General features: G+C 41.5%; 3 protein-coding genes across 4 annotated transcripts; all 3 read left to right on the top strand.

The window, feature by feature from the left end:
- Positions 1-15,542: 15,542 nt before the first annotated feature.
- On the top strand, positions 15,543-17,049 carry foxq1a (forkhead box Q1a). The gene has a single exon (XM_086044102.1). The coding sequence runs from the start codon at positions 15,674-15,676 to the stop codon at positions 16,397-16,399; it is 726 nt and encodes a 241-aa protein (XP_085900228.1). The 5' UTR covers positions 15,543-15,673; the 3' UTR covers positions 16,400-17,049.
- Positions 17,050-18,870: 1,821 nt separating this feature from the next.
- On the top strand, positions 18,871-21,839 carry foxf2a (forkhead box F2a). The gene is made up of 2 exons (XM_086043252.1): positions 18,871-20,012; positions 21,045-21,839. Exons 1-2 carry the CDS (start codon positions 19,127-19,129, stop codon positions 21,245-21,247), a joined length of 1,089 nt encoding a protein of 362 aa, XP_085899378.1. The 5' UTR covers positions 18,871-19,126; the 3' UTR covers positions 21,248-21,839.
- A 4,071-nt stretch (positions 21,840-25,910) lies between these two features.
- On the top strand, positions 25,911-34,836 carry foxc1a (forkhead box C1a). Of its 2 annotated transcripts, XR_015088515.1 has the most exons (2): positions 25,925-27,762; positions 33,222-34,836. XR_015088515.1 is itself a non-coding variant. In XM_086044162.1 (1 exon), exon 1 carries the CDS (start codon positions 26,074-26,076, stop codon positions 27,604-27,606), a length of 1,533 nt encoding a protein of 510 aa, XP_085900288.1. In that variant the 5' UTR covers positions 25,911-26,073; the 3' UTR covers positions 27,607-28,111. The 2 variants fall into 2 exon arrangements, 1 of the variants encoding a protein (XP_085900288.1); XM_086044162.1 differs by lacking the exon at positions 33,222-34,836 and having other exon boundaries at positions 25,911-28,111.
- The last annotated feature ends 37,253 nt before the right edge of the window (positions 34,837-72,089 follow it).

Below are 72,089 nucleotides of genomic sequence, written 5' to 3' on the forward strand. Positions count from 1 at the left end.
AAATATTATGATAAAGACAATTTGACTGTCTATCAATATACATCTACACAAAATAGTGTACTGTTGCTTTAAGACACTGGCTGGGGTCTTGCATCAGCCACACGGTCGGAGATAAATAAAAGACTTATTTAATCGATCTACAACCGTTTTGATGAGTTTAAAGTTATCTTACCGTTACTTTCTTGTATGCTACATGTGTGAATGTTAGCTAAATGTTACCATCGTAGCTCGGTGGAAATGATGTGTACTAAGAGCACAATTAATTTCCTCCAAAAAATGCGACTTATACTCCAGTGCGACTTATATATGTTTTTTTTCTTCTTTATTATGCATTTTATGGCTGGTGCGACTTGTACTCCGGAGCGACTTATCGTCCGGAAAATACGGTAAAGTCCAATGAGGACCACACTCCACAAATGCAATGGGCCTCATTGCACTGGACAATCATTTTAAAAATACTTTGTGTGAGTTGAGATCCTAAATACGATGCGCATGCTGTGCTGCGCTCGGGATCTGCACAGAGCCGGTGAGACGGGGGCAGCAGCGATTTGGAAATATAAAAAGATGTTGCGTGTTACCATTTGTGGATACTAAATAAAGAAACGGAACCAGTTACGTTAGCTGCAAGCATCAACGCAATTTGGCTAGAGTGAAATAGCTAACGTTAGCCCCATAATGCACAAAGCTGAAACACAACACTGTCATTTTGACTGCAGCCCGCTGCTTTGAGAAATGAAACGTAACGATTCATGTTAATAATACGTCGCACATAATAGCGACTTCAGTAAAACCGGGTCAGATTAGTTAGTAGTTAGTTCGATGAACTTACGATCCTCTAGCGTTTTGCTTTCTGTCGTCTTCCAGCAGCACCTGGGTGACCTCGCTTCAGGTGTTCGTTCATCACTCGGCTTTACAAAGGATACAGACGACCAGCTTTTTCATTGAAATACCGTATTGGCCCGAATAAAAGACGGTGTTTTTTTGCATTGAAATAAGACTGAAAAAGTGGGGGTAGTCTTATATTCGTGGTCTAGACATTGTACCCATTCAGGACGCTTGATGGCGGCAGATATCATTGAAGCGAATGCTGAACTTGACTCCGCAGGCCAAATCAACCCTGGTCACGTGAGGATGACATGCTATGGGAGGAGCCAGAGGATGGAATTTAGGACAGGACACTGAGCACAGCGAGGCAGATATTTTTTTGTGAGGAGTAAGTAATGTTCTGTCATGGTAGATCTCAGCTACTCTCAAGTTAAACCAGTTTGCATTCTTTTATTGCAATGTTTTTCCTTATTCAGATTTGTTTCAAGACTACAGTTAGTTAGACTTCACTTTGATGGTTAATGCAGTTATTGCAATTTTGTTGTTTGATCACAATAGATTGGTTTATTTACATGTCAAAAACCAGAAGCCATTCATCTACGAATGTGATTGCACTTTAGTTTACATATTTAAATGTTGAGATTTGAATGAGGCAAAATAACATGCCTGTTCATACAAATATATTGTTATAATCATTTGTTTCAGATGTACTGTAATTATTTTCTGTATAAAAATTAATTTGGTGTTCAAAAAAAACGTTTTTCAAACTTGAGTCTTGAAAAAGAGGGGGTCGTCCTATAATCAGGGCCGTCTTATATTCGGGCCAATACGGTATGTCCATACTTGAAACTTTCTTGTCCGCTTTTCAGCTGCTTCGTGGTGCCCGCTGTCCTCTTACCCGCCCTGAACGCACAAACCGGAGCGCCGCCGCCATTTATGCTGTTCTCCTTTTTTTTTTTTTCTTTTTTTTTTTTTTTCTCCTTTCTTTTCTATTGTGCGCACTTGTTTACAACTGACGGTATGCACCTGTTAACGTCTTTACATCATCACCACTCGACGGTATGTGCGTGCCGACGTATTAGACGTCAACGGTGACGTCGACTAGTCGGGGCAGCCCTGCTTTCTAGGCACAAACATAAAGCAATCAAACGAAACGGCACGAACGTAGCTGAGTATGCCTTCTTGTGCTACGCGACAATGTATTTAAGACCCCTTGCGTTTCATCGCCATGCAAATATTTCTCTATGAATACATTTTCAGAGTTATCGTCAGAAAGTTCTTGACATTTTTGCGGCATGAGTGAAGTTGATGAGACGTCTTTCAAACATCCACTCGAGCGAAATGGCACTCCCTTAGCAGTGTACAAAAGGATACTCTCCTGCTTATTTTGTTTAGTCGTATCGCGTGCGCACACGGTGACTAAGATGTCACTTCAGCAACGGGTTCTAGTATACAATGTCACACGTGATGGCTTCCAAACGTCTATTCAACTTAGTGCCTGTAAGGCGCACTTAATGTTCTGCTGGTCTTGTTCTCTTTTTTTTTTTTTTGTTCCCTCAATACACCTCCCTTCGCATTGTTTTCAAGTGCTTAGCAAAATGGTTTAATTATCTTTCCCTCTTGTGCCAGGTTATTTGTATTTTTGCTCATGTCGGGAGTTACGCTTTGTTGTGTGTGCTTCATTTTAAATGACAACAACGAAGCTTAAAATCATGTTATCACACATTTAGACTCCAAACATTGTATGGTAACTCTGTGGCTTGACTCGTGTGAAAGCAGTTTGCACCTGTCCTATGAGGAATCAGATTTACTAAAACGTCATTCCCACAGACTCGCTTGTAACATGAGAGACTGTGTTAATTGTTGGTTCTTTCATGTTCTGTTTAAGCGATCAAAATTTCTGTACTGTGGAAAACATTTGAGCATTTTATTGTTGTTTTTTTATTCACAAAACCAAACGCTTATATGTATTTGGTTTTCTGTGCCAGGTAGTAGTAACATTAATGAAGAAAACTGAAGGTGTGGCAAAATTCAGTAGCAGATGTGTATCAGACTTGGACACAGTCTGCCTGTGGTTACAAGGGCATTGTGTTTGCTCTGTCCCTGACTATTTTTGTGCCCTTTTACCTTCTTGTTTTTTTTTTTTGGTCGAGTTTGTTTGATGCTGGGTGAGGATCCGATTACAAAGGGCTTGTTTTGATCTCATTCCACACCATGGCAGGCTCGGACAGACAATAGGTCAATGGACGGGAAATGCTTTCATGGTTTCTGACTCTTTGACTTTGGCCATCCATTGTGTTTTATCAACTTAAGTTCTTCACCGTTCCCACATCTCACTTTGTTCACATTAGATTGTCGAACGTTGTGGTCTAGTTTGGTGTTACGTACAGGATTGCTCCGATTGTTACATGGACACCAAACACTGTGCCTTCAAGTACCAAATCATTTGACATTCGTTCAAAGATTTAGTTGAAAAACTGGTACAAATGGCCACTTATTCGTTGAAAACGATCACTGAATGAATTACCTCAGACGGAAACAATGGCCGTCATGTGCAGTCGTTACAGTCAAGGATCACGTGGACGCCACAACTTACTTGCCGTTTGCTTTGTCAAAATACAAAATGCCTGCAGCTGAACTGCGCACAAGAATACCCCCACAAAATTGCGCGTACAACTAGCGTGAAAAAAAAATGCATCCATTGATTTTACTGTACGGCCGTTACCAATTAAACTGGACACCATGTTCAACGCATAATCGACTCGGTCGTACAAAGAGGGACCGCGGCGATTAGTGTGTGAGTTGTGGCAGGATAACTCATGACCGCTTCCCTGAGACACGCATGCTCACAATGCCCTGAGCATCTGATAATTCCCGGTAGAGAAGAAGAGAGAGCTGTGATGGATCCCCCAAGACTCCTTCCAGGTGTGCATGAAGGCTTGGCAGTGCGTTAGCCCATAGAGGGACATTACCTTGAAGAGGAAAGTTTGTAGTTTTGGAACTTTTCCTGCTACATACATTGCTGCTATTATTGCTACTGTTCACATGTATTTCGGTGTACAATACATAGTATCTCGATGCATGTATGCCGTTTGTGCTTGACTATATTGGCATATGAACAAATAAACATCTACAATCACGTGAGCGGTCTTTCTCACATGGGCTTCTTTGGCTGTTGCCCTTGATGTCATATTCTGGGTGAAAGGTAAGGGACAGGCTGCAGACCCTCAAAGGATGGAGATCCTAGTCCGCGTCACGGGGCACAAAAATAGACTTTTCGACCTCATCCTAACCCATCTATCCTCCTCACAACTAGCCAAACATTGGGTGTAGAAAAGAAAAACATCCTTTCACAAGTCCCGCGCCCAATTTCCTGAGAAAGGTATCTGCTTCATGTAAAGTGTCTAACCTGTATTTATTTCCCTGTTCAGCAACAACAGGCTGCTGGTGAGTCATCACGTTGACCTCAGATTTTCACAGAAGATTATTTACTTGGAACAAGACAGTGAGTCTCAATTTTAAGGGCCTGCCATATTATGAAATTGTTTATTTGTGTGTATGTTACCTCGGCCGAAAAGTTTTGGAATAGAATGGCATTCATCGTCAACGTAACGTACAGTGAAAATTTAAAGTGCCGGCCCGTCCATGCAAATTGATTGTTTGTCACACCCCTCCCCATCACAGAAATGCAATATAGTGGATAACATTTGTCTTTGTCTAAATACACATACTAGTCTATATACAAATATTGGAACTTCTAAAGCCCAACACAATTCCAAATTTGGCCAGTTTTTTCAGGAAGTCACAGACAAACAAAACCAAAATCTGATTGCCCTCTTGGAATCGCTGTTTTTTGTTTCAAAATACTAAAAAACTCACGAGTTTTGCGCGTGCATGTGTACAGTATTCTGGTAAAAATAAGTTTTACAGATCCTGAAAACGAAGTATGTACAACTCAAAATTGCAAAGCTTTCTCTCCCTATGTCATTGAATGTGGGCAGAGCAACATGCCAACAATTTGTGGATTGGGCATGAAAAGGGAGCCTGTTCATCGCTGCTTGCAACAAGAGGTGTTAAAATGAATTGATTAATCAAGTAATCAATTATGAAATTAATCGATTACTATTTTGAAAATCAAGTAATTGTTTCGAGCCATTGTTTAACTTAAAACTGGCCAAATCCTCTGATTTCACCCTCTCAGTAGTAAATATTCTCTGATTTTTGAAGTCATTCATGACATTTGCAAATATCTGCGTTTATTTGGAAAATCGATGGCCAAACCAGTTAACTGAATCACTTTCAAAAATACTGTTTTTTACATCATTCAACAACACCACATAAACAACAAGAATTGGTTAATAAACAGTATTCGGGGAAAAAAAAAAGTTTTTCGAATACACTTTAATTCAAAACAACATTTTATCCAATTATTGAATTGATGGATAGAATAATCGTTTCTAAAAATATTTACAAAAATATTTGACAGCCCTATTTACTATAATTTATTGAATTCATTTGATGTTAGGATTGTTTCTTCTTTGACTGTTTTTCCATCAGACATTTTTACACTCGGGTGACTGTCAATAATGTTCCTTACATTTTAATCTGTAGAATTTCATAATGGCAGGAATGTTTGCTTATCTGAACAAATCTGAGATCGCCCAGTCTCTCAGAACAGATTGTTTTGGACTTCCGCTGTGCTTGTCTCAAGACCGGTTGCATATCATCAGCTCATTAGATTCTGTCATCGCGTCGAAGCCTTACCCACATGAATCACACATAGCCTTGGCTCGTACACAATCTCTCGTGTTCACCTCTCATAATCAGGAATGTTTATATAGACGACTGTTTTATGCTCCTTTATCAGATGTCACTGGGTAGATGAGGAGTGAGTCATGAAATGGGGTGGGGCAGAGTCTCTCACGCACCTTAACTGGCACCGACCGGCTGGCTGATTGTGTAAATGTGTTCTTGCAAGCCTCTGAACCCTCCAACACCACGGTGGCTCCCAAGCACGGCCCAAGTTAGCCCTCGATTATGCAAACGCGAGACAGCAACGAGGCGCACAAACAACTCCCGAGTTGCTATGCCCCCAGGTATCGATGCCTGCAAAGAAATGTGATTGAGAATGAGTTTTACAGATGAACTTGGACCTGAAAAAAAAAAAAAAAACAAGCATGCTGCGTTTAATCTCCCTTAGATCTCCAAAACGGACGACTTCCAAGAGGTCAAATTTCAAGTGCAGTTGGCATTCCGCTTGTTGTAGACATGCCACACACCACGATACGGGAGACGCTTTGTAGCAGCGTGAAAATACATGCTGCTCCGCAAATGATTGTCTGCCTGCTTAGCGCAGGCATGTGGGTATGTGCTATTTGAGCACATACCTTTTTTTTTTTTTTTTTTGTCGTATTTTTCTCAAGATATTTATGACGTCTTGATCATTCACCTTCAAATCTTCGTACCGTCAACACCAGTTATCACAGCGCCCACTGACATGCTATGCGACATGTAGACGATGTTGATGGTTTTACACGTTCTTCTGGGGTGGGAAAGCTGTGTTAGCGATTCTGACACATGCTACAAAGATGAGCTATGGCACTTGTGTCTGGCTCTGTCTGTCTGTCAGGGCCTTATTACACAAATGAATGCTCCAGTGTGACATCTGGACCAGTGGCATTCCATTAAATGACGCCTACATGGACATGCAGTCTGTGTGAGGTGACAGAAATGACATTTGCTGTGATTATAAATGAGAGAGAGGATGCTGGAGAAGGAAATTTTAGTCTGTATTAATTGGCAGTTCGCGCTTGGTTTCCTCAACACGTTCGACTTTTTCTTGTTGGGTCAGTTATTCTGTTTGTTAGAACACTTGTTTTTCACCACGAGGCTACTGTCTGCTCAATTGGCAGAGTAACTATAAATACATAAATAAATAAATAAATACATTTGGAAAAAAAAAAAAAATCTGACTATATGCTGAGAAACCTTGGAGTCTTATTGAGCACAGAACATCCCTGGAGTGAACAAGATGGTTTGGTGTAAAAAATGTCTTATTTTACGGATCTGATCAATGACGTCATTGATTGATTTGCAAATTATGACAACACAACCCACCCCCGATTTTTGCGTATAACGCAAAATATCTGCCGATCCGATCCGGCCGATCGCATCTGTGTAAAAATCGAATGTAAAAAACAATCCAAACCGCTTAACCCGACGAGGTTTGCGGGCTTGCTGGAGCCTATCCCAGCTGTCTTCAGGCAGTAGACGGGTTACACCCTGAATTGGTTGTCAGCCAATCGCGGTGCATAAAGTGATAAAATAAGCTGTCAAACTGCATTGCCCGACTGGTCCATGTTTGATGTCGAAGTGTAGCGCTTCAACCCCTCCGGCAATTCAACCTCTAGAAAATATTTGTGGCTTGGAGGAGCATAACTCGGGTCAATAGTTTCCAATACATCAATACGCCGCGTTTTTTGCAACATATATATGGAAATTTCAAATCACTGGGATGAAAAAAAAAAGATCAGATCAATTAAGCCCCCTGCCCTTCTCAGCATCGACGTGGATGGAATTTCTACATCTCCTCAAATCGTGTCCAAATTCAAAATGGCCACATAACGTAACTTCCGCTGCGCCGTGACCGCACGCCGGTGTCAAAAATCATTCTGGCCTTCGTTTCCATGGAGATGGTCCCTGAGCGAATGCTGCTTCGGAGCATACTTTTGTAGCCTACATTGCAATCAGAATTGCAGTATTTCATAAGATCACGTCTGACATTGTTATCTGACTATAAAGAACAATTAACAAAGGGTGTAGACTGGGTTATACACTGTAAAAAATAAATCTTTTTTGGGGGGGTGAACTCAAAATTTCAAGGCAGCAAACTTTGATAAATTAGGCAATTCAACTAAATGTTTGAAGTTTTGCTGTTGTCAAATTTGGCTTTCCTGCATTTCACAATGAAGAAATATGACTTTATAGAACAGTTGTACCTTTTTTTTTATTTTAAACCCCAACTTTGTACTAACATTGCTGCCATAAATGTCAGTGATTCATATTATAAAGTTTTTTCCAACTTAAAGAGTGATATTCAGACCCAAGTTGTGTTTTTTACAGTGTGTGACTGATTTAACAGTGCTATGTAGACAGCAACATGGACTATGAATGTCAGGTAGAAGCTGGCTGATTATCCCTAAAGACACCTTATGGCGTGTTATCGGTACAAGGAAGTAGCATTTGTCTCACTTTAATTGTGTATCCACCTTGCATGCCCAACACACATACAGTCGTTAGACATTTTATAAACACGTCCGTTCACACGCGATCGTTACACTGCTGGTTTTAGGCATTGTGGTCCACCTGCGAGAATGAATCGGAAAACAGCTCTGGAAGCACGTGGCATGGAAATAAATATAATTTAGCTGAGCTGTCAGATTGAGTTGAGCTATAGCGAGCGTTTGGCCATCAATAGCTTGGCTTTCTCCGTTTACCCTCCCGCCCCTACAATCCTTCAAACGCACCCCCATGCACACACTCACTTACTCGCAGACCACCAGGGAGATGTGTTTATGGAATGTGCCAGAGACCAAGAAATAAGAAACAGACATTGCCTTTATTTAAGCACAAAGAATTTGAATAGGCGCATACTGTAGGTTTTAATCAAACACACACACACATATATATATATATATATATATATATATGTATATATATATATATATATATATATGTATATGTATATATATATATATATGTATATGTATATATATATATTTATATATACGTATATATATATATATATATATACATATATATATATACGTATATATATATACATATATATATGTATATATATACGTATATATACATATATGTATATATATATATATGTATATACGTATATGTATATATATATATATATACACGTATATATGTATATATATATATATATATACGTATATATATATATATATATATACGTATATATATATATATATATATATATATATATATATATATATATATACACACACGTATATATGTATATATATATATATATATATATATATATATATATATATATATATATATGTATATGGGGCATAGAGCAAAGATCCCCATGTTATGTTATGATTATAGACAGACATTTTAAACAAGGACCGAAGCGCGCAGAATGAGTTGCTGTTCTGTTGCTCAGTTCTTTTGCAGTGCATATTTTTCACATTTGATCTCGCCCTGGAGTGTTTACACAAACATGGCGACTCAATCAGGAACAAAACCCCTGGTAACCACAGCAACAAATAACGGCAACCAAACACACACTTATAATCCAGAGCGCCGCAGCACATTAAATCTTCACGACAAGACTGTGTTTGCCCTGTGATTAACATCCAAGTAGTTGCGCCGTTCAACCTGTGTGGGGGCCTGAGCGCTAAGCAAACATTTCACAAATAACTCCCCTCAAGGGTGTTCCTCCTTTGTCATCAATTCTACAATAGCCATTTTCCTTGCGTCATAATTTCCCCTCGGTTGAGAAAAACCCTTCAAATCCTGGAGATGGAGTACCATAACATTATCTCTGCATATCTCACCTGAAGGGCGGGAGGGAGGTTGGATGCGGGGGTAGGGTTGTGGGGACACCGTAAGTAAGACTTGTTATATTTTTCCTTGGCTCGCGTAAGATGCCCTAAGGCGTGTAAAACAAGTTGAGCGTGGTTTTTGGAGAAAGGTTAAGCGCTGCTGACAGCCTTGACACGAGTTTCTATTTCAAGCTGAGCTCATTATTGCTGCCCGACTATGCAAATACAAAGGTGATTTGAATTGCTTGAATTACGACAAGTTTTCTACCGGACGGGAAAGCATGCAACGGGTGATCGAACACCCAGAATTGTCGTGACAAACGCTGTAGGCTTCGGTTACATGGCAACAGGAGTGTTATTATGTTTTTGAAAATCGTCATGCCCAGCCAATGTCACAACAATGCCTTTGCAAAAATAACTTCAAATTTGAAATGGCAGGGCCAGAAGACCAATGACTTGGGGGGGAAAAAAAACTAGTGTGTGGACCAACTGCTTGTCCTCTCCCCTCTCTGCGTGTATAATGTAAAGTGTACTTTAAATAATAAACGTTTTTTTGAAGTCAACCTGTCCTCCCTCAAGCGTGTCCAGTTGGTCCAAAATACTGCCTCCTAATTGGTGCCCATTAGAGAGAGCACAAAACACCCGGTGCCTCAGGTCAGCCTGAACTCGGCATTGTTCTCTTGTTTTACGGTTTCTGCTGTATTTGTGTTAGTATTGGTCGATTGATTTTAATTCATTGGTTAATACTTATTAATTGATAAACAGCATTTATTAATTTACTGTTTTCATTGTGTTATTGTATGATTGATTTTTCCTCCATGTACAGCACTTGGTATGCAGCAATGGTTGTGTTTAAGTGCTATATAAATGAAGTTGATTTGAGTTTAAAGGTGAAGTCAACCCAAACATATTTTTTTCAAGAATACGCTCTATGCAGGCCCATTAGTTGAAACACGGCATTCTGATTAATGTTGCGTAAGCAGCAAAACCCACCCATTTTAGCCATCTAAAGGGGCGACTGAAAATGACATCACAAATGCTCAGGGCTAAGCTTTAGAAAACAGGCAAGCTGTGATTGGTCATTACCTGAGCCCTGAGCCGTTGTGATGTCATTTTCAGTCGACAGAAGTGACAAAATGGCCATCCCCAGATATGGCTAAAAAAGGGGCGGATTAACTCTTATTCCACACATGCAATATTTATCAGAATGCCTTGTTTCAACAAGTGGGCCTCCATAGAACATATTCTTGAAAAAAATTATGTTTGGGTTGACTTCCGCTTTAAGGAATCATCAGCAACAACCGTGCTGTGTCAGGCCGCTGTTGTTTTGGTTGCGATGCGCTCGCACATGCCCAGTCTGAAAACTCATTTGCATATTCTCACAGACATGCAGTATTTGCATTTTCAGAAACGTCGTCTTTGAGATACACTTTTCAAATGTTTGCCTTCTCTCAATCCAAAATGTCAATTGTCATGTTCGGTATATGAATGACTCTGTCAGTTCCAAAATATTAGGAGAAAAAAACGGCAGCGTCTCTTGTTCAAAACCCCGTATGATTCGAAAGGCGATGGGGCCTTTAAGCACCCTCATGTCGCCTTTCAAGAGACGCCTTCAGTATGCATGCAAGGGGCAGCAGAGCATGGCCTCACGCAACCATTGTCCTTGCAGATATGTCCTGCAGATTACTGCTCACTTTGTATACACAACTGGCACGTTGACTCATCTGTAACAAAACGTTTTTAAAGGTAGGGCTTTCGAAACAAAGCTTCCAATTCAACCATTGTGGCAAGATAGGAAAGGTGCTTAAGGAAACAGAAGCGTTGTGAAGTGTGCAAAGGTTGAAGGAGACATGACCAAACTGTCAAACTCAGCAAATATGTCGTGGATCAACTGGCGTAGGAATCGAACTTCGATTTTATGTTTCCCTTTGGGTCTATACTGAAGTTACAAACTACCATGACCTCCCACGAGGAAGGTCTTTTACTTATCCTCTGAATATTTTTTTCCCCAATCCCGAAAGCAGGCACGGGCCTGTTTCTAAACGCCATCTTTCCTCTCTGCTTTTCGCACGATATAAAGGAACGGTGGTCTTTAAATAGATGGCCTGTAGTTAAGAATATTACAGGGGCAGGGCGACGGCTAAGCTTGCAACATTTTCTCCAACAGAATCCGGAGCGTTTAGCGTACAGTATGTATGAGCGTATATTAGGAGGGTGCAACTCAAAACTGCACAAGCAAGAGCTTGCGTCCAAATGCGTGTAAAGCCGCTTTCAGATGTTTGACGGTGTCACGTTGGCGCAAAATAGCCATTTGTGGCCGATTAACGATAGCAACAAGCAGCACTTGCAATTAACATCAAATTGTGTTTTTATTTTGATCCTTTGAATGCATCCTGGATGCTGAGGCTACTGTTTATGCGTTCAGAGGCCGGATCATCTGGAAATCATCCTGACCCCCTCCGACTAACGGCCGCCTCACACGCACAGGGCTTTTGTTTGTGTAGACAGCGAGCGGGGCTTATACAAACTAAGGCGCACACGTACGTACGTAGATGTCGTTACCGTGTTATTTTTAGAAGCCGTGTGGAATCTACTGCAACGGTTTGCATCACTGAAATACTTTGCGACAGTCAAATGCTTTTCTGTAAAATTACAAAGGGCATTCCTTAATCTATCATGCGAAGTACATTTCAATGCTAATGCATTTCTTTGCCACATTAGCACTGCGGGGCAAGTTAGTATTGCGTTATATATGACTAGTTAGTGTCTTTTCAAGGGAATAAATGATGTATATTGCTGTCTCTGAATAACAATGTATCAAACGACTTCTGTATGACTTTCACCAAAGCAGCTTGGCGATTCTAACGTTTGACATTTAACGTTGAACCTTTAATGGGCTTTAACAGGACGACGATTCCAAACTGTAAGCGCAGATTAAACAATTAACTTGTTTTCAGTATTCCGCATATATGGGCACCTCCTGAAAGTCGTTTTTTTTTTTTTTTTTTTCCTCTCCTCAACTTTTGACCCTAAAAACAAATTAAAAAAAAAAAAAGGAACCTATATATATATATATATAGTGAATAACAGGTGATATGTGCTATGTATTTTCCTTTCTCAGTCATATTACGTACTAGCAGTCAATAGTCCTGTTTGGTCTTTGTCGTGTCTTTAGTCCAATGCTAAAGCGAATGAATTGTGTGTTTCTTGTTAAATGGATTTATTATTTTCATTTTTACAACAACCTTTATGAAAATTTGCACATTTTCTTACCTTTTTTTTGACAGACATTACAAGAATTTATAACCATTAAATGAACAATAATATTTTATTTGGTAGTCACCATTTTGAGTTTGTAACGGTGCTAACAGCATAATGTATACAGTATACAGGTGATTATAAAGTACCAGTCAAACGTTTGGAAGCACTCTCTAATGCAAGGTTTTTTATTACCAGTATTTAAAAATGTCCTGAATTGTACTTAAGTCATCAATATCATGAAGAGATATTGATAGAATTATTTGGTAAACAAAAAATGTGAATCAAAACGGAAAAGGTTTTATAGTTTTAACTCTTCAAAGCAGGCACCTTTTGCCCGGATAACAGCTTTGCACATTTTGGTAATTTTACGATGTGGGTGATGCTGTTTCCACTCGCGTCAACTCGGATTACCAATCGGCATAAACAAGCTCTGTCATTCTGAATAAAATCTTGATCGGAGTGGGTTTGATCGGATCAGAATATTCCGAACGATGTGTGTACATGAAGCAGTTTTATTCCGATCAGGCACTTAATCCGAATAAATGTGTCCGTGTAAACGCAGCCAGTGATGCATTACATCAACACATCACAGCAAAAAGATGAATTACTTTTGTAACGCTTCACCAAAGAGACGACCGAGTTTTAGATTTGGACAACGACCGCACACTGGCTCATGCGGTTATAAAATGGAAAGATGCGAACAAAACAACTTGGGAATATAGTGAAGGCTGTAACATTTTTTTGAATTATAGGGGGTTTTAGTTTTAGGGTCGCTTTTCTCGCAAAAACTTCCACTTCAACTTCAATTCAGCCGCATTTCAACATTTTCAAGATGTGTTTGCGAGGCCTTTTGTGAGTCACGGCTGAGATCAGTCACTTTGCTGGCTGCATGACAGTGTTGAAGTCGAGAGTGCCGCGCAACAACGGCAGGCTTCAATGCTGCACCGCTTGAACTTGCACTACCGTCTGTCTGTTCAGAGATGCTAATCGGGGTGTGTTTTATGTTTCTACTCGCCACATTAGACCTCAAGAGTATTGCTTAACATGACATACACCTGACTGCACATTCATAATTGTTGAAAAGTATTTTCGCAATTGCGGATGATGCCCATACTTAAAACAGAGATGTAGTTTGTGGCTTTGCCTATTAAAATGTTTGTAGAGTCAAGGTACAGGCGTTTCCATAATTCATCTACTTCAAAGTTTCAAAGCCACAATTAAATTATATCAAAATACCACTTTCAAATGTGCAGACATCATAGTGAGTGATTAGTTTGCTGGCTGATGGTAATCAAGTAGTTTAGGTCCAATTTTCTGCAGCCTTTTATTGGCAGTGAGGATGAATTGTTCATTTGCATAACGCCTGTCAAAATGACACCTGGATCCTGTGCAAAAACCAGACAGGAAATTCTAATCCTGACAAGCAAAACTACACTTTGTTACAATCTTTTTTCCTTGTCATGTATGGGGTCTCTCACATTTCAGAAATCTCAGTTAAGATGTTAAACATCGGTACATGTCTAAAGGAGGTACCTTTAGTGAAACTTAGCTAGATTAAAAAAAAAAAATGATGAAAATAATAATGTTTGATTTTGGGAAGGCTCTCAAAATTGCTCGGAAAATAATCCAGCAAATAATCATTAGAAAATAATCACAGCAAAAATGAGTTTCCAGAGGGCCTTTGCAATCCTGTTAAATATCCAATTATTGAATAAATATCTTTCTCTATAAAATGAATAATTTACATCACATTTCTTGTTTCACATCTCATTCCATTCTGCAAATGTGCCTACAGTAAATGCGCTGGCAGAATTAGCTTTGTGTGGAATCTGTCACACTTCAAAAATTGATTGTGTACCCTAATTAAGATGCCAAAAGGCCTTATTGTTTTGGGACACCAACAACGCCTTCTACATTTTGAAGCATGCATCATCACTTTCCTCCATTGAAAAGTGTTGTTACGTGTGTTTCTTTGCGGACTGTCTCACAGATCGACTCTCCATTGTTTTCCAAATTAATGCCAAGCAGTCAAGGCGGTTAATTAGGAAGACCAAAAAAAAAATCACTCAATTTTTTCTTGTTTGGCCGATGATGTCCTGGCACCGAGCACAGCAAGGAGACAGACCTAAAGTAAAACACAAACACAACAGTGGTTTCCAGTGGGCTCAACAATTGAAGATTGAGTGCAGCTGTGGACGAAAGGAGCCACACGCCACCTGCTTGTCTCAGGTGTAATAGCACATATTTCCACAGGTGAACCAATAAAATAAGTTCCTAATATTATGTGTGAAGAGATGCAGCAAAAAGTCATACAAACCAAGTAATGGCTTTGGGTTCCAATTCATATTATTATTATTTTTCAAACTTGGTTGTTTATGTTATTTCTTATACATGTCATGTAAGTTTGTTTAATAAAAGATATCTGCTTATGCATCGTTTTTTGGTTTTTTGTTTTTTTTTGGGGGGGGGGGGCTGCCTCCACAGCCCCTCTTGCCTGAAGCCCTCAGGGAGTCTAGAAACAGCCCTGCACTCTCCAGTGTTTCTATAGATCAAACAGATAAACCACAAAACGTTGAAGGCAGTGATGGGGAGCATTAGCGTGCTGAAAGTGATCATCAGGGGTGCCTCGGGAAATTGTCCAATTTCACTTAATTGCTCTGCAGTGTAGTTACTAATGTTCATCTATCTACGCCAGTGACATATTTTAAAACAATTAATGCTCTTCCACTTGATGCCTTAAGGGACATTTAGTTTGCTGTTATTCAGTGGGATTATTTTTCCTAATGTAAAATGTGCCTTCGCTCAATGGGAAACGCCATTTAAAGGAATCACAAGCCCCGCCCCTTTGGGTTGTCCCCGAGGTAAACTATAAAGTGTTGCTCAAACAGGTTGTAGGTGAGCACAGGCATCGCACAGGTACAACCGCTGGAAGCAATTGGCGCACTTTTACAACAGGGGGAACTTCAAGAGAGACCCGATTGGCTCAAAGTTGGAAAAAAATCATGAAGTTTGGGGTCTTGTGCGGGAAACATCACATGAGCCTCGATGAGACCACCACCAGGCCGCCAGAGCCGAGGGAGTGCGAGGAACTGAGCTCGGATGGAGACTGCGCGGCGCAGAGCCCCCTCGTAGGCAAATCCAAGCCGTACACACGCAGACCCAAGCCGCCGTTCTCCTACATCGCCCTCATCGCCATGGCCATACGGGACTCGCCGTGCGGACGCCTAACCTTGGCCGAAATCAACGAGTATCTCATGAACAAGTTCCCCTTCTTCCGCGGCAGCTACACGGGCTGGAGGAACTCCGTGCGCCACAACCTGTCGCTCAACGACTGCTTCCACAAGGTGCTCCGGGACCCGTCCCGGCCGTGGGGGAAGGACAACTTCTGGATGCTCAACCCTCACAGCGAGTACACATTCGCCGACGGCGTGTTCAGGCGGAGGCGAAAGCGCATCAGCATCCGCCTCGGCAAAAAGGAGGAGGAGAAAAGCAGATGCGAGGACGCGCCACCGAGCACGGCGAAAAAGTTCACAAGTTCCTTCACGATAGACAGCATCCTCAGCACGCCGTTCAGACGGGACTCGAACGTGCACGTCGAAGGCTACGCCGTCGTCATGACGCCGCGTTACAATCCACCTGCCTCGCCGCTTTACATGCACCCGGGCGGCCTCATGGACTTTGGAGTTGCGCATGCGCCAAGCTGCGGGCTTCTCTTACAAACTTTGTGACCACTTCATTCGGCAATCGCTGTGTGTTCTCAAAGTTTACTGAGCACACATTTTACACGAGGGGGTAAAGTCAAAATTGAAGCGAGCTCGTCCAAATATACTAACATATTTATTTATCCAATGTAAAACCTGTCCTGTTTAGTTGAACACGAAGCAATTAGACTGTACGAATGGCAATAGGATAATTGCGCTTTCTGCTGTCTAGTGGACACGCACTGAATTGTTCTGCCTGCCAATATATGTCGCTGGAATAGAGAAAAACAAAATGACACAATTGGTTGTATATGAATTGTTGTGGAAAGGTAGTTTTTTTGGAAAAGTGAAATTGGATAATTTCCGATGGCACCACTGATGATCCCTCTTGGTAATCACAGTTTGGGACTCGGGCTCATACAACGTCATCATCATAGTCAGCATCGCCAAACTGGTGAGGTGATGGATGGAAAGCAGTTGACTAAACATTAGACGATATGCATAATTGTGATAAATGTGGCGTGACCCCCCCGCCCCCGCACACACACATACTGTTGATTATTATTTTTATTGCAAGTATATGTTGGTCATAGTTCCTTGACTTGCTTGAGCATTTTTGTTACATTTTATAAAGCTTCTCATGTTGTCTTTTAAATAAAAAAAAATAAAAAAATCTGTATCTGTGTGGGCTGTAATTGAGTTATCGGTAAGTTCTAGATTCAGGGCAACGTGTGAACTGTCAGTGGTTGTCATACTGTCATTGTATAGGTTGGCCCTCAAACTTTGGGAAAAAAAATGTTATATGATATAGATCAAAACATGATATAGAGAACAATACAAAGCATTAAACTTTCTCATCTGTTTTACAGAGCTAAAACAATCCGGCTGAAATTGACCCCAAATATCACTGAGGCATATAACGTGCACAGGATAAGATAAGATAAGATAAGAATGCCTTTATTGATCCCACAGTGGGGAAATTTTGTGGGGAAAAATTGGAAACATGCAAATTTTAGGAATGAATGTCGAGCTGTCCCCATTAAAGCGGAAATCAACCCAAACATTTTTTGGGGGGAGAATATGTTCCCAGCAAGGCTCAGATTCAGAAAACAGGTCAGCCGTGATTGGTCGTTGTGAGCAGTTGTGATGCCATTTTCAGTCGACAGAAGACAAAATGGCCGCCCCCAGAGATGACTAAAAACGAGTGCATTTTGCTGCTTAACTTATAGTCCACAAATGCAAAATTAATCAGAATGCCGTGTTTCAACTAGTGGGCCTGCTGGGAACATATTCTAGAAAAAAATAGGTTTGGGTTGACTTCCGCTTTAAGAAAGTCATGAAATACGAAGCAAGAAAATATGTACGCAGAGACATTAATCACGTATAGGTCAAATTGACCCCAAAGATAATGTCTGTCTGTTGTGAGCTGTAAATGATTTATTCCTCTGTCAGGTCATTTAACCTTCTTTAGTCATTACAATGACTTGACATAATAATGACACGTTTGTTTTATTTGCTTCTCTGGTAAAGTTGCATAATACTTAATTGCACATGATAGTCCTTCCTTGTAATAACTTGTTGGTCCCATCCACTGCAAAAGTAGTGCACATCAACATGAATTCTATTTATTGCCTGTTGTATGCAAAGGTTTTGCCTCGAGTCCCTGAAATTGCATTTCGATGCACATTGACGTCAGGAATGCTGATGCTGATGATACGCCCACTGTTGTTTGCATGGAATGTTTAGCACTTTATCTCGGTGCATGCGCAGGACAGGGTTCACATGTGGTGCACCCTGAAAAAGCTTCCTATTGTATACTATTACATACAATATTGCTGTATAGGCTACTATGTATAGATATGTATACAAGGGATGGGCGACTGGTGGCCTGCAAAAGCCCTCGGAGTGCCCCCCACCCCCAAAATGATTATTATTATTATTATGTTTTTGTTTTATTCTGAATGTTTTTTTGTACAAACCCAAGACATCATTAAAAAACCCTGAGAAAAGAACAAAATAAAAAACATAGTATTTTTTAAAAAAAAGAAAAATGTTGGGGTTGACTGTAGTTTAAGTTGTAATATCACCATTGACCACTAGATGGCAGACATTGCTTGGTTACATTTACACCTGGTCTTATCCTGCCCTCTATCCCGTCAATAGGCCTCATATTTTTTTTACCGATTTGGAATGATAGGCAGGACAGACATGGTACAATAATAACATTTTGTTTGATTTTTGTGTGTGTGTGTGTGGGGGGGTGCAGAAAATTAGTTCAGTTCTGCTCAGAAGCACATGGTCTGAGTATCTTGTTTAAAATGGTGTTTAGCGTCCACTTTTGCCCTTACAAAAGAAGGGGCGAGGGTAATGGAGGAGAGGGAGCACTTGTGTGTGTGTGGGGGGGGGGGGGGGAGGTGGTTGTCGGGAGGGGGGCGGGGGGGGTAGTCTTCCACCACTCCACAGCCTTGTGTCCGGCTTCTAGTCTGGATCTTGTCCAGATGGGAGGGAGTTAAGTTCCAGAGGATTTCTTGGAGGGCTTGCGAAGGGTTAGAGGGGCAGAGGCAGATTTGGAGAAGTGATAGGTGGTCGAGTGGGGGTGTTTCAGCAAAGTGCAGGAGCTTTGCTGGTCTTTGCAATGGACCGAGGCGAAGAAGAGGAGGCTATGCTGGAGGTTTTCGTGCGTCAGACGGCGTTTTCCAATGTTTCAAATTAGGGTGATCTCCCCGCCAAACCATTTTATTTTACATTTTCACGATGACGACCAAGAGCCCCCACGGACATTTGGACCCGAGCGTGGCGCGCTCCATCCCGGCTTCCAGCACGCACGACGCAGCGGCCAAAGCCAAACGCGGCAATTCGGGTTTGAGACGCCCGGAAAAGCCCCCTTACTCGTACATCGCCCTCATTGTCATGGCCATCCAGAGCTCGCCCAGCAAGCGGCTCACCCTGAGCGAAATCTACCAGTTCCTGCAGGCGCGCTTCACCTTCTTCCGAGGCTCCTACCAGGGATGGAAAAACTCGGTCCGACACAACCTGTCGCTCAACGAGTGCTTCATCAAGCTACCCAAGGGCCTCGGCAGGCCCGGCAAAGGCCACTACTGGACCATCGACCCTGGCAGCGAGTTCATGTTCGAGGAGGGCTCCTTCCGACGCAGACCTCGCGGCTTCCGTAGGAAATGCCAAACGCTAAAACCAATGTACAGGATGATGAACGGCATCGGGTTCGATTTCCAGGCCGCGTCGGGGCCTTTAGTGTGTCACAACGGCTACAATTTAGACTTCAACTCGATGTCTCACGGTGGGTTTGACGGAGTCGCAGGGGGGCATCATGTGTCCCCCGGCTCCGGCTCGTCGTACATGGGCGCGACCACCAACGTGGACTACATCAATCCGGACAGTGGCGGCGGCTCGTTGCAGTCCTCTCCGGCCGTGGTGGGCTCCCTGGACTGTCAGAGCCCATACGGCAACGCGGCCCCCCACTGGAGTTCGTCTGCGGTACCCCCTTATCTTAAACAACAGACGGTGGCGACCAGTAACGCCACCGCAGGGCACGGTGCTCTACACACGCACGGGATGGCGTCGTATTCTCTGGATCAAAGTTATCTGCATCATAACGGACGAGATTCTGCGGACATTCCAGGTAGGCGACGCAAACAATGGTTTTCGGGACTACTGCATCATTTTTGTTTATTACATGTGCCACAAAGAAGGTGAATGAAAATAAAAACGAAACACAAATTGCGATCTTGCGACTATTAAAATGTCGGGTAAAATAGCAGTTTATATTGCGTAATTATTCTATCTAACCATCTATCTATCTATCTATCTATCTATCTATCTATCTATCTATCTATCTATCTATCTATCTATCTATCTATCTATCTATCTATCTATCTATCTATCTATCTATCTATCTATCTATCTATCTATCTATCTATCTATCTATATCTATCTATCTATCTATCTATCTATCATCCATCCATCTATCCATCTATCTATCTATTTTAAATTTTAAGAAAGAAAGAAAATAATAATACAAACCCCGTTTTAACATGTTTTTTTTTACGATGGTCTTTAAAAAAAGATTCATTTATTCATTTTTTTGCAGGCAGTTGCAGTTTTATTCCACGTTTACATTTTATAACCTTAATCTTATTATTGTATATATGTAAACAAAAATACAATTATTTTCAAAAATCAAACAACACTTTTTTTGTACAAAAGTCCAATTTTGGATGAAAATTGGGTTGTTTTTGACCCGGCGGTTTTAAGGGTGTATAAATATAGGCTATGCATATAAAATCCCTATAACATACACCATTGCAATGATATTCTCAAAACTAAATTAAGATTTCCAACAACATCGATTACCCAATTTCAAGTTTCACAATGTTAATTCAGTGTCGTATTTAAATTAGTTGTTCATTTTCTTGTACCTTCTTTATGTGCCAAGTAATATTGTCATTTTATTTTAGGAAACAAATACGTAATTGGCGCCACTTTATAGTAAACCCGCTGTACAATAGACTAAATGTTTATTTTACACACTGTACCGCAGTAATTTATATTTATTGAGTTATAAATTAGTAGCATATATTTTAATAAATCACAGTTATTGATTGAACATTTCTTTCCTGAAGTCAATTTTCTGCTTTGTCGTGTTTTTTTGCAGCTGGACTATCTCGGTACTCCAGCCACTCCAGTGCAGTGTGTGAGAGGAAGGATTTGGTTCTTAGCCTCAACGGGATGTCCCCTCTGCATTCGGGCACCGGTGCGTCTTATTATCATCATCATCACCACCACCACCATCATCCTCATCATCAGCTGCACCATCACCAGAGCGCATATCAGGACGTCAAGCCTTGTGTCATGTAAAGAGAGACATTTGTCAGCGCAACACTCCTTTTTTAAAACATTTTTTTAAAATGTACTTTTAAGTGAAGTAAATAAGATCTGTAGAATATGTTTTTGCAAGCCATCATCAACATTTCTTCAGTGGGGTTATTACATGTTCTTGTCAATGTGATGTCAGCACACCTGATGGCGGACTTACTTGACATTAAAAAAAAAAATCAACAACAATTAAAGGTGCAGCATCGTCAACATTGTGGAAAACGTCATTTATTTCAGTGGTTCACTTCAAAACGTGTAACTCGTGTGGATAAACTACGACAGTGAAATATTTCATTATTTTGCTTCGTATCATTTTGCTAACGAAAACCGCAAATACATCATCTCAGGAAATTGCAACAAATGATTTTAAATAAAGTATTACGTGGTAAGTTATGAAAAGTATTTTCCCATTTGTCGGATTGGTCTTCATAATAAACGAGGTTTACTTTGTTGAATTGAATTAGTGAAAGATAATGAACTTTGAGAACATCTCCGTTTATTGAGATGCACTTGTACATTTGTTACTCCTTGCACTTAATATTGCTGAAAATTATCATTAAAGGAATGTATTTTATCTAAACGATTTAATGTCATTATTATTATTATTGTTCGTCAAAATGTATATTAGAACTTTCTTTTTAGTTCTTTTCTCTCTCTCTCTCTATTTGTATTATAATTAGTAGTAAAATACTTTAGACTACTTGTGAAACGTGAGCAATACGTCATTCTACAATTATACTATGCTGTATGTTTTTTTGTTTTGTTTTGTTTTTAAGAGGATAACTTCATTTCCTTATATCTTCCGGGTATTCTATCTTTTTAGGATTTCAAGATGAATTTAAATGCGTTGATAGTCCAAGCTTGGAACCAAACTACTGTACAGTACTGCTCTTTCCTTGGCCCCTTGAGTTTTGTCACTCTGCTGCCCTCTAGTGTTTCTCTAATGCAAACAATCATAAATCACGTGTCCTCTCCATGCATGGTGACAAATTGGATACATAAATTCATCCTTAACTCAAAAACATAAACCCAGAAGGAAATTATCAACTTGGCATGTTTATGAATAAATACACATTTCTTTTTACTTTATATGCCCCGTTCTCATTCAGGTGCAGCACTTTTCAGACCCTACTTTACCCTACCATGTAAATAAATAAATAAATACATACATACATACATACATACATACATACATACATACATACATACATACATACATACATAAAAACATTCGTACCTGGGATTGAATGTCTCGATTCTTAAGACATGAAAGTATGTCGCTGTGATCGTATGAGTTTTAAAATGTCAACTACAGTAAATCAAAATTAAAAAGTCTCAAGACTGATGAAAGCAACTGCAACTGTTATAGTTGCTTTAATCGACTGTAATATATAATACATGTATTTAACATGTATAGTAACAAACACTTGTGTTAAGTAAAGTAAACCTCACAATGGTCTCTGAAATAATTTGAAATGGACAAACACATTAATGAATGGAAATCAGGAGTGTCTTTATTTATTGGGGTCTAAAAAATGATTTGCAAAACACACAAATGAAACTGACCTGGACAAGAACATGAAAGTATACTGTGAAACATGGAGGTTATGTTTTGGGCCCTGCTATGCTATGTTCAGCAAATGGATGTCTTCAGTCTAATCAGGCTATAATGGAATTTCAAAATGATCAAGGCATCCACTAGATAAATATGCTCAGTGTCAGAAAATTTGAAACATGGAGGAGGCTCTGTTATCTGGGGCTGCTTTGCTATATGGCACAGAGTGTCTTGAATCTGTACAGGGTACAATGCAATTTTGAGACTATCAAGGCAGTCTGGAATGAAATGTGCTGCCCAGTGTCAGAAAGCTTGCCCTCAACCACAAGTCAAGGGCCTTGCTAACAACACCCAAGAAAGGCAAAGAACAAAACATCAGACAACTCTGAAGAGCCCTGATCTAAATATACTGTACATTTGTGGAAGGCAGTCTAGTGAAGACAACCTTCAAATGAGACAGCGAGAATCGCAAAATGGCTGTCAAAAGGTATAAGAATGTATCCTTGACAATTAAATTGGCTTCATATACACCGATAATTGGCCAAAGTTAGACTATTTTGCCTCTTTTGCAACAGAGGCCCATTATTTTTTTAATTTCGGAAAGATTATCCTGAGAGATTATCCTGTGGTGTGGGCTGAGCTTATAGTGTCTTCTCCTTCTTGATCGAATCAGAAAATGGCCGGTCGGCAGGGGTGTGCGGATGGCGAAGCCGAATGGGGCGGTCATCCCGGGCACTCGTCGGAGTGGGGTGGGGGGGAGAGCATCTGCATGCATAAATAAATAAATAAATAAATAAATAAATAAATAAATAAATATGTCAGGAAACACCTACTAAACAGCTGAACTTTATTTGGGGTTATTTAGAGGCATTTACTCCAATTGATTAGTACAGATGACAGAACCCATTAATGGTGGTAACAGTTTAGAAATGTTGGGTATCAGTCTTTTATTTTTTTTTTCTTACTACTACTACCACAAAAACCTGGCATTTCAACAAGGCTATGTATCTTATTTTCATCCACTGTATTTGTGTACCCCAGTATTTGTGTACCCCAGTATCATCTGTTCATCTGCTGCTGGATCGCTTCATGGGGTGAAAGCCTCCTAGCTTGGCATTCAGGACTCTAACCGTAGAAGTACTGAAGTTGGCCACTAGCTGGCAGCAGCGTATTATAAGTGCGTAAAAGAGTATCTTTTTTTATTTAGGTGGAAGATTAGAAGGGATCAACGAGCCACCGCTGTGTATCGTTTAAATAGCCACACTACGACTCACCTCGTTTCAGATTAAACACCATAGCTAAATGTCAGGCGCCTTATATTTCAAAATCATTTTCTGTTATTGTTGCTTTATGCTTCTCAAGTTGCACTCATTGTTCATGCGTGACTATATGGAACTACAGGTATATCATTAGCACAGTTACATAAATCATGTGTCATCTTCCACACCGCGTATCCTGTACAGGGTCATTTTATTATTATTATTATTATTATTATTATTATTATTATTATTATTATTATTATTATTATTATTATTTTAATTCCTATCATGTTTCAATGTGCAATAGAATTATTATGGATGTCATTCATACACACTGAGAGGCACCGCTGTTAGTCTTTTTATCGCCAGTAAATGTATTTTATCATACATTATTTGATGAATTAATGTATGTGATATATATATCACTCTTACTGTATGGCCAGAAAAGTGACTCAAAGTGCACGGTGGAGTCAGCCCACTTGACAAATCGTGAAGCCCCCCGCCCCCCATCCCCACCCCCCACGATCATCCAATCTGACTGCGGCCAACCAAGCTTGTGTAGTCTTTGTTCGGCTTTACGCTTTCTGTGCACTAGAGGGAGCCACATTCAAAGTCATTACTTTACCTCCCCTTGCTTTTACTTTTCAATTTTATACAGTGAGTGACTTTAAGATTGTATTCCTCACACCCGGAGTATGCCAACCCAATGCATGACCGCATTGTATTCTAATTCAACAAATCCATATTTCCTTATGTGTGCTTGGGCACCTATGAGAGAAATATGAATAATATATTGTACTCAATTGAATTGCAATTTGATATTTGACCACCTACACAACCTGTGCGTGCTTGAGTTCGTATCCTTCATATTTCCCGTCCATTACGAATAACACAAAAAAAGGTTAACTACACTGAATAGCCTCAATTGTGCAGGAGTTAAGGGGGCCTGGGTGGGCAGGCCACGGTATTAAGGAAAAGGCCCATCGTGGGCTGCGTGTGCAAACAGCCCCGAGGCGGTGGAAAAAGTTCATGCCCGGGTCCATGTAAGGAGAAACCGTCCGAGCACTGCACGGACATTTTAATTAAGACGACGTGCAAAGGCTTACACACTCATATCAGAAGTGTAACTTTGCCTCACAGTCACTATAAACGATTTCACGCTGTACATTCAAGCCCCTTTTGATGGGATCAATCGTTTCATTTTTATTTATTTTTATTTTATTTTATTTTTTTTACTTTCACACATTTCGAAACTTGACCGAGATTACTGAAGAAACACACTCAACAGTCTCAAAAAGCATCACATTGAGTGTGTGTGTGTGTGTGTTTCCTTCAAAAGAGAAGCCCCCGATTGATCATCGGCTCAACATTGATGACAAAACGCCATTTGGCACCCTGCCTTTTTTTTTAAAAAAAGCCCACCCTGAACAAATCTTCACACCTCTCAGCCGAAATTTACTTTTTAATTCCCTGCCTTAATGAGCCCAGTCTGGACTTTGATGTCATCTCTCCAACAGAAGCCTTCCGCTTTCTTGAAATGAAAAAGAAGGAAATTACAGGGACCACCAAATATAAACAAATGAGTTGTGGTGACAAATATTTGAGTGATATTTACGCATTTGGAGGATAACTCGCTCTTCCCTCATCGGGTTGTTGTGACTCGACGTGGGCCTCTGGGCTGGCCCCCCAGCTCCCCCCCCCCCATAGGTGGGGAATGAGGGGAGCTGCCGCACTTCCTATTGGACGCCGGTGGCCCTGAGCGAGGAGGAGCTTCACTGGCAGCAAAAAGGAGGAAAGAATTTAACTGCGCAAAAGTCCTGCGTGGTGACGGATGTCCAAAGTCCAGAACTTTTCCGACCGCTCTGAGATGGGGACGGCTTAAAAATACGCAAAGCTTTCTTTTTTCTTACTTTTTTTCATTATTAAAAAAGGGAGCCGTGATTGGTTTTTTTTGCGCACAGGAACCAAACTTTATTTTTGGTGGAGCCGAAGCCATGCAGGCGCGCTACTCCGTCTCCAGCCCGAACTCTCTGGGCGTCGTGCCGTACATCAGCGGCGACCCGGGCTACTACCGAGCCGCGGCCGGCGGAGGATACACGGGCATGCCTGCGCCTATGAACATGTACACTCACGCCGCGCACGACCAGTACCCGGCCGGCATGGCGCGCGCGTACGGACCGTACACCCCTCAGCCTCAGCCCAAGGATATGGTGAAGCCTCCGTACAGCTACATCGCGCTTATCACCATGGCCATCCAGAACTCACCCGACAAGAAAGTGACCCTGAACGGGATTTATCAGTTCATCATGGAGCGGTTCCCTTTCTACCGGGACAACAAACAAGGCTGGCAGAACAGCATCCGCCACAACTTGTCTCTCAACGAGTGCTTCGTCAAAGTGCCGCGCGACGACAAGAAGCCCGGCAAGGGCAGCTACTGGACCCTGGACCCGGACTCGTACAACATGTTCGAGAACGGCAGCTTCCTGCGTAGGCGACGGCGCTTCAAGAAGAAGGACGTGCTCAAGGAGAAGGAGGACCGGCTGCAGAAGGACGCGCCGCCCCGACAGCAGCAGCAGCAGCAGCAGCAGCAGCAGCAGCAGCAGCAGCAGCAGCAGCAACAACAGCAGCAGCAACAGCAGCAGCAGTCCCGGGACCAGGAGCAGGCCGGCACGCAGCCTGTCCGGATCCAGGATATTAAGACGGAGAACGGCACCGTGACGCCCCCGCAGGCAAACTCGCCGTCCTTGAGCGCCGTGCCCAAGATCGAGAGCCCGGACAGCAGCAGCATGTCCAGCGGGAGCCCGCACAGCAGCATCCCGTCCAACCGCTCCATGGTGCAGGGCATGGAGGCCCCGGAGCAGCAACAGCAGCAGCACCACCACCACCACCATCACCAGCACCACGGCCAGGCCTCGGCGCAGGGCTTCAGCGTGGACAATATCATGACCTCGCTGCGGGGTTCCCCGCAAGGGGGCACCGAGCTGCCCCCCTCAAGGACAGGTATCGCCCCGTCGTTGTCGCTCAGCTACTCCCCGAGTCAAACCTCCGCGTACAGCTCCCCGTGTAACCAGAACTCAATCTCCACTACCTCCAACGCCACCTACCATTGCAACATGCAAGCCATGAGCTTGTACGCCGGGGAGCGGGCGAGCCACCTGGCAGCCCCCAGCACCACCGTGCAGGACGAGACGCTCCCAGACTACTCGGTCACCACCACCTCGTCCTCCCTGGGCCACGGCGGCCTCAACTCGGGCCAGGAAGGCCACCCGCACACCCACCAGGGCAGGCTGACCTCATGGTATCTCAACCAGGCCGGGGACCTGAGCCACCTGGGCGCCGCGTACCCGGCGGCGGCGGCGGCGCAGCAGCAGAACTTCCACTCGGTGCGGGAGATGTTCGAGTCGCAGAGAATTGGTTTGAATAACTCGCCGGTGAACGGGAATAACAGCTGCCAGATGTCCTTCCCACCCAGCCAGTCCATCTATCGCACTTCAGGAGCTTTTGTGTATGACTGCAGCAAGTTCTGATTCCCCCCCCAAAAAACAACCTCCACAGTCCAGTCCCGAAGTCCCATCCCCATTCCATCCTCACTAAAATGGACTAATATGAGACAGAACACGAACAAACAAACAAACGAACAAAAAAGACTTGATGTTTCTAAACAGTGTTACTACAAATAACACGTAAGTCTCTCTATTTTTTGTGCTTTATATGTTAAAATGTCTTTTTTTCATGGACGTATAACTTGCATATAGTAATTTATTTCCAAGCTGTAGCCAGGATATTATGGACCAAACACACACGCGCACACACACACGCAGACACACAAAACACAGTGTTTCCGAAACTGACTTATCCCCCCCCCCCACCCTGAAAAAAAAAAGTGTTCCATTATAGAAGTGACTGAAGGAACGTGTATATCGCCGTATACAATTTGAAAGATTCTTCACTTGTTGATAAGTATTTTTATTTTATTTTTTTGGAAGGAATTTTCTTGTTTGTTTAATAAATGGTCATTTTATGTGAGCTTAAGACGTTTTTAAAAGACTGGTTTCTTGCAGGGTTTCAATGCAAGGCTGGTGATATTTTACACTATAGCCTATATAGTGGAGAGACTTCTCAACCCAACCCACCCATATGCTAGTAATATAAATTAAATCGATGATACATCGATATTTAATTGTGCGAAAATGAAAGTACATCTTCATATTAAAAAATTGCCCTCGATGGAAATTCCTCTAATTTACGTTGAACTGTGCACAATTTGGTTAATGAATAAGACACGGTTTGGATGACAATACGTGGTAATACAACTATAACACAGATGCCAAATATAATCCAGCTCTTGTTGAATGCCGCATGGCTGGCAGCATGCATGTGCAAAATGTCACATTTAAGACATAAAAGTCTGCTTAAAAAACGTCCTAAAATGATTGATCAGTTGCTTTCAAATATGGGACAGCTTTATTTCACAAAAAAGCACAAAACGGTTGAAAAATCTAGAATCTTCATAAACAGACGGTTTTCTTTCTTTCTTTCTTTCTTTCTTTCTTTCTTTCTTTCTTTTTACAGTAATTTTATTTTCCAACGGCAGTACATTAATTTATGTAACGGTGTCACAGTGATAATATGCAATATAGCCTATATGATAATAATGACAATAAAAAAATACAATTAAATATAAAGGCATTTAAGTAGCGTTTAATAGTTGCTTGCCAGTGCGTAAAAATGCGCATTGACATACTTTTGAACAATCGGTGCCTTCATAATAATAACAATAAATAACTGTAATAATACGTGTAATTTAAATATAAAAAGCGTGTATGGTAACAGCTCTTGATTTTTTATTTTTTTACATGTTAATTCTTAGTTAACCTGTATATAAAATGTGCAATCCTAGAGTATTTTTTATTTCTTTTTTGTCCTTTCAGGCAAACTTCACAAGCTGCTGAGCCCAAAACTCAAACTATAGCGAAACAACACGAGATGTGCAGACCTCACAACAAACACGTTGTGAGCGTGCAGGCATTGCGTATACGGTACTTGAATCCTTAATGACAGGAAAGGATCAGTCAAAACAAAGCATAATAAAAGGTGCCGAATGAACAACTGTACTCAAAAGCCATCGCACGTCTTTTCTTTGCTTTGCCCTGCTAACAAACAAGTGTCGTCGTGTTAGTCCAAAGATTGATGGCGCGTTCACGGAACACTTCCAGGTCAGGAAGGAATCAAAATCCAATCAGCTCGCTGGAATCGTTTTTCACGCATGAATCTGCGTGGGGGTCAAAGAGGAGCGTGACGGCCCCCAACACTACTCCAGGACCCCGAAAATTTGCAGCCAAAAGGAAAATACGCTGACAATGCTTGCTTGAGCACGCAGGACTCGCTTTATTTAATAGAAACACATTTTGGGGGGCCTCACTGGCGGTCTTCATTTAAACGCAGGTCCCCAGTTTGTCTATTTTAGAGGGGGGTCCGAGGCATCTGTGGACCCCGTATTTTTGTCACCCGCCCCCTAATGTTCCGCTACATTCCACTGCATCGAGAATACTATACATCTCCTTGTGACGTTTCTTGAATATAAAAAAAATATATATGAATACAAATTTCGTGTGTGTGAATTAGAAATTAGGAAATAGAAATAAAATAAATAACAGATGTTATGTTGCACAAGGCTTTTAAAAATATATTTTTTTAGATAATGAATGAAACATATCTTGAATGATACTATATATAGATTAATATAATGCATTGGAATACGTCAAATATGACAAAATCCAATTAGCAAAACATGTGCAATAAGAAAACACGCATTGAATTGGAATGTGTTATTTGCAGCAATTTACAAATGTTGAACCAAAATGAAAACAATTTAGCTCATTGTCTTGTAAGGAATTGGGAATTATTACATAAAATCCCTCCTTACCCTCAAAAAAGAATATCTGATCTTATTTTATTAAACAAAAACTAATGAAAGCTGTATGTCATGTCCATCGGCACGTATAGTCAAATACGTGCAGTTTGGATTTATTTGAGCATTTCATTTAAAAAAAACAACAAAATCTTATTTCCATCACTAAAATGTGCAAAATACAAGAAGATGAAACAAAGCAAGAAACGAATATGCGCCTGCCAGAAATCTGGTTTAATACAGATGAGCCCCCTGCTGTCTATTATGATTTATTGTCAGCTGATGCACGACCACAAGTGAGGTAAAACTTTACACACGTCATTACCACCTCCGCGACTTTGAAAGATGACGATTGAAGCACAAATGAAGGGACGGCGCTGCATCAAGATGATATGCGCTCGGTGCAGGGCTCGTCGCCTTCACAACGCGTCACGCTTGCAATCTCGTCCGGGGGGTGGGGGCGGGGGGCTTCGTGCGTGCGTTGCGTGCGTTGCACCTGCATGACCCGCCCGGCCCTGTGGAAAATGTTTTAGCTGCGGGTCAGCGTGTGCAGCGCGGCAGCCGAGCTCTCCCCCATCTGCTTCCAATCCAAAGATGCCGAAGACGCCAATTGTGTGCGCGCCGCCGCTCAAACCAGGGGAAGGTTACGAGGTGCAACACACACTTGTCCCTGAAACTCAAGCTCCCTTCAGCCACGTACGAGAAATTGAAGTGATTCTGTTGTGCGCTTGCAAACGGGCTGAGCGGAAGCGATGTTATTCGATGCCGTAAATGAGCATAAAATGAAGTACGGACGTGCATCCTTGTTGTCGACCAGCTGGTTGCTAATTGTCGCGCGTCATCAATTACGATGTGGCACAGGTGATATTTATTTATTTGCTGTGAAATGCGGGCAAGCCAATTTTCACAACAGCAAAACGTAAAATATCGAGTTAAATTGCCTTACCTAAAGCTTTATCAGTGGTTGCCTTGACATTTTGAGTTCACCCAACTTTTTATGTGTGTGAACACACAGAGTGAAATAGTTGATGATTTTGTGTATATTTTGATGATAGCAAAGGAACATCTCAATTCACCATCTCGAGAAATGAGAAAACGACGCGGTCTTTACAAACATAACAAATATCAAACGTAATTGATTTATTTACAGTTACAGAGGTCATATGCAACGTATTGTATTGTTAAAAAAAGTGTGTAAGTCAACATTTCAAGGCGTCATACTTCGATATAATTTGAATATGAGCAATTCAACTAAAAGGTTTCAGTTTTGCTGTTGTGAACATTGTTTTCACACATTTCACAACAAACAAATAAGGGTTTATAGAACTGTTCCGATACAGAAGCCCAACTTAAACATATGTGTAAAAATACCTTAGCATTTTATTTTGGAGCTAATAACTCGCTTGCTTTGTTGTGCCAACTCACATTGTTGCCACAACTGTCAATAATTTATATTTGATAGTTGTTCCAACTTAAATGACATTTTTTTTAAAATATATCGTGGATTTTAGGGCTTTCATGCACACACAAATACATAAATAATCCCCGAAAGTGATGAAAATTAAACGAAATAAAATATGAAAATACGATAAAACGAAATACGGGTAACGTAAAACAAAATTCAGTATTAATTTTTTTTTTTTTTTTTTTTTTTGCTCAATGACATGAAAAAGGGCAGCAAAAACATAGGAGGCAAATGTGTGTATGTCACCATCGGAATAAAGCAGCTGACATGCTAGTCGCCATGCACGTCCTGATTTGGTGGGAGCAAACTTGAAGTGCATGCGTGACACGAGAGGGCCACTTTCAAAGCCCTGCGGCCATTTGAGCCCCAGCTGCAGTTGTCTGTGTCTTTCGAGGAGGGGGGTCCGGGGGGAGGGGGCAAGCTCCGCTTGTTTGAAGGCTGGGAAAACATTGACAGAAATATTTGAATACATTCATAAGAAATAAAAGACACCGAGCACACTGAAAAAAAAATAAACCTTGAGTGAACTAAACATTTCAAGGCAAGAAAAGTTCGATACATTTGAAGTTGGGCAATTCAACAAAATGTTTTAAGTTTTGCTAATGTGAAAATTGTCTTTATCGCATTCACAGAACTAATTTTCCCTTGTATTGTCCTCCAATTGAAAGATAAAAGAAAAACAATTCAGCAAATTGTTTTGGAGCAAACAACTTGCTTGCTTTGTTGTGCTAACTAAAAACAACACTTAAAAAAAGAAGGTAAAAACGTCTTATTACTGGGATAAAAATGGGCCTTATTTTTGTGCACGCAGACTTTGTTTTTCGAAATAAGATCAAATTGTGCAAAATCAACTATAATAATCTAAGTGATTGGATAATTTATTTGCATTTTCCCTGGCGAAGCAATTAGCAGTGAGTTCAGGGCACCAATTCAAATACAGCCCATGTAAATTGGACAGCCATTTGTTTCAGAGATGAATTCAAAAAGTCAAACATATATTGGATGGATTCATTTCACACAGATCTAAAGCAATTCAAATATTAGAGTAAAAAACAAATCAAGGATTTTAATGTAAAAAAATGAGTCAAAAATATTGATTGTTTAATAAATGGTCATTTTATGTGAGTTTAAGACGGTTTTAAAAGACTGGTTTCTTGCAGGGTTTCAATACAAGGCTGATGATATTAGATATAAGAGACTTCTCACCAACCAACCCAACCCACCCACATGCTAGTAATATAACTTAAAACGATGATACGTCGATATTTAATTGTGCGAAAATGAAAGTGCATCGTCATATTAAAAAGTTACCCTCGATGGAAATGCCTCTAATTTACGTTGAACTGTGCACAATTCGGACATTTTACAAATGGATGTTAATGAATAAGACACGGTTTGGATGACAATACGTGGTAATACAACTATAACACAGATGCCAAATATAATCCAGCTCTTGTTGAATGCCGCATGGCTGCCAGCATGCATGTGCAAAATGTCACATACAAGCCATAAAAGTCTGCTTAAAAAACGTCCTAAAATGATTTATCAGTTGCTTTCAAATATGGGACAGCTTTATTTCACAAAAAGCACAAAACGGTTGAAAAATCTAGAATCTTTATAATCAGACGGTTTACTTTATTTTTTTCTTTGATTGCACTACATGAACCTTTCTCCAATGTTAATTTATTCCAAGATGCACCTGTATAAGGAACATAAGGACAATGATATCTACTTTGACAACTGGCAACATGTGCTCCTACTTCAAGGAACTTTAGCCTCTGAAACTCTGCGTGGCCCGGGGAGGCGTGGGCGCTGGAGAAGGTGCATGGAAGTGACCCGAGTCACCTCCGCAGTCCGACTGTCCCTTCAGGGAGGAGACCAGAGTGTCACAGCGAGCAGACAAGTCCGACAGTGATGGATTGGACTACACGCCAGAATGTTGCTTTTGCTCCAAATAGAAACAAGACAATGCCGGGATGAAAACCTGTGGGGATACTGTATTTGAGTGTGAGCGTGTGTGTGTGTGTGTGTGTGGACACAGGAAAAGTCATCTAAATGCCTTGACAAGCGTCAGTGCCAATAAGTTACTGGCAGTAGCAGCCTACTGCACCACTACGCCAATTACAAAATCTTCTCTTCCCCCCACCCGCTCTTCAAGTGTGTGATGTCTACAACAGACTAAATCCTCAATTATTTCCCACTCCAGCGGCTCTTCACTTGAATTCGGAAAGTCACATGACAGCCCGTGGTTGTTGAACAAAAAGGACGAGGCAGACGATGACAACACACACTAAACCATTATGTTAATGGTTGTATTGAAAACAGATGTATAGTTTTCCACCCCATTGTATCGAATCTGTGTCGTATTGCGTGGTATCTTATGTTGTGTTGTAGCTCATCTATCTACATAAAATCAATTTGTATAGTATATCAACAGTATGTGTATTGTACCCTATTGTATCTATCGGTATTGAATAGTTTTCTATCCTGCTATATCTGTATTTTACCATATCAATCCCTCCCGTAGCGCATCATATTTATCGATATCGAATTTTAGCTGTCTATTTTATTGCATTTCATTTACAGTACCTGTATTGTATGTATTTAATTCATATCTGTGCCATATTGGAGCCAAATGTATTGTACTTATTTGTATTGTAGCCAATTTATTCAGCCGTATCGTATTGTATCCTGTTCCGTTGAATTGTATCACATTATATTCTATTACATGGTATTTGTCTGTATTGTATTTATTTAGATTGAATGTATTCACCTGTATCGTATTGTATACGTTCCGATAATACTGCATCGCATTTAGGGGTGTGATTTTCTCCACAAAAGACGATTCGATACGGTTTTCGATATGTGGCGTGCAAAACGATTCAAGGACGGTTCGATTTAAAGGTGGAATGAATTTGTTTCAGTGGGATTATGATTCCTTTCGATATAGTACAGCTCAGTTCGAGTGGATATGATGCAGTGACTTTTTTTTGCTGTCATCTTACATACATTTGTGATGAACTCATCAGTACTGTAAATGTGCAATTTCCTTATATCTCTTCCAAAAAAGACGATTCGATAGGTATCTCGATATATTTCAAAGTGGAGTGATTTGATTCGATGCACGCCCGTCTGTTAAATCAAAAAACGTTTTTCCGTTACGTTCCACACCGAATGGCGTTGTGTTGTATCGCATTGCATCACATCTATAGCCATTGCGTAGGGTTGGAATTTATCTTTACCCTCATTGCAAAAAATTTAATGTACACTGGACAGAAAGTGCTTTCCGTAATTTTCAGTTTCACATTAAATATTACCTTACAATCACAATAATGTGGTCATTTCATCCTGTTTTCCTTGAAATTAATCAAACAATAGCTATATGTGATTTTTTTTTTTTTTAACGGTAATCATGTGCAACTGATGTAAATGTTTTAATAAAGTAAATTCAAATTGTTTTTTATCAGTGTTATGCTTACTAATATATGTTTTACCTAAATGTAATGCATTCTAAACTCAACGCATTCAAGGTGCATGATGGGAAAACCCCACTCGGGTTATCTTCCCTAGTGAAACTGAAGTAGTACCACAGAATGAAAACATTCACGTTTTCTCAATATTAGAATTTCTATCCCGTATTCCCATCTGATAACGGACAGTGTGTGTACTGACCTTATATCGTTTTAATCAGGAAACACGAGCAGGCATCACAGCGCGTTGTGATCTAACTCAGCTGTTTTTCATCTGATAGCAGATCGATAGTGACGCTTACCATTTTAATTGTAACAACATGCTTCTGAACTATGTGCGCCCCCTGATAATAGGCCTGTGTGTGTGTGTGTGTGTGTTAAAGCGAATGCGTGCTACATATCACTGACTGACTACATCCTCCAGAGATGTTATTATTTGCTCATAAAATGTGTATGTTATGCAGCAAGACCATCCGTGTTACCTTTGACCCCGCAGATGAAAACTCTTCCTCCCGATGGCCTCTTTCAGTCGGCCATTGTTTACTCTCTGGCCGGTTAACCCGCTTTTTTTTTCATATGTGTTTCATATATACCGTATATTTTCTCATATATATTTATATAATTTCTCCTACAATTCTTGAGAGTGACAGCCCTTATCTCGATTTACACACACCTTTAGAACAGTGCCGTTTTTTTCCTCATGTTGTGGGGTCTTTCATGTTTGAAAAACCGGTTAAAACGTTGCAAATCAGTATGTGTGCATCTCGCTTTCGGAGAAAATAACATGAACTTCACCAGTCATGAGGCGTGCAGGTGTGAGGTGGCCAGATGGTGTTTGCAGTTTTTTTTTCTTCCCCCTTCGCAGATCGCCACTGGTATCTCTGTTCCATCTCAGGCTCTCGGCTCATGTAAACATCCCTAGTGCACGGGGCCTCTGATGTTTCTTTGCCATTGTGTTTACAGAGACCAGTCGGGCAAATACGTGAGCCGTGAGACAAAAGGGAGTGATGACGAACAATAGACAGTGCACGGCTGAGCGGTAACATTAGTCAAAGAGAAAAATCCGACATTGAAAGAGGATTTTTTTTTTTTTTTTTATGAGATTGACCTCTTGAAGAAAAGCTGCAGACTCATGTAAGCATTTTGCTGTGCTGCCAAACAGTCACGTCCTTCTATGTCCTCCCCCTTGTTCCCTTTAATGTAATTCAGCCAAGTGTTCTCACAAGAATTGAGTCTGAAATTGAAAAAAATTCACTGTCTGGAAGAAAAAAATGGTAGGAAAAATAGACCACCTTTTCAGCTCGTTGACACACTTGGGAGTATCTAGACCAGGGACGGGCAACTGGCGGCAGATCGCAGGCCGCACTTTGAGTGGCCCTTTGGTTAATTTCCCCCCCACCCCAAAACCATTTTTCACACAAAATTCTTCAGAAAACGCTGATAAACTCAGTATATGTTGCCTGCGGAGAACAGGGGGAAATATGGAAAAAAATTATGGTTCAAAGCCTAACCCTAACCCTAATCCTCTAACCCTAACCCTAGCCAACCGACCAACCAACCAACCAACCATGGTTCAAACCCTAACCCTAACCCTCTAACCCTAACCCTAGCCAACCGACCAACCAGCCAACCATGGTTCAAAACCTAACCCTAACCCTAACCCCCTAACCCTAACCCCCTAACCCTAACCCCCTAACCCTAACCCCCTAACTCTAAGCCTCTAACCCTAACCCTAACCCTCTAACCCTAACCCAAGCCAACTAACCAACCATGGTTCAAACCCTAACCCTATCCAACCGACCAAACCAACCACCCAACCAACCAATCGACCAACCAACCGACCAACCAACCGACCAACCAACCGGCCAACCAACCAACCATGGTTCAAAACCTAACCATAACCCTAACCCTAACCCTAGCCAACCGACCAACCAACCAACCATGGTTCAAACCCTAAACCTAACCCTCTAACCCTAACCCTAGCCAACCGACCAACCAACCAACCAACTATGGTTCAAAATCTAACCCTAACCCCCTAACCCTCTAACTCTAACCCTAACCCTAACCCTAACCAACCAACCAACCAACCAACACTTAACTGGATTGCATAGTCCTAAACAAGAGAAACCATGCCTTCAGATGGATTAAACAAATCCCAATTGGTGCGGTGGTTGTTACCATACACAGTAGGAAACATATCCAAGTCAATTGATTGGACATAGAAACAAGATGCACCAGAAGGCGGAGAAAAAAAAGAAACAATGTTTCAGCGTCGAGGGGCCCGTGGCCACCGAGATGAGTTCAGCAAGAGTGCAAGCGCAGCACGCACAACTGCCGTTCAATCTGCCAAAAGTTCACGTCGTCTGCAGCGTGCAGCAAATGAGATGTAGCGTTCACTTTTGGAAATGAGGCTTTCTCTCAAATGAATCTCACAGAAGCAATCAGGCACGTTTCCAATCAAACTACACGCAACGCTCCCGACATCAAAGCTCTGAGCTCAGAGCAATTGTCTTCCCGCCCTCCCTCGCTCCTTTCAAGCCGCCGCTCCTTCCACTGGAGAGTGCAGAAAAATTCCCCGCACATCAAAGTGGGAGACGGGGAAAGTCATTTAGCATTATCTTAATTGGGCTGCAATTTTAATAATGACCTTACACATTGGGACCGAAGGAGGAGCGGAGGAGCTTCGGGAGCTGCCGTCTCTGCTCCCCTCGTCCATTGGGCCGTGATTTACGATGACTTAATGCTTTGTTTACGCTCCGCTCATAACAGAGGGTCCAACTGCGTCAGGCGGGCCGCATGGTCGGACATTGAACGATTCGCCGGCTCGCTTCCCCCGGCGGTTGAATCAAAATAAACAGCGTTGTATGTTCCAAAATGAGGCTTTTGCCGTTTCCACCAAGCAGTGCAGATTTGTATGCTACCATGCTAAAGGGTCCCAAAATAGTTTTGTCATCGTACCGGTCGCGATGCACGGGGTCCTCGGTTTATGATGTAACCCAAACTTCTACATAAGGTGGAACACATTGTAGTCGATCATTATAGTACAATTATTTCTTTATACATTTATGTGTAGTTACTGATAGTTAATATTACCAATTTATATAGTCATTGTACAATTGCAATGTACAATGCAATTTCGTTAATATTCTTGCTGCTTTTGTCCACATTCACATCTGCATATACTGTATAACACTCATCGTAAAATGTACGTCTTTTAGTTATTCAAATTGCTGTCAATCCATTGCAAATAGTTAATGTTTCTGATGTTTAACTCTCATCCGCGCATATAAAGACTGTTTTGATACATTTTTGTTTGATGTGTGTTTTGGGACATAAGTACAGTAGAAGGCTGCTGACTATTCCTGCTGCTCTTTACATTCATTTCTGCAAATATATAGAGTATTTAATCATTCCGTAGCCCCTTTTTCCACAGTTTCTGTGCATCAGTCAAGTTATTCTTGACTTATACTTATTTGAAGGGTTGTGCAGAAAAAAATTGGCATATTTCTGAAATGGGCACCACAGGTTCTTGATAGGGGCACTTTTTTTTCGTTTTTTATTTCATATTTACAACAACATAATTATACCAGGGTTATACAATTAAGCATCTTATTACAACAATGCAATTGGGTGTTTTATAAAAAGACATTCAATTCATTCTTAACAAAACTGAATTACATGACCTGTTCAATTAATTGTCCTCCTCCGACTCTGTGATCCAACGGCAACGCAGCGACACAGAGATAAAGCCCCTCCTGCGACGTGTTCGGCGACCATATCACTCCCGAACCAGCCTTGTCAAGCCAGCCGCCCCAACGGTTGTTCATCGGTTAGGATGCCACACGCCATGAGGGTCAACATCCAAATAAAAGCAAACTTGTAATACCGTACATGGATATCAATGACTTACAAAGCTTTTATTTTGAAGTTGGCCTACTACCAACGGTGACTGCCTTGCCACTCTCATTTCAAAGCTGCTCATCTCCCGTCAAATACGTTCAAACCCAAGACGTGCTGTTTAATGGCTCTTTTCTGCTAATGTAATTTGGTTTTGTTGGACTGTTTCATTGGAAATGAATGCAAATCTTTGAAAAAATAATCTGCTCTTGACCTCGCTGGCCACTTTTTAGCTGACTACCACAGACGGCTGACTTAATGGCATGAGGTAAACATGCTCATGACAAGCAGGCTTTTTAATGCGAACCAAAAAAATCCCACAAGGGTCACATTTTATTTAGTCTTGGGCTGTTGGAAAAGTTTTCAAACACGACTTTTCTGGCAAGAATACATCATCTCGGGTGTGTAATTTTATAATTTGACTTTGACTGAATGTCTTATTTGCTTTAGAACAATTATACGATTTATCTGGTAGATAATTATATACCCGCTTTAAATACTATGGCGTTCAATAACCCTGGTCAACAGCAAATTTTAATCAGAGATGACTTTGTGTGTCCCTAAAAGTACTTCTTGCCGATTTAAAAAATGCCTTTAGCTTTTTCTAGCACATCCATTTTTTTAGATTCAGTATTTCCATTTTTTGTTTCTAAGTTTGACCTTGCGCAACATGGATTTTACCATGCGTTGTAATTCATAGCTATGACCTCTCAGATATTGTATTGTATATTAAACTTAGCTGTACAAGATTTGTACTCATTTGATTGAGAATTGGCCGTTTTCGACTACGAAATGATGTCAATTTTTTGGGACCACCCCGTCTAACAACACATTCCCTGTAGTCGCACAAAAGTTGACATCATCTGTTAAACGCTGTATCATCATGTGTTGTTTATAACACAATTGGGCCATTAAAGGAAACCCAACTCCCGTGGCTTGAGATCTCGAACGTGTCACTGTTTTTCTCCTTCCCCGTCTGAGCATTCAAAATCCAATTTGAAAATGCCATCAGATAGGCATTTCCTCCTCCTGCACTAGCAACCAGAGCAGACCACTGCTACATTCTTATCTTATCAGCAACAACAATCTCCTGTTGTGCCCTAAGAGGGAGAAAAAGAATCAGAGGTAATATATAATCAGAAGTAGTATATATATATATATATATATATACATATATATATATATATATATATATATATATATATATATATATATATATACACTTAAAGTCACGTGTAGCTTCTTCACTCATCAGCTCAGACTGGATGTTGGCGCCGCGTCAAGGCAAAGAGCATAAAGGAAAACCCCTCTTCTTGCTCTTAATACTCCCCCGACTTCCCCTTCTTTTCCTTCTCCCCCTGGCTCGGTGACATGCATGATAAGAGCGGAGAAGCGGGCTGTCTGGGTCTCAACAGGAAGTGCAAGCGAATCGGCGACGTCGTCCGTCAACGGCGCAGCCCTGGAACAATCACCCGCAGGCTCGCTTGCTGATCGGCCTTCAGTGTGACTGGCACCAAAAAAAGATTTAGATGCACTGAAAGTGGCTGGCAATGGAGTCGGGTGTTTGACAATATTGCTCCTTGAGTTGCTATTAATTGTCTTTCCAAAACCGAATGGGATCCTTCCCAATGGACATAGAGCAACATTTTGGCCATTTCTAATGCAGAGGAAGCACTAATCGCAGAAGATACACAAACCGACCAAAATTTTATGGACACGTTACACAAAAGATTGAAGTGCAAATTTCATCAAGACTTCAGCTCAATGAACATCTTGACTAAGGATGCATGGGCAACTTAAATGCTGGAAGGGGCCATATTTTGTCATCAGTGCTAGTGGGGGGAGGGGGGCACTTTCCAACGAGATACATAACAGAAATGCCACTTTGACAAGTGTGCAAAATACATGCATACATGCAAAATACATACTCTTAATATAGTTCATGTCTCATAAAAAATTCTCAATACTTGTACTGTATAAAACATCTGCTATCTCAGCCCAAAAATAAAGGTTTTGAAGCCAACACAAAATAATTACATTCAGTTGTTTTTTTAATTTTATTTTTTAAAATTTGATTATTGTATTATTATTTTATTATTACCGCATTTTGTGCATTTTTTTTTTTTTCAACAAAAATCAACTCACTCAAAAATAAAAGATTATTGAGGCACAATGTTTGTCCTGCATATCATTGCAAATCTGCCCCCCAAAAAAATTAGGCCAACTCATGTTGTAGTATAAGACATCTATAAGACAAACGCACACACAGTTATGGTTTACAGTATTCCTGCACAATTTCTTTTTATAGGTTTGTGTTGCAACTTAGGTTCAAATTCGGGTTACGTTGCTCCATAAAGTGAGGGTCCATCTGTACTTTACAGTACTCTACTTCCCTGCAAAGTAATGACACTTAAGAATGTTCAAATGAGTTGAGAGATCACCCGTACAGTTCTTAAAGATTTTGGGATGGAGCCCAAAGAATAGTTCAATTCACATTTTGAAAATTAGCGCAACCTGGAAAGTCAGCTCTAATTCCAATATAATTACAAACTTCCTCTGTTTGAAATGCAAAGGTTATTACCCAGAAACGAGCATTGGCTCAACAACTCATTCATTTGCTACATTAGAGCGAGTGTACAGTTTCATTCCATCCACCCGTACGCGTTTGGCGGTTGAGCAAAGATACCACCCTTCGTCTTCAGAAGACTTCTATTACAGCCCCGTATACTCTCCCGCGGTATGCGCAGAGACCAAAAAACCCGACAGAGCTCGCCTTGGCCCGGGCTACGGCGAGCGACGTGACACATCTCCATTCGCCGCCCTGCACGCAGCTGGAATGGGGCTAACATTCCACGGCTTACTTGGCGCTGCAGGAAGTCGTACCTCGATCATCTATTTGCTGAGTGATGGCTGAACACGCCGTGAAAACAAACAAAGCATGGAGAGAACGGCTAATATAATGCTGTGGCCCACAATACCGCGGTGGAAGCCTTTTTCGCTGCCAGTACAAATACATTCCGCCCTCATGCTGCGCATATTGTGGATGAAGAATGATCAATATTGCGCCAATAATGACCCTCATAGGCGGCGTAATGGTGATGGATCTTATTGCTTCTGTGCAGAAATGTGGTGCAGATTATGAAGAACGCGACTGACGGTGTCGCCGCATCGGGCCACGTCGAGTGCATTCACACTCTTGCTCGGAGAGGAAGTGGAGGCTTGAGGCCGCTGGATGACATCAGCGCAGAAAAGCGATGCCATTTATCAGCCACCGCCGAACACGGAGACATTCATAACATCCTGACAGGAAAATCTTGTGGAAAATAATCACTCGGGGCTTTGATAACAGCTTGGCTCATTTTGCACGGAGAGTGCTTGATTATGGTCATCGTTCTCAAGAAGGCCCTTTCACACCGAAATGACCAGGAACTGTTCATTAGTTCTGAAGCCAAAACGTTCCTGAGGCCCGTTGTTGTTTTGCTTTCACACGGCAGTCGAGGCGCATGGAACATTGATGTAAATCAGGCCGATGACGCAGCAGTAACTGCAGGACATTACAATGTAGGTGGTTTACACTAAAGAGCAAACCGATCCCAAACCAAATACAATACATTAAATAAATAAGGCAGATAAAACCGGGTGTTCCCCTAAAAAAAATGGACATTTCGACAAACATGAATATCTGAGCAAGTGCACATCTTAGACAAGCAAAATTTAATAGGCCCCATGTTGAATCACAAAATATTTGTCAATCGTCCAACGATTATTCAAAGTGATACAAATTTGTAACCGATATCACAACGCTTCACAAATGTTCAGTTTGCACAGTGCTTGTGACATGAAAGGTTTTCCTTTATACCTTCCTCTTTCAATGTCCAAATGTGCTTTCCAGTTGGTGTATTTTTATTGGATTTCCTCAAATGCTGGCTGCACACTTGTTTGACTGTGTTTGATCATATATTCTGATACAAAAGAGAGCCTACTGAATGTCATTCTTCACCACGACAAAAATGAACGAGTAAAACATTTAGCTCGCTATACACTTATACTCAAATTGAACACTAAACTTAGTTTTGACACACCTCCATTATATATATATATATATATATATATATATATATATATATATATATATATGTATATATATATATATATATATATATATATATATATATATATGCCAATTGATCAAAGACATAATTGAACTGCAAAATAAGACATTACAGCAAAGACAATCTCATATACTCCAGTGTTCATCAATGTCCATTGTCCCTTTCAAATAAATAACAAAATGAAAAAAAACAAACACAAAACGAAGAAAAAAAACCCCCACAAGCCAGACATGCTAACCTCTAGTGCACTATGCTGCCTAACCCGATCTCACTCGCGGTATTCTTTTGTGTAGCGAGGTGAGAGCGTTGTCTTTTTGTCATGTGTCAAAGGGGCATGGACGGCAGCCAAGCCTGTCCGCCCGCCTTCCTATTTTGACACCCTCAAGCACCTGCCCTCGCTGAAGCGTGGCAGGCCACGTCACGCGTGGAACAATAGAAAAAGGGCCTCTTTCCAGACGCTCCTCGTCGACCCATCCCACACTGACTGCCTGTCACTCACATCCGTCAAAGGTCACAGCGGCTCGCTTACGCTACCCTTAAGCCGGGGCTCGCACCGACGGACCCTGCCAGCTCGACTCGCTCACTTTTTCCTCTCCGCCGTCCCTCCTGCTTCTCCTCTGAGGTCACAAGAGGGGAATATCCCAGAAGGAAATGCCTGAGCTCGGAAGGAGGGGCCTCTGTGCTCCCTATCTGCGGCCCCCGTTTCTTTTACCGCGGTCCAGGGTGTTGTAGTACTTACGTAAGGGACTTTGCACGAATCATACTTCTCTGGTTCTTAGAAGTGGCGTCCAAAGGTAAAGATTTATGGAGCGCCGTTTTGGCCATTTCTAATACAGAGGAAGCGCTAAAGTGGAACGCCACTCAAGTCACACAATCACACTGACATTTTCTGGAAAAGGCGACTCTAGCAATGCGCAAAACCTTCAGAAATCAAGGGAAATAGTTCAACTATTGGTCAAGTGATTTAAAAAAAAAATGGCAATATCTCAACTTTATCAAAAGTTCAAACAGTTGACTATTTTGAGACAGATGTTAGCAAAAAAAAAAAAAAGAAGTTTAGTTGTAGCACATGATTTGCTTTCGCGGATCATATCAAATAATGTAGCAAGCCAGATCTGGCCTGTGGGCCTTAAGTTTGCCACCCTGGATTCAAACTTGTTGTTTTTGAGGGTACCAGTGTGATAATCACCGGAGCCATAAATGGAACTTAACGTTAGCATAACCACAACTGCAGTACAGGCATGTCTGTCCTGGCTTCTCCGTGCAATCGGGACAATTATTCTACATATAGCAAAAAAATGATAAGAGAATAAGTATGACAGTTAAGTTGCGCTTCGTCTTTAAGAGACCCTCCTCCCAGGCAAATGCTGTACCGTGAAAATAGACGATTACATTGACGGAAAAAAATGGGCTTCCAACTATGCTAGTCTGACTATTTTTTAAAGTTTATTGCCTGCAAAATGGGCGTCCGTCATAGGTGAATAGGCGGACCGGTCTGTCACATTGGCGGAATGCCCAGCTCTGGGTATCATATAACACATCGATATGTTTTCTAACACATCCTTACCTCTCCTAAAACATTATTTTCCACGATATTAAAAAATAATACATTGCGTCATTCAAGAGAGCAAGCTATTTTCAACACTTAAGATTGGTTGATAATTTGTGGCGAATGACAAATAGTCGATTTGTGAAAAATTATGACGTTGACCACATTAGGGCATTTAAGGTTTCCATCTGACAGAGATGATAAACTGGTTAACCGACTTTTACACTTGCATGACCGTTAAGTATGTTAAAAACCCAAATGCATGGTTGACTGGAATTAAGAAATGCTTCCTCTCTACTTCCCTGTATTTGTCACATCACAAGGTGAGTTGTTTTAGTTTGCTTTCATTGTACAGTATTTAACATCATTTTACATTTGTATGACTTTTAAGAATATTAAAATGCACAAACTGCCTTTGGCAATCCGTATTTTCCACTTATCTGTACCATAAAAAGGTGAGTAGTTTTGTTCAGTTGTATTACACTTTGACTTACTTTTACACTATGTTACATTAAACATTTTTTTTAATTGTGATACTTGGATTCTTGAATGGCTATTACATTTTCCATTCTGAATACAACTCAAACGACCTGATGTTCAACCTTCGAGGTCCCCCTGATAAAAAAAAAAAAAAAAAAAAAAAATCTATCGGAATACTTGAAAGACATTGCTTCTTAAATCTGGCCAAAATTCAAATGAGACAATGAGAAGCAAGCGTCCTGTTCACACAAAGCGCAAGTGTATTCAGCCATATCAGCCTTGGCATTCCAACCTCCGAGCTTGGCTGCAAGCAGTGATTTAAGTCCCTCCCTCTTGATAAATGCATACCTCCGCTGTAGTAAAATGAGGGGGCGCCGAGGAGAAAATATGAGGCACCTGAAGCATAGCTCACGCAGCGCCTCATTCGTCTTGGAGCTCGCGAGGACAGATGAATGTCTTTTTTCATGGCGGCTCCATCGTCGAGTGCAGAAGAAGGTGCGTCGGTCGCGGTACCGGGCGGCTCTGACATCCAGGGAGTTAAGTGTGGCTATAGGCCGACCCCTCCCTCTGAATCCATCAAGAGCATAGATATGCAATGACTGTAATGTTAATGGACAGCGCCTGACATTTGTGTGTGTATGAGAGTGGTGAAACATATAAAACATATACAGAATGCCGACTCAAAGAGTCAGTATGGAATGTGAATGGAATGAAGAGTCCTGCCTTGTTTCCTAACATCCTCTAGTGAGCAGGGTCATTCATAACGAAGAGGATCAATCTGTTTATTTTTGCCAACGGTTCTATAATCATCTTTATTACCAAAATACAAGCGACAGCCAGGACAACTCAATGCTTCATTTATAGGTGGTCTACATAGCTCAGTAAGTCCTGCTGTTTTGGTTAGGCAGAGTTAGAATGGGCTCCACAGATAACTATTTAATGTTAGTGTGTGACACCTGATGTACTGCTTAGAAAACGTGATTGCAACATCTGGGAGACAGGAAGGATCTGTACTTTGATTCTTCTGAGGAGCCTTATTAACCTTAGTAAGGTAACTGCTGTTTTGGTTAGCAACCAAGTTCAGTAACACCAGGTCTTACTGTATTTACCCCACGTTTATTTGCTCAACTGCAGAGGATCAGACATTTATGCGCCTCGTTGGGTGTTTTGGTTAGCAACACATTCCAAATGGGCTCTAGAAGTGAACTATTTTATTCCTCCAAGAGGATGATAAAAGAACGTCTCATGCTGAGTCGAGAGCCTAAGAATAAAAATGTGTTTGTATGTAAGACCATTTAAAGATTTCAAGACAAATCAAAGAATCTTAGCATGAGCTGTAAAATGTACAGGGAGCCAGCGAAGGGACGACAGAATTGTTATGTGCTCCCTCCTACGAGCTCCAGTTAGGAGGCGAGCAGCAGTATTTTGGACCAACTGCAGACGCTTGAGGGAGGACTGTTCCAAAATAAAGTGCATTGTAGTACAGAAATCCAGCCGAGAAGTTGTGAAAAGAGAGACTTTACTTTAGCCAGCTGACTAAGAAAAAAAAAAAGTATATATATATATATATATATATATATATATATATATATATATATATATATATATATATATATATATATATATGTATAATATATATGTTTTGGTTTGATGTATGATGTGACCATGAAAGCAACAAACTACATTTTTCTTGGTTCAGTCCTTCATTGTCTCTGTAATGTTTTAGTGACAATAACCCACATTCGATAAGTCGAGAGTAAAACCTTAAAACTGAGGACTTTTAATCAGTACACCGGTTGACCGAAAACGGAGTCAATGTCTAACCTCAGCAGAGATCTTCTTTTCCCAGTTTAACAGCTGAATCGCATCAATATCCTTTTTTTTTTCCCTCCAAAGGAAAGTGGAGGACGTGACGGGAAAAGTAACTCCTCCAATGATCTACTAATAGCCCGGGGCCAGCCTCAACCACAAGGCTGTCCATCACCAGGCTGTGAGCCTCTGGGTTAATAGTGAACATTTAAATAGTCGCTTTACCTGCCACAGTCATGGCCTTGGGGACGCTTTTCTGCTTTTGAATGAAGACCAAACTTGGAAAAGGCCAAAATGGCAGCGCAAACAAAAATGGAAATGGTGTGGATAAACATGCTGACTGTGCGCTTTTATCATTGAATCTCTGCAATATGAAAATTCCAGTGAGCAACAGATGTTTGCGTTTTTCCTCCTTTCAGCAAAAAGGCCGACCTGCGAGCGCTGGAACAAAATACACGCGGTGCGAGGTGAAAAAAAAAAGAAAAAAAAAGAAAAAAGAAGGAAAGTGGATGAGTTGAGCAGAACGTCTGCGTCGTAAAGCACACGAGTGAAGGAGATGATAGCGGGTCGCCTGCCTCGTCCATGGCAGCTGTCAGCCTTGGCTCGTGGTTCCCTCCTCTGGGTCAGAGGTCATCCAGCTGTGGCCCCGCCCCCCTCTCTTTCTACCCCACCACCCCTCCCTCCCTCCGACACAGCAGATGTGGTGGGACCACCATGGCGAGGGCCTGACCACATCTGGCTTTGATTACGGCCAGACAATCCAGCTTTATCAGCGCCGTGCACTTTGCTGAGATCTGCTATACTCGTTTCTCCCAGAGGTGACGCGTGACACATTCTCAACTCGCCAACGCCGGCGTTACCGCCTGATTTATGCCGCCTTCCCGCCGCCGCACCCGTGTTATATTGTCGTCGGCCGGATTGGAGGCGTCCGCAAGAGAGCGCACGCAAATGTTAGCTAACAAGACACATGTCACGGGTGAACTTTTATGCTCGATGGTGATTTAACGCAGAGGGATAAATCCCTGCCTGTCAAATAAAGCTAATGACTAATGTCTTGGTGTCATGTAGCTGTGGCCTTGGACCAAAACTGTAGTGCGTGTGTTTGTGTGTGTGTGAGTGTACATGTACAGTTAATCCCCCGTTTATCGCGTGGTATAGTTTCCACACCCACATATCTGCTATATAGAGACCGGCAGAATTAAAAAACAATGTTTTACACCTCCGACACACTTTAGACACATTCAAACATATCAAAATACACTTACATGGATTAAAACACACTTTTTAAAGTATCCCAAAGCACCTGTTACCACACTCTCACCTGCACAGTCATCCAAATAAGTGTGATTGCTTCAAGCTGTTCATTTGTCGCTCACAGCTGAAGTTAACTGTAACACGGACACATACGACAAAAGAAAACTAAATATTGTATAATTAAACACCCAAATGTTCAACCAAACCATATAATTTCATCTAACAAGTCTGATAGCTTAATACTAACATATAATGTGAAGATGCCATAGACTTGCTAAACAAACTTAGCATAGCATGTTTTTGAAATGAGAAATTAGCATGCTAAATATAAACCTTTAAGCAAATGCTACTTTAACATGCACGAGCAGCAATACATACATACAGATCATACAACATAAATAGTAAATATATGTGATATAGCGAGGGCATAAACTATGATCTGCAATATAGCGAACACTGTGTTCCAAGCCGTCCACAAACTGTACTACCTGAAACAATATTGTTATGATGAGGCTACATGTGAAATATGTCACACTTTGGAGGTTTGCACAAAGGATTCTGTTGCATTCATGGATCACTGCCTGCCGTTTATTTTCCCAGGACGCCTTTCCCATTATTGCCAGTGCAGTCTCCTAGTCTCTCGGTGCCTGTGGTCGCATAGAGGGATATCTCTGATCACTTCAAACAAACACTTGACAGATGAGATGGAATTCCACAAATCTGAAAGTAGGAATCTGAAATCCTGCCCGGCGTGGTAAAATCCATGAGCAGATGAAGCTGCCACGATTGTTTGAACTGCTAAGGTGTCTCTGAGGCAGACAGTTATCTCACTCCCAAAGTGTTTAAGCCACTCACCGACCCACGCCTCTTTACCGTACATCAAGACAACCAAAGTAAATTGCCTCGTCCCGCTAGCTTGATGCTAAAATAAATTCCATTGGCATGCTAATCATTAGCATCAATAGTTTTACAACCTTTTACACAGCTGTAGCTGTTGTGAAATGCGCTATATAAATAAAATTGTATTGTATTGCATTGTATTTGCAATGCTGACTCGGGAACAGAAAGCAGAGTAAAACAAAGCCAAAGAAAAGCAAATACAAATACATGGACAACAAACTGTATAGTTAGTAGCTTACTCAAAATACATTGCTTTACATCATAGCACATAGTGAGTAAAATGTTCAAAACAGGCTAAATATAGGTGCAGCGAACAAGCACAGTAGCCCTCACTAACCTTTCAAATGACGTTATTGGGCTGAATGAGGGGAGTATTTGTTGCAGAGTGTTCCAGTCATTTGGGGCAGAAAATCAAAAGATCGACCAAAAGGAACTAACTAGAAAATTAGCAAAACTGCTGGAACGGAGAGTGCGGAGGGTGGTATACAATAGTGACCTTGGGTATTTATTTTCCCAACTGTAAAGAAGACCTCAGGGGCAAGGTATTTATTAGAGGGGTGAGGCATTTATTTGTACAAACACATTTTGTAATCACGCAAGAAACTCGTGTCCAACATCCAAGTGGCAGCTGGTAAGACTCCACATGTTAATTCCTCCGAAAGGTCTTTTACCTGCTTCGGTAGGTGCTGCCATTTGGATTAGCAGTCAAATTTAAAATGAGCACATTGTGACGTGTGTGGACAACAATAGTGTTGATGCACTGAGGTAGTTTCTGAGCTGCTGTTTTGGTTAGCAATATACTTAAGACTGGGGCTCACAGTTTACACTTTGGTATTTTTTTTAGCACATTGTTTTAGTTAAGGAAAAGCCCAGTTAAAAAAGAAAGTGAAAATCAATACATAAAAGTATATTTAATAGCACATATTTACAAAAATACTTGTGGATATTTTTATACTGATGTCGATTCCAATATTTGGCAGAAATAAATTCTGATAACCGATTAATCAGCAGATCAACTCAATATGCTGCATAAAACAAGTACTTCTTTGGTCTCTTACATTTTTAAAACAATAAAGATATGACTTACAGGCAGAATATTGTTTCAATACTTTGTTCTTTAGTATTTGTTTATTGAATAGAGAGAATTTTTATTTTTGGGGGGATGTTTAAATGTCATTACCATTTGTTTAATGTTGTAGTGTGTTCATGTATAAATAAAGAAATCAAATAAAGGTTTTGCCCAAGTGTCTCTGTGGCTAGCAGGATTGATTCCTGTTACATATATCTGCTTTACCCTTTATCTCTGCACTGCAATTTCAAAGAGAAACAACTTTAGACTTATTACAATAAAGCATTTTTAATTTGGAATGCTAACTCTTTTACAAAACAAAGACCTCTGTTGCATTTTTAAAGGTACCCCCCACAGACGGGAACCCCTGGTGTTACTGGTTATCGCAATATGTTTCACCTTCTCCAATCTGGCCAAACATCATCACCCACTTTAACCCCACTCAACCCCAACGGCCCGCCCAGACTCGGGCCACTCTCATGGGCTTCCAAATGTCAGGGGTCCCGATTCAGGGCCCTGGCAGGGGCCACAGGCATGTGCACTAAAGCTGTCACCGCCTTTCACTGCTCCCACCACTGTTATCTGCCCTGCTGTGACTTATTTGATCTTTGATGGGCCCAACTTTATTTCAGTGCCGTTTTTAGGTCATGGAAGGTATCCGCATCATCCATACTCAAAATTAGCCATCTTTCCAAAGGTTAAACCTCTATGAGCTGGGTAACACGTTGATTCTTACAGATTAACCCGCAGCCCAGCAAACACTGGGCCGGAGTACAAATGCTTTCAAATGAGATTGGAGGAAGCAGGCGAGCTTTGCCAAAAGGTGAGAGCAAATAAACCCAATGCTAATTCCAGAAGTTGATTTGTAAATGGCCTCCTGCTGATACTTAAAGCGACATGTCCCAGCATCAGGGGTCGGCAGTCGCCTTTTTATCATTAGTGACAATTACCCAAATGGTGATTCCGTTTTTTAGATTTCAGTATTTTAAGTGAGAATAAAAGTTAAATACGCTTTAGAGAAGGAATTCCAAAAACATACAAACTAATGATAGGTAAACAAACATGAGTTCTTTGCCAATAATACAGTATGTTGGTTGACAGTTAAAGAAATAATTACTAAACAAAAACAATAATTGTGAACGCTATAAGAAAAAAAAAAAATAACCAGGATTTGTTTTTAGGGCGATAAGGCTTGCATGAAAAATCTATTTATAACTAATGAATAGATATACATTATGCTAGTTAAAATATGTATATATATATATATGTCTATCTATCTATATTTTTTTATAGATAGAAAAAAAGGCAAATGACAGACACGGAAGACGGATGACGAATAACGAATAACGGACACTTCTTAGTACCCAGCTCTGCATTCATTAATATATGAAGCATTATTCATATATATATATAATAATGCTTCATATATTAATGAATGCCCTCAATGTAGTGAATATTTTTCTAATTAATCTCCACGTTTTCCTAATTCTTGACCTTGACAGTATAATGCTAAGACTAAAGCAAGGAAGATTCATGCAAATCTGCCAAACTGTTTCCACTGAAGTTTTTCATCGCTTTGAAAGAGAATTTAAATCACTGCAAGGAGACGTGTTGCCAACTGGCACAGGAGTTGGACTTTTTTCAGGTGTCATCAAAGCGGCCCAGTTGGTTAAACCTCCCAACATGTGTGAGGGTGTTTTCTTTTTGGGGAGGGGTGTGGAGGTCGGAGGAGGAGGAGTGAAGGTCCAGGGGACTGCAGGGAGCTAATTAGAAACCATTCTCTAACTCATGGCCAAATGGAGCAATTATCTGGCCGAGTGAGTAGATAATTCCCTCCCATTCATCTCCCACTGTCAGTGTCCCATTGCCCAGCGACCTGCGCTGAAGATTGGATGCTGCAACTAGTTGACACCTCGCCTCCTCCTCCTGTTGTGTCTTCTTACGGTGTATCACCTCCTCCTAACCCGTCATTTCTCCCATGCTTGTCGCATACCAACGCGGACCACCCCCCACCCACAACCTCTCCACCCTGACAGGATTTATGACTACCACATTTCAGCGTTAGCTAATGAGTCTGTTGGACACTGGTGGGAGAGCTGGCGACAAGCATGATTAATGGAACAGCTTGATAAGTCCCATGCTTAGAAAAAAAAAAAAAAAAAAAAGTTGCAACATATGGACTCGCTGATTGAGATCGAATTAAATATGGGGTTGGCGAGTGCGTGGGAAAACCCAAAAAACTCTAAATTCGACAACGCATGACTTAATACAGTTGATAAGCTTGTTTTTGGTCGGCGTCCAGTATTGTGGAATGCTGCGTGTGAGAACGGCGGGCTAATATTTGCAGCGCCTCCCCTCCAAGTTTTACGTTTCAGTGCACTCGCGAGGTTGGCGGGAGAGTTCATGCCGCTGACAGGAGCTGCCATTTATGACCACGTGTATCTCACTTAAGAGCCAGACAAAGAAGGCATCCTTTCAACACGCGGGCCGCACTGAAAAGAGGTGCGGAGAACATCCGCTAAAAGATTTTGCTCATGCAGAACTAAAAGTATGCCCTCACCAAAGCAAAGGAGACAGCACGTCGGGACGATACTGTAGGTACGATTAATGTGAAATACAGTAAAGTTCTGACAGTGAGCCATTAATCCCCCCCCCTTTAAACAACGATGCGTTTTATTTGCAGAATTTCTCAATCCCAGGCGCATCACATTCTCGTCTATTCTCCTATCCTTAACTCACCAAAACCGTGTTTTCTCTTAATGAATTTGTCAGTAAGGAGTGTTAAACGTTGACGTTTTGAAATCTAGTCCACACACGTTGAAGCATTTGTATCTGCATCAGTATCTGTTATTCTCCAGTGCCTTATCGTGCCTAATACGCGCCATATTGTTTCTGCTTTACATTCTGTGCTGTTTCCACTTATCTACAACACAAAACTTATCAGTTTCTGTTGGCTCTCGTATGTATTCTGCCCTACCTGAAGTGCAGTGTTCAGCAGATAACTTGAATCTTGATTTTCGTGCAGGTGCAAGCCTCTTTTAGGTGCAAGCCTCTTTTAGCATGTTTGGCACACTGCTATGCAACATGTTGGGCATTCCGGTGGTTTTCTTTTACATGCTGCAGTGCCGGTGCACCTGACAATTTGGTGGCTAAGTAGGCTACATAATATGTCTACTGAAAGCAGGTCTAAGTTGTGGCGCAGGTGGTGTATCGTGATTTTGTTTGAATTTGATCGAGGTGCGCTTCGGGCACCTGTGGTGGATTTCATCGTATTTTACTCATAAATAATATAACAACAGTGTGTTGAATCCTCTGAATCACTATAGAAATCAATTGATTGAACGCATTATTATTACTATTATTCTCTTGAATATATTTCTAAAAGCACCCCTCCGGCCGCAGCAAAGCTGGGGTGTGTGTGTCACACATGAACACACGATCGGGTTGGAAGGCGGTCTCCAAGTGCCCAAGTGGGAAAACTCATAGACGGACTAATGGAAATTAGCATTGCTATTGCACTCCTTTGAATCCATCACAAAACTGTTTTTATGTTATCAAGAACACAGCAGTAAGACAAACAAATACAAGAGACAGTTATCTTCACAGGCTTGAAAATTCTCTCCGCTCTGATGAAGCAAATAGAACTGCTGGAGTTTAGCTTCAGTTTAGTTAGCTCGCGCTCTACTTCTTAACCAATCAACTCTAGCTGTGCCACACTACTGCCACCATCAGGCACCTCCTCAAAAGGCAGTATTTCACAGCATACGATTCTACCCGAGCACACGTTTGATTGAATTTTTTCACGCACACACCTGCAAAAGCATGTCTCTTTCAACACACACAGGATTGATAGAAGCTGCATTGACCTCTGCCAGGGTGAGAGGGGTCAGGCAGGGGGAACATTTAAAAATGTCTGGTACCAATCTTGACGCCTTTAATGAAATGTTCCCTGTCTCCAGAGACAGAGAGGTCTGACGGGGGGGACAGCGCTGGGGCTCCCCTGTCCTCCCACGTCACAACTTGCAGACTAGTTGTTAGACAAGGCGAGGTGTCACTTCACACTGAAATGTCTTCCTCACTTCCTCTTCCTGTGCAGCTGAGCTCTCCAGAGGATAGGTGCTGAGGAACCCATATGGGCAGTCTTGAATAGAGTATCTGAAAGTGATACTTGGGTAAAAGTACAAGTATCTTAACAGAAAATAACTGGTAGAAGTAAAAGTCACCTTTTATTAAGTCAATAGTAAGTCACCAAATTATTACCTGAGTAGAACTCAAAATCTGGGAAATGAGCTCTTCTTAGTATCAGTATTTTTTTAACAAGTTTTGGAAGTAGAGTTTTTTTTTTAAGTTAGCATTTATAATTTTGATGAAGTTTTTATGTATCGAATGTTTTTAAAAAAATTCAGTTTGCTGTTGTCAGTGTTAAAGAACTGCGTGTTGGCAAATTAGGCATATCAAAAAGGGGATGCGTGAAAAGCACATCCTGTAAATCAACCTTATCCTCATTATCACCACCATGAAGTTGACCAGCAATATTAACTATCAGCAGTGTATTGACAGCTATATGAATCAATAAAATCTGTACATGTGAAAATCAGGTACAGTCAATGGCATTGATACTGCAGTTGAGAATAAAACTGGCTATATTAAATATCAGGGACAACGATAGGTGAATATATCATATCCAAACAGTTGTGGGCAGAGTGTTTTGGCTATAAAGTTTATGTCTGAGGTGGTTTGAAAGCATTTTTTTGGGGGGGGGGGGGGGGGGGGGCGGGGGTGGTTGCAGTGACTATAGTTTGTGCCGGACAACAACACGAATGCAGCACATCTCTCAACGGACAAGTCAGCAGATGGACACACTGTAGTCTTCCTGCTGGCTCCTTTGCTTTGACCATCTGACCTTGCATCACACTGAGAGGCAGGATGTGTGTGCCGCTCCCTCTAAGGCCACACAGAGAGCAAACGCTCAAAGGAAGGAGAGTGCAAAATTCTCTTTTTCTTGCTTGTTATTTTCTCCCAGCAAGAAATGCACACCGAGGTTCCGTTTGTTTACTATCATGAAGCAACGTCGATGTAGTGGAGACTTGAAAGGGTCCTACATTAAGCCGTTATGGCTGAGCCATGTTGTGGTGGCCATGCCAGAACTGGGACGGGCCCTGCGTATTCATGGTATAATATGATAAGTTTCAATGATTATTTCATATTTAACGACTTTATGCTATATTTTTAAACCTGTAAGAAAACACTAGATTTTTTTTTTCTAAAACAGAGATTGCTTAACATTTTACAATTTGGGGGTCTTATATTTTTCAAGACATTCCTTACAGAAGGATTTAACCAGATGTGGCCCAAAAAATCCGTGCAGCGCAGTAAAACAATGAATAATGATTAATCAATTAAGTGGACAAAACTCAAAATACTTCCACACCTTTAGAGACACCAGACAAAGAGAAGCAAGTTACCAGCTGAATGAACAGAATGCAGTGGTCAGTTCGCTCTGTATTATAGTCTGGAGTTGAAGGTACTGACAGAGAAGGAAGGGAAGGTAAAAAAACAGCAAATCAGGACAGCGTAATACTCATGAGTACGTACAAAAAACAGCCTTTGAAGGGACCTATTGGGGGAGCAATATTCATGGGTGTGCTAGATTAGACCTCTTGGCACTGTATCGCTGTCACCTTTCTCCTTGCTTGGCCTTCCTTATCTATGGCTCTCTTGGCAACTACTTTGTAGTTGAATCTAATTAAGATGGTGGAGTCACACATTGTCACATGGGTTGGGCAAAGTCATCCTCCCCCATGTTGGCACGACAAAGATAGTATAAAAACAAGCAACCATATTGGATGGATTAGACCGTCTTCTGTCAAAAAAAGGCCCATCTTTAAATACTGTAGTTAACTCAGAATATACATTCTTCAGGTATAGTATAGTTGTGTATAGTTTAGCGTGCATTCAAGATACATGGACCAGCAAACGTTCTCTCTAGAACATTTCAGGTGCACGTTATTCTTGAGAAATTACGGTAATTACGGTTTAATCAGTAAACGTCTGTTTGTTTATTTGAAAGCCTATTAGTGATCATTTTATTAACGTGCATTCTTTTTGAGTTCCACTGGCAGGGTATTGCTATTGCTTCACGTTGCTGCTTTTCTTGCATCTGGCTTAGGTTTGGTTCCCAGCTTGCGTCAGGAAGGCCACAGAAAATCATGCCTCCAAATAGGGGAGTATTGATCTCCCTAGGGGAAATTCAGTTAATACACACTCTCTTATTTTAATCCAATAAAGACACACCCACGCACACGCACCAATGGATCGGTGCACAGCATGCATCGAGGGAGAGCTTAAGTAGAGCATCTGTTAGTACATTTACATGGACGGTTTAGCCGAGCTACCGCTTTAACTCCACTAAGTCATTTAATTGGAAAGAGAGGTACTTGAATTGTCCCATTGTACATACGCTGGAGGGGAATCAATCGAGTGACAGAATAAAGTCCGCATCTGCTGCCCTTTCGGAAGACCTGCTGCTTTCTGTGAGTTTGAGTCTCTCAATCGCAATCTCTCTTTCTTACAAAGAATAAACCAAAGGGACAACTCTTGGTGTCTAATAATACACGGTAGAGTTTTAGCTCGCATCCACCTCACCCTCGACTTTCACGGTCACGAACCGGAGACCGTCTGGTTCCTGAGACACAGAGACTTAGCTGTGTGACAATGAGGCTCAAAAGATACTTTTTTAATGGCACTCAAAGGCAACATCTGGTTCTAATGCGTTCACAGCTCAAGGCTGGTCGGAAAATGGGGTTAGACAAAATATGGATATCCCAATAAATCGCATTATTGGCCCTTAGTGTACAAATTTGATACACTAACATAAGCTATAAGCTGTCACTGTCCATTGCACAGTATTCGCCGCCCATATCATAGCATCACATTGTAGCTAAATGACATTTTCTTTTTACATCATGATTTTAATGTTTGGCACAATACTCTTCTAACCACTGGTTTTGTTTGGATAAAGAGCAAACGCGTTGCTTTGTTTTAGTGAACCAAACAAGACAGACAAGCTTGGATATTTGAACTTGGTTGTGGTTTGCACCAATAATCGACAATTACAACTTCCATTGATGAATCATTGTTTTTATAATTAACTGTCTTTTAACCAGCGGGGCAAGTTTATTTGACATCATTTATTTTCTTATATAGTTTTTGTTTCCTGCTTAATGTGCAAATCGTTTCTACAAATTTGCCAAGCTAGGTCCTCCCAGTAGCACTTGATGAAAACTTGTGGCCCCCGCCAGCATTTAAGTTGCCCATCCCTGATATCATCTCCGGATGGCAACGTATGGCGTTAATATCGATATGACACAGTATTCTTCGTTCCATGTCGAAATTTGCCACAGAAGATGATACTACATGAACACCCGCATTTTTTGCTAACCAAAGCAATACAGGAAATCCACATTTTGGCCGTGGACTAAACATGTTCAATACAAGCATTGCTCTCATTAATTTTTGCAAAGGAACGAGTGCTTGTTATTTGATGCCCGCAGTAACAAACCTCCGGCGGCCTTTTTTCCCAGAACTCCCCACCCCGAGGATGCACTTTTACCCCTGAAGCTCCACCACAGTAGCTCTTTGAATGGACTTTCCAGACCACAGCTTAGCTCAGCTGCTCAAGCAATCAGTGCTCCCTTTTTGTGTGTGTGCGTGCGTGTGTGTGTGTGTAAATTTATGGTGGAGTTTGACTGTGTGGACACGTGTATTTGTTTGTGCGAACTTGCGTGGGGTGTGATCTTTCAGTGTGTTGCATACATCACATACGCCGGGACTTCCTGATTGTCACCATAATGAAATAGCCCCAACACGTCATCCGCTGTTTGACTTCTGGATGTGTATTTAGGCCACATTTCTCTATTTATCCAACTCTATTTTGATTAGCTGAGCAAATGTCGAAAGATTAATGCCAAAGCTGCTAGGCCCGTAAAATAAGGTGTATATTTGTTCTGGCACTGCACGAGACTATATAACGCTAATCCGCCGCTTTTCATGTTCAAACATTATTTGCGATTGTGCGAAACATTGGCGGATTTGGTGAAGAAGCAATTATTCAGCAGGGCGGCGTGGCATGCGGGGACACTGCTCTCAACAAGTCCTTTCATCTGCTATTAATCGAAACATTTCACCTCACTTGTGCTCCAAGAATGTGCGCTATTTCACGCTCGAAAGTTGAAAACATTGTCTTAATACCGAGCTCCGCCGTTTCTGCCTTTATTCGACATCTCTCAGCGATCTCATGACGTGAACGCGTGAAAGCGAGCGGTCTTAACGGAGACTTAGGCTCAGCCTCTTCCCGGGCCTCTCATCTTTGGAGTGCCTGCAAAGGTGCCCGAGCGCACCAAATCCTCGCTTCATTTCTCCATATGAACTCATTTCCTTGCGCCGCTTCTCGAGTTCACGGTAATGTAACCCGAGGAGAGCGCGCAGCGAGGGCCTCCGGGGGGCCGCGAGCATCCAAGAGCCAGAGAATTAACCCCTTGGGTCAACTGCATTATCCGCCTCTATTTATAGTTAAACTTTAATTTTTAGCGGGTGAAAAAAGGCAAAAAAACAGGATTACAAGGGTCACGGCGTGAGATTTGCAGTTAATTAAATCAATCGTGGAGATTGACAAAATCTGGGCCTTTTCCCTTCAATGTTCTCTCTTCTTGGTAACTTAATTAGATTATACACATTGCCCCAGATTTTTTAGTTTTCTTCATTCAGATTGAGATGGCTTGTGCAGTTTAACGCCAGCAAGGTGAAGCCTTTTTCCTTCATATGTAGTAAACATTTCATAGAAGGCCTTAGACGGATAGAAGGATCAAAATTTAGCAGTAGTTGGTCGCAGTTTGTAGTCGGAAACGCTAACGGAAGCCTGTTTAAAATCATAGGCGGACCGGCCCGTACTATTTTTCTGGCCGGACAAAATGGCGGATAAACGGATGGCGGAACGGCATAAGGTGATAAACGCACCGCGAATTTGTTTTAAATGCCCAGCTCTGCAAAAAGCAAAGGTGGATTTTGGGTGAGAATCCGAGCGCTTGTGTCAATATGTACTGTATGTCTTTCACATTTGCCTCAAATTCATGGTAGTGATGTTGATGTTGTTGTTTTTAAACAAAGTAGCACAACTTGATTAAATATATCCATACCAAGCAATCAACTTTTTGGAAAAATACCCTGCATTCCGTCAGATAACTGCAATATACTTCATACCGAGGCACTTCATGTATGGTCACAAGACTGATATTTTTGAGAGGAGGATGACTTCATTGTGACACACTAACAGAAATATCCCACAGTTATTCTTCAATTGTAAACATATCTTGAAATATCTACTTTTAAATAGATTGCTGTGCCTTATTTTACTGCAGTTAGCAGGAAGTGGAGCAGCCCACGGTACTATATTGACTCAAATGTCACCAAAGGAGGGGCCGAGTTTGTCACATATGCATAAATGCCTAATTGTAGTTGTTTACATTGCATATCTACCCACCATGGACCTTCCACGCTGTGAAATCACAACATCCACCCCAGAGAAAATCCTTTAAAATGCAAAATTAAGGTAAGCAAAGAGAAACTGTCCTTTTGTTAAAACAGTCTTATGTCAAACTTTGCACATGAGGATAAAGGGCAAACGGTCAATTCTGTGGGGGCAGGAATAATGACACAGATGACACCTTCCCTCGGTTCATTTGCACATTTTTAATGACTAAGTAAAAAAAAATAAAAAAAATCTTAATAAAATGCACAAACAAAAAAAGGGATGTCAAACGTAAAATGTAAAGCCATTAATCTTATCCCATGAGTGATGTCCACTACAATTTTTTTGGAGATTCATTCCAGACCCATTCTGAGTATCTGTTATATAGCGGTACAAAAAACAAAACAAAAAAACATGTTTCACCTCTCAGAACACAATTTTCTTCAATACACACTTGTTTTTTAAACATTTTTTAAAAGTTTTTAATGAAGTATTCCTTAGTGCCTTTTCTCACTCTGCCGCAGTTCTCCAAATTAGTAATGGAAAGTGCGCTTGCTTCAAGCTGTTGACATCACAGACCCTCAGGGTTCAGATAACGACCAATCACGGCCCGCCTGTTTTCTGAAGCTGAGCTATGATTGGTCGTTACCTGAGCCCCAAGCAACTGTGATGTCATTTTCAGGCGACAGAAGTGACAAAAATGGCCTCTCACAGAGATGGCTAAAAACGGGTGGATTAACTTTTAGTCCACCAATGCAATGTTTATCAGAATGCCTTGTTTCAACTAGTGGGCCTCCATAGAACATATTCTTGAAAAAAAATATGCTTGGATTGACTTCCTCTGTAAGTAAGTTTAGCATTTTCATTTTTCCTCAGCCTTGTTTGCCTTTTTGTTTTTGAAAATAAACTCCATTTTTGTTTGAGAACATTCTGCACTCCTGCCTTGCTTCCCTGCCACCCTGGACTTGGCTCTTCAACCATGCAAAACCTTAACAGTGAATACATGCATATAAATAACACCTCAAGCATAAATACCAGGCAGTGACAGCAATAATTTGTAAATATTACAACTATGAAATTTATAGCGTTTACTTGGCCGAGGCTCACTCTTCCACTCCAATTAATTCAAATGAGGTTACTTCCACACCACCTTTCCACACCACCTTTTTCTTTATGTAATAATGAGCACGCCTCAAATGTAGCAATTCAAACCATAACTGTCCGTGCTTTTGCTACGTTTTTTTTTTTCCTTCCGCTGCCATGACACATATTCCGATTGTGCTCCTTGAGAGCACTCACTTGAACCACGCAGTGTAAATCCCACCAGAAAGGCCTGTGTGCTATTAGAGGTCATTGTCAGTGTAATGCAGACCAGGTGACACCTTCAGTGAGAAGTGAGCTGCTCATCAACGTGAGCATGATAATGAGCACACGCGGTAATTACTCCAACACTGTTCTTCACTCCTCCAATCCACTCCACCCATCTCCTTAATTCAGCGTACCCCAGCCCTGCCTGAGTAACGCAAGCCGCTGCCCCGAGCACAAAGGAAGCCTGTGTGAGGTGTTCGCCTGCCCCCGCGAGCAACCCCCTCCGCCCCAAACAGTGTGGCTGATGTGCTCCATTTGCCGGATGACGGCGCGAGCGGGGCGAGGCAAAAGTTCACACACCTTGCTGGCTGGCATGGCAGGGAGGGCGGCTTGACCCCGCCGAGCTACTCCTCGGGGGCCACCTCCCGTGCGCTGGCCCTCCTGCGACCATTTGAATGGGTCCCTTTACTGGCACCTCAGTTGTCCTCAGACCACCACTGCCTTGAGATTGAAGTGCAGTGCTGGGAGTAACATAATTGAAGTAACTTTCTGCGTCAGGCATTACTAAAAAAATGTTGGTAGTATATCTAGTACGACCTCAGTAACTCCTGGTGCAATGGTTTAGTTTTTGAACCCATAAAAATGTTTGATTTAATTTTCACGTCACTCCGCTCTTGTGACTCTGGTTTCTAAATTGATGGCGAAAATCAGGTTGCTAGTACAAATTAAAGACGGTTAAAAGTGAAATTAAACAAGAAAGTTGGAAGTGGAAATACTTAGAGAAAAAACTTGTCGGGGGACAAAAAAAGTTTAAAAAAAAAGTTTTTGAAATGAAAAAACCGAATTCTTTCTAGAATAAATGTAGGCTTTTTTTTAAAAATTCAGATTAGATCAGGTATTTTTTCATTTAAATTTCATATGTATTCCACGTAACGTTTTCAAGTTTTCATGTTTATGGGAAAAGTCTTAAGGCCTACCACAATGCTACAATGACACGGCCGAAAGCGACTGAACTGGACAATCGCGAAAAAAAAACAGCCAACAGTCGTCGGCTCCCTGCCGCACATCAGGCGATAGACTGCTGCACAAAATTGTCAAACGTTTTGAGGCACCACATGCACTATACTGTATTTTTTTCATTTGAACCATAAACAATATGGTGTGATTGTCAAAGAATAAGTGGATTGCCATGGCAGCTGTCGCTATAAAATAATTATACAAAGACAGGAAACGGGCAAGAATACAAGAGACAAAGTGGATATTTTAGAGGCTGGTTTTATTTGTTGACTAACACAGACCCCCCACACTTTGCTTTTTCATCCACAGGTACATATAAAATTAGCAATGTAGTTAACTATCATTGTAAAACACAATATATACTATATTGGTAGAGCTTGGCAATGGTGACTCCAGGTGACTCTTATAATGATAAACATATATTTTGTGAATGCTAACGTGATACGGCACGGCCTTTTTGATCGGCTGCTACATCTGCGATGTTGGGAAGACGTTAATATGTTAAAAGGTATGTTTTATGCTTGATGAGTAATACAATGGAGAGTGTTTGGACATTATCGAGGGTCATCCACTAAATCACCACAATGAAAATTAAGCTATCAAGGTTTGCTTGTACAGATATTAAAGGATTTCCCTGTCATACCTGTACCGCGAGCTGTGTTTGCAGAGGCTACATTTTCCAGGACGTTGGTGCGTAAAAGTGCGTGTTTGACTTTTTAATCAGTGCACGCTCAGCCGCGTCTGGGTGGGAGGTTGTGACAAGCAAAACAAATGGCAGAGCCACCACGCTTCCTCTTTTCCCACAATTCAGCTGTCTCAGTGAAAATGATCCGCTGGTGACTGAGCACAATTTGGCACCCCACTCCCCCCACACACACAACACACACACACCCCTACACACGCACACACCCCTCCCTTAGCACACAGACACCCACCCTCTGACCCCGCACATGTGCTCCGCCCTCACTTTACCACCCCAACCCCACCCCCACCCCTTCGCGAACACACTCCACTCCTGCCCAGAGGAATTCATTTTCTAATTTTCCTTGACTGAGCAAACAATACACACGCCTTAACAATGTTGACATCTCTAATGCCTTAAAATGCAGTAGTAATGGAGCTTTGATTGCTCGTAAGTGGATACACGATTACAAACACGGAGCTCACCCCGCTGGTGTCCTCCCAAGACAAGTCCGAGAGTAGAAATGAGGAATTCTGTCAGGACTTTCCATTTATAATCACACAGTCCATGCAGCATTTCATGACAATATGCAAATGATGAGATGTAGGTGACTCACTGCCTCACTGTCAGTTATACGCTAACCAAGCAGTGAAACATTAAACCTGTTATAGACACTCATTTAACCCCAGAAAATGATTGTAGTACATTACAAGACTTTAAATTATTATGTTTTTTACACCACACAAATTATGATATCTCCACTCACAATCGTGCTTCACATGTAGAAGTAGAAGACCAAACAGAAGAAACTATGCTAACTGTTAAATTCAGTAGGATGCAAATCAAAGGATGCAAGGGCCACTTTGATTTTTGATTTTTTAGCTTTAATTCATCAAGCACACCAAAATCAGTCAATCAAGCAATTCCTTATTGTTTACATATTACAGTGTTTTTTTCAAAGAAAAAAAATGCTACTTGAACAACTTGCTTGTCAAAATATTTTTATTCACTACAGTGTTATGACGAGACATGTTGTTACTTGTTTTATTGTAAATAGTTCATTTACATCTTTGCATATTTAGATGAGCTATATAGAATCTAAGATTCATTTATTACAAGCTACTCTCATTTTTAGTGTGTTACGCAGGCCGCTTTAAAATGGACGGCGGAACTCAAATGGCCCCCAGCCATAGTTGGAAAAACCCTGTCTTGTGAGATTTCGAATATATAGCATACTGTCCTTTTGATTAAAAAAAACCCAAAACATTTGTACAGTTACTAATCCTTTTTTTCTTTTTAAGTCGTTGCATGCTGTGGCTTTTCTCGCCAGTGCTGTTGTCGGTTTACCCTGAGTGGGCCGTGCTCCAGAGAGCAATCAAGTGCCTCGTTCACAGTCTGTCACACGCCGGCTGTGGCGCTACCGCACGGTGATGTCAGCAAAACTGTGAAACCCCACTTTGTACACACAACTGGATTGTTTAGTGTCATCAGTCATGTTGTAGTCGGATGCAAATATGTGACGAAGATTAATGTTATCCTTCAAAAAAGGCTTCATTTTGCTTCATTCAAACATCGTGGTGATACATCTATTGACACCATGCCAACAACATCCTCGATTGTTTTTCCTTTGTGTTAATAAATGGAAATAAAAAGAGGCACAATATCCTCCTCAATGGCACATACCTCCACCTCCATTCAGCATTACTTCCCATGCCACGTGCTGGTTAGACAGCACTCATTAACCAATGTGTTTCAATCTGTTATCAAGGATAATTGTTAGCCAAGTGAACAGCCTAACTTCATATAGATAATTTGAATCCAAGTACCTGTTGTAATCCTCATACTGCAGTCATGTTGGGTTAGGCTGAGCAAAGCATTCACAAATCTGAGAAAATAAGAAAATACGTTTTCCGGACAATAAATCTTGAGTACGGTAAACAAAACACGGGTCAAACCATTTTGACAAAATGTTTTAATCAGAGTTAAACTTTTCAGATTTTTTTGCGTATACATATATATATATATATATACATATATATTGTCGACCCGTGTTTTGTTTCAAAAACATTGGACAGCGATCTCTCACAATGTCATCAAAGCATTGCATTAATATTTTACAATGGAATAAACATAATTCACAGTTTGATAGGTGATTAAATGACCTGATTTTGACTTGACCTGATTTTGACCTTAACAGGGGCTCCATGTTTTCGGACCCTACATCTCATGTTTTGAGATTAAGAATGGCGCGGAGTGAACTAGCTTGCTCAGCGATGTACTAATAAGTGGTCATGCAGGACAAAAAGACACAATTAACCGCCTTAGTTATTGGTTTTTCATTTGATTCTTTCATTCAAATATTTCCAGTAATTCTGCCTTTACTCTCATTCCTGTAGGTTATTGGTAGACTTTGTTATTGATAGATGTCGGAGGAACTTAAAAGTAGCTCAACTGTAAACCCGTAACCTAACGTATTCTCGTTTATAGACTCAATACGTTCATCTATAAGATTGCTGGCAGTTGGGTAATTAAGGCAAAGTAACAGCAACTCTTCATCAGTACAAAGTGATTGGGAAAGGTGTGGTTTGAAGCATTTTGAAAGGTTAGGTAACCCTAACATGCTGCTACACAGTTAAACTTGTTTTCATTGGTTGTTGAGCAGCACACATACAAAAGTTGTAAAAAGTCAACTTTGTCGCGCAGCAGAAATTCAAAAACAATGATGTAGTCTTCTAATTCGGTCGATGTGACTTTATTTGACATCCATGTCGTAAACTACGCTCTTTCTGTTGGTCTGTCTGGCAAACCCCCCCCCCCCCCCCCCACATCTCCATGATTTGTCGACCCGATTGTGTCCCTCAGCGTTTTTTAATGTCTTACCATAAAAATAATCTGTTTCTGCCAAAATGAGCCACCGAGTGACTTATGCTGGCAGGGACGCCGAGCCAATCCTGGACACAAGCTAGTTTAGTGGCCCACACGAATCGAGGGGGTGGAGGGGTGGAAAGGTCCATTCAATTATTCCCATGCTTCTTATTCTGGGCAGCAAGCAGCATGGTGTCTACAGTTTCCCAGGCCCCTCCTAAAAAAATGACACATTCGCAGACCAGATGCTTCAGACGGCCAGCACAGAGCCGTGATTATTAGCAGGGCTCTCTTTTTGTCTCGGAGAAGGAGGCGGGCTATTTTTAAACCGTGGTGAAAGTTTGAATATCCTTCCACCCACCACTGCTGCCAGATATTGCAGGCTTCCAAGCTAGTCGAGGGGAGTCGGATAGACCGGGGATGGGGGTGGTGTGGGCACGGAGACAGCACTGTGTCATTACTGGCAATGGCACATTTACTTCCCTTCAGTGGATATACCCCCATTGGCCAAATTCACAATTGATGAGTGATTGAGAATCATGCACCATTGTTTTTTCTCTCTCCTTCCTGGCTGGCAGTGATTGCACGTGGCATTCCAAGAAGCTAGTCCATTTCCCATACATTCCTAGATGATGAAGCAGGGTTCTCAAGCAGAATGAGGGCTGTCAAAGTGAAGAACGCCAGCGTCTTACAGTGGAGACCGGACAAAAGACCAAACTACACAAGGAGTCGTCGGCGGCGGCGTCGCTTGAACTGGCACTGAACCGTGACAGACATGGGACGCAAAGCAAAACGGAGCAATTGTGTACTCATCTTCTGCTTTTCTACTTACGAGGGGCCCGGCGTCATGAAAACAAATGATGCCTGACTTTATGCATTTTTTTTCAGCAACAATATAATCTGCGATCATGGTGCTTTACATTTGGCAGTAAACACGCTTGAAGCTCTCGTTTTAAATCCTCTGAGTATCCTGGGCTTCCTGTGCAGTGGGTGGAGTCCCAGGGATTTTGTTGTGGGGTCAGACAAAGTGGCATTGCAATGAAATATCTATGAATAGCAGCCTCCAAAAACGACTACTTTTTTGTGGACTCAAAACAAGATAATTGATTAATCTGAGGGCACACCACTCTTCCTTAATTCCCTACTGATTTGACATACATTGCAGTTGACCTGTGAAATTTGAAAAATCTGTTTCTAAAAATACAATACAATGCAAATAGAGGCCTCTGCTTTTGTGTCAATGAATGCAACAAAATGAAACAAAATAGTATTTCAACTCTTACATTTACGACGGCGAAGGGCTAAATCTTACGGAAACAACATGTATAATAAGATCCCACATATACACGGTATTTCCAAGATTCAGATGTAAATTGCTGCCAGTATGAATCAGATCAGAATCTTTTGTTTTACTGTTAGGGTATTTGACCATAGAAAAGTCAGCTGGGATAGTCTCCAGCTCACCGATGACCCTTACGTGGATAAAGCGGATAGTTAAATTATTTCTCTCAAACAATTCAAAAAGTATACCTACCTGCCTACCTACCGTATGTACTCACAGTACCTACCTATCAATGGGTTATAACATAAGAGTAACAGGTCAGAGAGACCGAGAGCAGATGTTGCAAGACATGGTAATAAATAACTGTAAAACATTTTTTTTTAGAACGTATCACTTAACCATACATATACTTAGCCCTAACTTACAAAAACTTGAGGATTTTTACATGGAAATATGACACTGAGAGTTACCATTTCTGTCCCAGTAATGTCACCTTTCAAAATGAAATCCATCTGTCGTTGTTGGCGTTCCCAAACATCATCCTGTATACGAACATATCATCACGTCTGATCTTTTTTGGAAACATGTCCAAACAACAAATCCTCGAGGAATTTCCACAGACTCTTACAAAGAGTACACAGATATAAAGCCAACTTTTGACAATGTGGGAGTGAGGCAACTTTTTACATGCTCATATTCGGGACACAAATCATAAGCGGAGGCAGCCGTAGGCTCTCGGCCCAGTGCTGCGATCAGTCCTCTAAAGGTTTAGGACAAGATGGATGAAAAATATGATTATCACTGTCACCAGGTCTAGCGCAGCTTCATAAAGTTCTCCATAGGCTGCATCTCGCGAAAACACAGCTACATGCAAATAGTTTTTTGCGCGCACATGTAAGCGATAAACCTGACTCGCTCACATCGCTATTGCGGTGGCCGTCAGCCAAACAACTTGTAAGAATTCCTCCTTCTCCTCAGACTTCCGCAGGCGCCAGCCGCCGCTGTACTGGAAATGACTTCGCCAAGGGGAGTAGTGGAGAGAGAGAGCAAAAGAGAGAGAGAGAGAGAGAGAGAGAGAGAGAGAGAGAGAGAGAGAGAGAGAGAGAGAGAGAGACTATTTTAGAAAGGCTGCCCAAAAAATATTTCATAAATAACGGCAGGAATGAGTGGTGCATAGGTCAGCGTGAGTTTATGAGTCACTGATGATGTCTTGAGTTTGACGGCTTGGAAAATGTGGAAGCGATGAGAAGGGTGCATTTGTGCATTCATTGTTCTGCAAGGAGGCTAAATGGAAAGGACATGATTTTTTTCTCTCACCCTTTTCCTCTCCTCTGTCACTCTCTCACCCCCTGCCACCTCTCCAAGGGAGGAGGGTCTCCTGAGTTTCTCAGGAATGTTGACGTCTCGGTGCCTCAGTCCCTTGGGGGACGTTGGTAGGGGGTCTTGACCCTTTCTCCTGCATCCCTGGAGCCGATCAGCTAACTAAGTTAGCATGAGATAACTCAGCGCTCCCACCAGCCCTTTACCCCACCCCATGAAGCCTCTCTAACTTCCCTTCCTTTTTGTTTCCCCTCACTGCAGCCTAATATGAGACAGGAACTTCATTAGAAGCCGGAGAACATCCATCATGCGACTGTCTCATTTTTGCCTGTGGCAAAATTTGTCTTTCAATCCTGTGACGTCCTCAGACTCTACACCCAGACGGATGATTTGTTCTTTACCCCTTTTGTGAGCCCAAACGCTCTCGTCTGCTGGTCAGTGCTACAATGCGACCATTATTTAGTTTGACCAAATCAGTTACGATAATCTTTGTGGCTTTGCGAACTTTAAAGGGGGCACATTATGGAAGAGTGACCTTTTAAGGGCCTCTATACAAATAATTGTGTCTCTGGAACGTCTGCCCAACCATCAAATGCGAAGTTAAACAACCAAGTAAATCTTTTGTTAGCCAAAGTCCGAAAGCGTGGCTTAAAACCAGCGGTGCCCAAGTCTGGTCTTCAAGAGCCATCCAGGGTAACTCCTCCAATACACCTGATTCAAATGATCAGCTCTTAGGTATGTTGGAGCAGGGAGACATTTAAAACAGACTGGATAGGGGCTCTCGAGGACCGGACTTGGGCAACCCTGCTTTAAACAGATTTTGGTCTGACCTTTACATACAAGCCAGGCAAATTTAAACAATACCACCACGATAACACTTGACATCTATCTGGAAGATTATTTTAGTTTTAGTTGAGTTTAGCTTTTTTGCAAGCAACCTACAAGGAAGCAATATCATGTCATAGGTAAAAGATAAGCAGAGCAACAGAGTTACTCGATGCACGGACTAGTGTTGTCAGCATCATCATCTAATAAATGTCACATAAACATACTAGTTGTATACAACATGGTCGCAGAGACTAGCATAGCCACCGCAGCTACCAAAAGCTGAATGAACCTTATCTACATGCCCACATGCAAACAGAACCACAGAGTGACGTAAAGTTCATAGAGGTGTCCGTGATTCTCCACTGATTACGATCTAAGGTATGACACATGGCCTCTGTACTTTCCCGGGCAGAATGTGTTTCTTCCAGGATTCACACTTAGTAGTCGTCGTAACGCAAACTCATACTTGTTTTGGCGCTGCCTGAAGTAGAGCGGGTGGTGTGAGCAGTGGCTCTTTTGCACGAGACAGAACTGCGGCTTCGGCTGCTCTAAACGGGGCTGTTACAGATGGTGTAAAGTGTGGTTTGATTCTGGATCCCTTGGGAATTTGGACCAAAACATTTTACAGGTATTCTATTAAGACACCTTGGACCTGTTTTAATTTGTGAAAGGATAGCACATATTATGGACAAGACATAACATGTCTTCTTTTAGCGGTTTGGCTCAGCCATTTCCATTGTCCCAAAGAATCCCAAAATATCTGATCCGAAACCGGTCCCAATTTTCAGCACCGCTATGTTGAGGTGCCGGTCACAGTAACTCGTACTCCGGAATCCTGGAAATTAACGAGTCAGACACTTCTTTGTCTTTGCTTTTCCCACCAAAAATGGGCTACTGACAAAGTTAAAAAGTTAGTCCGACTTAAAGCTGGGTTATATGACGATATGTATCGCAAAAAGACGATAGAAAAGTGTCTATCTAAGGAGTGGAGAATATTAAGTTCCCAGTCATTTTTTAATACCTTGCTTTTTTTACAAGAAATGCAGTTATGCACTCCCTAGCGATCAAGCCAAGCCTATTTTGCAGATAGTATACAGTGCATTTGTCATGGGTTGAAATGTCTTACAATAAATAGCAATAGCCAGCTACACAAATGTTGTTTGGAAATGACAAATAACTGCAGTGGTTGGCAAACAACATGTTTTTTTGGTCTCGTTTCCAAATGGATTTTATTGCCAGTTGTTTAAAAGAACTGTCCGCCGGTCTCCAAGCCGCCCGTGCGATCCGTCCTGTGACCTTCAGGTTATTTCTCACACTCGAAACATGACGAGGACCTGGAGCTGAAAGTGACTGCGATCGGCCTCCTGGGACCTGCCTCCTGTTTGTTGTGTATTTTCTCAAGCCTTTTCTTATTTCCCCGTGAGGTCGGCAACCCTGCAATTTTCTCCCACACGTCGTCTGCAGCGCTGCCCCGTCACTGGTCAGTCACCTCTTGTTCCCCTCGCACCGCCTGAGGTGCGACGTGAACTAGAGACACACTTTGTCCCCTCGCTGGGAGAACTGAGAACTGTGTGGAAATGAACCTCCCCCCCCCAACCCCCCCGCCTCCAAAAGACGAGAGGGGTTGAGGCAAGAGGAGTAAACATGAGGATTGTCTTAGCGGAGGAAACATGGAGATTATAGGGGAATTTTTAAAAAATGTGTCACTTCAGAGAAAATGTTTAGCACACAGGTTGTGACTTTTGGATTGCTGCAGGCGAGGTCAGAGTTATTGAAAGGTCAAAGTTTGAATGCGCCACTTGAAATCAAAGAGACATCGATGAACTTCTAACCTAAAATCTGGATTCTGTTAAATTGTGCCACCCTTTTGCTAGCCTCAGTCCATTTGTGCCACGTTAAATGCAAAACAAAAAACAGTTTTCCTATTCTGGAAGTAAATGGAGGTTCTGTCTTGGTCATATCCTTAATTTTCCCTTGCTTGAGGTTTTTCATGCTTGTCCTTTAACATTGTTATCAACCTTGTCTTCTTATAACTGCCACATAAACACACCATTCGAATTTCATGGTAGGCGGGACTAGAATACTCACCACGGCCAGATAAACCCTTATTAGCTTTACCAACATGCTAACAGAGAAAACTTAACTCAAGGTGACATAGTTGGCTGTTTACGTGATTCTTCTAGTTTTTTCAGGTGTCTCCTCTTGCTCCTCTTCAAATATTCATGACTTATTTAGTTGGTGGCAGTACCATCGTAGGATGTTTTGAGGTTATGATCGATCGTGCAATGGAATAGTTTGCACAGCGGCGTTCATTTAACGTCTTATTGTTCTTCCTTGGTTAATTTTAGATTTCTAACCCAGAAGTGAAATGTTTTGCAGAAAAACAGTTAGAACGCAGGTTGTGACTTTCTTTTTAGGTGCCGGCGTGATCGCCGTTATTAACAGGTCAAACACGGCACTTCAAATCAAAGACTCTTATATGAATTTTTAACCCAAAAATCTGGATTCGGATATGCTACGGCGTTCGTCCATTTGTGCCACATTAAACACAAAACCACAAAACACTGCCTATTTTCACTATTTATTATTTCCATTATGGGACCCCCAAAAACAAAGGAAATGGAGTTCCTACCTCGTTTAAAACCAAGAAGTTTCCCCCACTCGAGCCGTTTATTGCTCGTCTCTTAAATGAACCAGCGTCCTGGCGATGGGCATTACTCATGAGTCCTGACGTTGCCAAGTTGCTGCTCGGAGAGCCATTAAGGTGTTTCAACTTGGCCATTCATTCTACGTTGCCTTCCTCGACTAACATTCGTTTTTGTTATGAAATATTGCCATGGTGATTGGCAGCGAGTGCTCATTCTTGACATCCATCCTTGTAGGCATCATTCAGCACCTTTCATATTATACATTCAAATGACACCTTCATGTGTTGCCTTGCAGGCCTGCACTATTTCATTGGGATACATGGAATTTACACAATGGGAAAGTGAAGTTAACCTCTGGCAACAAGCTAGAATATTTTACTGCTTATATTTCCACCATCGTACGGTGGTATAGGTGTACTTTCCCCTTGTTTATTGTCACTTGGGAGTGAGTGGGGGTTGGGGGCAAGCGGCACTGAGCTGTTGTGAAAGTTGATATGGTGACGCTCTACTTTCAATCAATGTCACGTTTGTTTTACAAGCGCAAAATTCCACTTCTGCGTTTGACCCGTCTCGGTAATAAACACAAGGGCACCTCAACAATGAATGCAGGTGTGATAT

Source organism: Filicampus tigris, chromosome 10 (assembly GCF_054856515.1).
Source record: "Filicampus tigris isolate MCC_2025a chromosome 10, RoL_Ftig_1.0, whole genome shotgun sequence".
NCBI classification, from domain to species: domain Eukaryota; kingdom Metazoa; phylum Chordata; class Actinopteri; order Syngnathiformes; family Syngnathidae; genus Filicampus; species Filicampus tigris.

Coding starts and splice junctions, on each gene's coding strand:
- foxq1a (XM_086044102.1), top strand. CDS start 15,674: ATGAAGTTTGGGGTCTTGTGCGGGAAACATCACATGAGCCTCGATGAG.
- foxf2a (XM_086043252.1), top strand. CDS start 19,127: ATGACGACCAAGAGCCCCCACGGACATTTGGACCCGAGCGTGGCGCGC. Junction 20,013..21,044: donor AGATTCTGCGGACATTCCAG/GTAGGCGACGCA, acceptor GTTTTTTTGCAG/CTGGACTATCTCGGTACTCC.
- foxc1a (XM_086044162.1), top strand. CDS start 26,074: ATGCAGGCGCGCTACTCCGTCTCCAGCCCGAACTCTCTGGGCGTCGTG.